Source organism: Pyxicephalus adspersus, chromosome 3, assembly GCF_032062135.1.
Source record: "Pyxicephalus adspersus chromosome 3, UCB_Pads_2.0, whole genome shotgun sequence".
Taxonomy (NCBI): domain Eukaryota; kingdom Metazoa; phylum Chordata; class Amphibia; order Anura; family Pyxicephalidae; genus Pyxicephalus; species Pyxicephalus adspersus.
The window spans coordinates 5295316-5347219 of NC_092860.1; the positions used below are offsets into that span (position 1 = coordinate 5295316).

At 40.4% G+C, this 51904-nt stretch overlaps 3 protein-coding genes across 3 annotated transcripts; 2 read left to right on the forward strand and 1 right to left on the reverse strand.

Annotated features, from left to right (window-relative positions):
• On the reverse strand, positions 1 to 554 carry ANAPC11 (anaphase promoting complex subunit 11; the record flags this gene model as incomplete). The annotated part of the gene is given in 1 exon segment (XM_072407020.1): positions 1 to 554. A coding segment is annotated over 1 exon segment (168 nt), but the record flags the coding sequence as incomplete, so codon positions are not given.
• Positions 555 to 8673: 8119 nt separating this feature from the next.
• Positions 8674 to 13370, forward strand: ALYREF (Aly/REF export factor). The gene is made up of 6 exons (XM_072403400.1): positions 8674 to 9020; positions 11229 to 11360; positions 11818 to 11965; positions 12045 to 12108; positions 12250 to 12430; positions 12940 to 13370. The coding sequence occupies exons 1-6, from the start codon at positions 8790 to 8792 to the stop codon at positions 12952 to 12954; spliced, it is 771 nt and encodes a 256-aa protein (XP_072259501.1). The 5' UTR covers positions 8674 to 8789; the 3' UTR covers positions 12955 to 13370.
• Positions 13371 to 20555: 7185 nt separating this feature from the next.
• Positions 20556 to 39390, forward strand: ARHGDIA (Rho GDP dissociation inhibitor alpha). The gene is made up of 6 exons (XM_072403401.1): positions 20556 to 20690; positions 33216 to 33422; positions 35394 to 35477; positions 35575 to 35651; positions 36387 to 36450; positions 37860 to 39390. Exons 2-6 carry the CDS (start codon positions 33233 to 33235, stop codon positions 38057 to 38059), a joined length of 615 nt encoding a protein of 204 aa, XP_072259502.1. The 5' UTR covers positions 20556 to 20690; positions 33216 to 33232; the 3' UTR covers positions 38060 to 39390.
• The last annotated feature ends 12514 nt before the right edge of the window (positions 39391 to 51904 follow it).

Consider the following 51904-nt stretch of genomic DNA (forward strand, 5'->3'; position numbering starts at 1 on the left):
TTACATCTCTGTGACAGGAAGTACACAGAAATCACCCCAATGGGTTGGGCAAAAAATACAAAAGGTTTGGCTATACACAGCGTTATTTACAAAGCTGACCAATTCTCACACACATACTCAGATCTGAGCTTTCGTTTGTTAGCGATCTGTGTGATTTCTATAGGATCATCAATAGGTGGTAATGCAAGCTTTGACCAGCAGGTGGCGGTGCAGATAACACTTTACAGGCTATGCAGGAATGTGTCTGCAGGTTGGTGAATACATCAAATGTGTGAATCTACAGGCTCTAGTAGTACCATAGCTCTACAGGCTCTTGTAGTGCCACGGAGGACCGGCCAATATGAGTCCTAGAATACATCCGCACTGGTGGGGGCAGAACCCCGGCTCTATTCCTTGAATTTCCACTCCTGGCGGCACATGGGGCAATGCTGCTGTACCTGCTGGGAGTTCAGCCATTTGAGGATGCAGTGCATGTGGAAGCAGTGCGAGCAGTGACCCCACACCAGGGGGCAATCATCTCCCGGAATCTTACCTGCAGGGAGCGAGAGGAAAAATCAAATAAATACAACAATAGGTGATATACAATATACACTGCAGGCACTGAGGAGTTATACAATATTAGGATGCAGGGCAGTGGCCTTTAATCACATGACCAGTGATCACATGACTTCCCGAACCAGGTAATGCCAACATGTGATGATTGGGGGGGCAGATGGAAGGAAGGAAGGGGCAGATGGAAGGAAGGAAGGGGCAGATGGAAGGAAGGAAGGAAGGGGCAGATGGAAGGAAGGAAGGAAGGGGCAGATGGAAGGAAGGAAGGAAGGGGCAGATGGAAGGAAGGAAGGAAGGAAGGAAGGGGCAGATGGAAGGAAGGAAGGGCCACTCCATTCCAGGACTTAATATGAACCTTCATGGCGTTTCTGCTGAAAAACAACGACAAATATTCAGTGTGAAGCCAAACACAGTCCCCTCCCCCTCCCCCGGTACACAAACATTACCTCCCTCCCGCCACACACAGGATACACTACTTCTGCCTGTCTATTCTGCCATTTTATTGAGAAGCTTGGTACTCGGCTTGTTAGGTCTTACTGAACGAAGAGCCCATATTTGGTATGGGCAGATGGGGTATCACATATACAGCAGACATGCTTTTTATTGGCATAGTGCATAAGAACTACTAGAGTACTGGTGGCTGCTGCGGCCATATTTGTTATGGGCAACGTGTGTTCCATGATCGCTATAAACAATAGATAACAGCTTGGAGCGGCTTGATTGTTATGGGCAGAGAAATATTTGTACTGTTTCTATTAGGGATAAGGATAAATGCGATCAGTAGTGTGTGTATGGGGAGCAATGCTAGCTAGAAAAGTAAAAAAAAAATATGTATATATGTTAATAAAAGTTATATATAAAAAGTTATTATAAATATATATATATATATATATACCACTTTAATTATATCTTTTATATTAAATGTTATTTATATTTTTTATTATTCCCCTGTCAATTTGGTCATACTTTTCTTTTATACAGATAGCATTTCTATTGTGACAGCCGAGCAATTTGACTAGTGGCCACTAGGTGGCAGAACGAGCCATTGTTTTAGTACGGTAGGAACTGACACAAGTTATTTGAACACTTCTCAGTGAATTTTAGGCGAATTGACAGGGGAATGATTTATAAAAAAATACTTTTTTTGCTTTGGATGTATTTTCATTTGCAAGACAAGTCAAGGGAAATTATTCTAGCAGCATGCAGACAGCAGGGCAAAAATACCTTTTTATTTTTATTAATATTTTTTTTTCATTAACCTTGATTTTAGGTTTTAACCCTTCCTTACTGTATTTTTTCCTGTACATTGGCACCTACACTGTCTCCTCTCAAGGAGCCCACCATTGATCATTTACCCATACATTATATAGCCATGTGTCACCATGCCATGAGAAATATGCTGCCATCATGCACATACACATAACATGGCTATTAAGGGGTTGCAGGAGATCATCAGCACTGGGATGAGACAAAGGTTGGATCACCCAGGTTCACAAATAATAGTCTAGTTTCTCCAGTCTTAAATATTTTGTCCCATTTATTAAGTTGAAAAGAGGCCCTGTCATTTTCAACCACTGTTCTCGAGCGATCTTGTTAGTTGTCAGAAAACCGCCAAGGGTAAAATTTCAATTATTTATTTTTTATACTGCGGGCCCAAAAAAAAAATAAATTACCTTGTACAAATATTTGAGGAAAAGATTTTAGGAGTTGGAGGAATAGCAGGTAGTTGAGAATGACATTTCTAAGGTTTCCATTAATGACCCCGATTTATTAAAGCTCTCCAAGGCTTTTATCAGTGAAGCTGGGTGAACCAGCAAACCTGGAATGGATCTGGTCTAATGAGTATGCAACTCAGCTGGACAACTAATTCACAACCAGTTTGTACAGCAAGCGGAAGTGTGTTTGTATACAATAGTGCTAAGATCAGGCAGCACAGCACAATGACAACAAACTAGTCAACTAAAATGTCAGACTAAGAAAATTAAAACAAAAAAACAAAGAAATAGAAATCATGACAATTTATTCAGAAAAGGAATATGTACATAATACATTCAAATACCAATATGTGACAATGGGACAACAAGGGGGGTCAAGTAGGAGTTTGGTGTAGAAACCATGCAGATATTTGTACTCAATATTTGTGGAAAAAATTACAAAAACATTGCTGAAGAATTGCTAAACTACAGAAACTGGCATTACAAACCAGGCACAAAAACATTGCAGCAACAGATGAAACTAACAATCATGGGATTACAAAAAATCACATCAATGCATAACATCCAAGCAAACTTACCCCTTTCCCCCACACACAAACCAGTCCAGTTAAAATAGTACTAATTAAAATGCATATGTATTTGTATACATTTAAATGTATTTTGATATACACACACGAGTGAAATCACTAAATGTTCCTTAATACATGTATTATAACATGTTTGCCTATAATCCTTTACTAAAATATTTGATTTCTCTAAAGTCAAAATAGGACGAAATTTTTATCAAGTAATGAATGTTTGTTCACATATTTTTTTTACACTCATACTATTGTGTGATGACATATTAGAAAGTGCTACTTAGTATATATCCAGCTTGATAGAAATTTGTTTGCAGTGTTGCAACCAAAATAAAAATCAAAACAACAAGTGCAACAAATGTAACTATAAATGAAGCAAGTTTGTGATTGAATAGAATGTAACATAAAAAAGTAACACACAAAAAAACATCAAGCATTAAAGATTCAAACTGACCTGTAAAATGCTGATTCTGAAAATGCAGTTAGTTTTCTTCTATCACGTCAGATTTTTTCTCTACCGCTTATATTAATGTGATTACTGTAGTGTGGATTTGTATCGGCTATTCATTTACACACAAGACAGTGTGGTCAGAGGTTGTACGCTGCTCTACGTAGTGAATAAACAAAATGTATTTTGCTACTCACACTCGTATTTCCTTTCTCTCACATCATGTCTGGCTCTGCTGATTCATTTTGTTATATCTGTGGTAGTTTCACCATTCCCTGTCAATGGGCGAATATCAGCACATTTGTAGAGCAAGCCTATTTGGCATATTTCAAAGTTAAACTTGGTGATCAGGATAAGTCTTGGGCTCCCCATAAGGTGTGCAGTGTGTCGAGGATTTACGGATGTGGACAAAGGGAACACGTAATAAGATGCCATTTGGTATACCTATGGTTTGGAGCCAGGAGATCATTTCAGTGACTGTTACTTTTGTATAGTGAAAACGTCAAGATATAACAAGAAAAATAAATGTAACATAGAGTATCCTAGTCTACCATCCGCTATACGCCCAGTGGCTCATTCAGATGAAATCCCAGTGCCAATTTTCGTTACACTACCCTCTCTTGAAGAACATAATTATGGTGATGAACTAGGTGACAACAATGATGAAGAGTTTGAAATTGAAGAGGACTCTGTTGGTAAGGGATTTGATCAGCATGAGTTGAGTGATTTGGGACTATCGAAGAAGGCTTCAGAACTCCTAGCATCAGGACTGCGTGAGAAAAACTTACTTGAAAAAGGAACAAAGGTATCATACTTTGGAACCAGAGAAATTGCATTTCTGCAGAACTTTAGAACTGACAATGGCTTTGTGTATTGCCATAACATACCTGGTTTAATGGAGGAATTGGGAATTCCAATCTATAACTCACTTGAATGGTGACTATTCATCGATAGTCCAAAGCGGAGCTTAAAGTGTGACCTCCTTCAAAATGGCAAAATATTTGGTTCAGTCCCAATTGGCCATTCAGTTTCTCTTTGTGAGGAATATGCAGACATAAAGAGGTGAAAAGATGAACATTTCATCAGGACAATGTCAGAAGTCCAAAAGAATGCTTGGTTATCATTCAAAGCCATTGTCATTTCTGGATTCACCACCCAAAAATTAGTAAAAAATAAATGTAAGATATAACTCAACAAAAAATGCATTATTATTAATATTAATAAACAGTATTTATATAGCGCCAACATATTACACAGCGCTGTACATTAAATAGGGGTGCAAATGACAGACAGATACAGACAGTAAGAGAAACCTGCCCCGAAGAGCTTACAATCTAGGAAACCTAAATTGCTTTTTCCAAGCTGGTAAAGACATTACATTGCAGCAGGGGCTCTGTGGATGATCTGACCCTGCCCATAAGAGCTTACAATCTAGAAGATGGGGAAAGTGTCACTCAATACACAACTACACATAATTTTACTATTTTATTTATGTCGCTGTAACCTTATTTTTTTCTCATTTATATTGTTGTCCTTTTGAGTTGACTCTCCTTTTTCTTTTTCACCTTTAAAAAAGATATAAAAAGGTATAAAAAAATTACAATTGCAAATTTTAATTTTATTCCCTTTAGGTGAAAAGTCAGACTTTTAATGGCTCCTGGGGGCCACCAAAGCTCCTTTATTTATTCATTTATAAACAAACTGTTCTGGACCAGTTTTTGTTCCAAAAATGGCCCTCGTTAGTTTTACAATTTTAAAGGTAAAAGTTTAAAGCAACAGAATGGAGATGATTAAAAAAAAAAATACTAAATAAAAAAAAACAATTTTAAGTAAAAAATAGAAAGCCTTCTAAAAATAAAAATTGATTTGTTGTTTCAAGCAAATGTTGCCTACGCAGCACAAGGAATGAGATTAGGGTTTATTAAAGTTTAGATTGGGGTTGGGGTGCAGTTCAGTTGCTACCCGGGAACATCTGATCCCACTGCTCCTCTGAACTGATCTTTAGTGCAGTGGTCCCAAACCAGTCCGGTAACATAGAATAAAATGTTACCATGGCCTGCTATATGTATCTGTCCTCCTATGGTGTGATACTTCCCCCACCTCCTAGATTGTAAGCTCTTCAGCGCAGGAACCTCTCCTCCTCCTGTGTCACTGTCTGTATCTGTCTGTCATTTGCAACCCCTATTTAATGTACAGCGCTGCGTAATATGTTGGTGCTATATAAATCCTGTTTATAATAATAATGTACAGCTTACACTACTCCGCTATTCTCAGCAGTTCCTGTATGAGCAGTGTGAGGAGAGCGCTCCCGATGTCATTATCTTTAGAGCAGTGTATGAAGGGCTACCGGCACTTCTGTCATTTGCAGCCCCCAACTCACCAGCCGCGGACCAGCACCGGTCCGCACCCCAGAGGTTAGGGACCACTGCTATAGGGGAACTCTCACTGATCATTTTTGGTCTCTCCAACTACTTGCACTGAAGATTCACACTCTTTAGCATCATGTACCAGCATGGCACCCAGCTTCATTCTTGGTCCAATACTGCCGGGTCTCTTCAGCCATTCTGCCCAGCCTGCCACTAATACCCCCCAATCCCCAGGGTGGGTACATCACCCCTATGAGTTGGGATCACACTTTAAGACTGCCTAAATGTCATTACATTACACTCAATCATCACCACCAAAAAGGAGCAGGTAGATGGTTATCTCATAAAAGAGTTTGTAAAAAAAAAAGATCAAAATTGATTCACCGGGCTATGGGGTGAACATTTTAGAATAATTTCAGCCCAAATAGCTGATGTATTGCGCTGGGGTTTTCACTTTTACAAAACAATAATATTGAAATATCTTATTGGATCCTTAGATCGCTATCATCCCCTCACCTTCCTTTTCAGCTCATCCCTACTATAGACTTCTCTTTGGTTTTGCTTTCTTTGATTAAACACACAAAAGCTGATGAGCAGACGACAATCAGACCTGTATATACATGTAGATAGGTGTTCCACCTCACAAGCCCCCTGTATTCCACATGTTGTGTTTGCATTGCCCTAGGTCCAGACTTTGCTATGGCTGCAATCATTGCATTGTTATTCCTTTATTGTATTGTAAATGCTGCACTCTGCACACAATTATTGTTCAGGCTGTGCAAACATAACACTTACAATGGCTGACACACTAAGGGGAGAATGTGTGAAGTCCAACTGCTACCCCAGGGGGTACAACTCACTAAATACAAGTGTATTCTGGGCAGAAACAAACATTGTGCCAGGATTACTAAAACTAAAAATGTTTTTATTAACAAATAAAAAATGCAAAAAAAAAAAATCATTGGGCCTAATTTTTTTTAAACTATTAAAACATTGGTGAATCTAGTTGATCTAGCAAACCTGGAATGGATTTCTTCAATGTATTTTTGAATACATTCCAGGTTTGCTGGATCACCCAGCTTCACTGACGGAAGCGTATCCTCTACAGACTTTAATAAATGACATTGTAAGATTCGAGCAGGGGTAATGAGAATAATCAGCGTGCACTGTAAATATTAGTGATCTAGGAATGAATAAAATAAATGAATTTATTAGAATATATAGTACAATTTTAAATTTGTATGAATACTAAAACTGTCTCATTCACCAGGAGCACAAGAAATGAATACAAAGTAACTGTAGCTGTTGTAGTGAATCTAATACAGGCGACTTGTTGGTTGCAATTTCGTTTTGTTATTATTAGAAAAGAAGTGAAAAGAAATTGCAGGAAAATGTATAATTTATATTATATTTTACTATTCTGGGTCTGTGGAGTTTGCTCTGATGATAATCCAATCAGAATTTTATAAAGGGAGTTCCCAGATTTCCCTGACTGGGTGAATTCAGTATGAATAATCATTGAAAATGAATTTACACCCTAATGGCTGGCAGACCCTCTGGCTGGACGTATTGTTATTTCTCTTTGTCTGGTTTGTATATGATACGTGGAGGTGAGAAGATCATTTCCATCTCCTTAGTCTCGGGAGGAACTAATAACAAGCCCTATACAATAGAGTTGGGCTTTCTTTGTCCACCTGAATCTTGCTTAGGGCGGCGCTGCAGTTTCATTTTACCTATGTGAGTTTTGTCATTTTCATGTGAAGGTATGGGGGTCCTCCATCTTAGTAATAATGATAAAAAATAAAGTTATGATGTCTACTGTATGTTGGTATTGGGGGTGAAACATAATAACCCTGATTTATAAAAGCTCTCCAAGACTGAACTATCATAGGAGAACCTGGGTGATCAGACAAACCTGGAATGGATTCCTTAAAATTAATTGTCCAGCTGGCAAATGTTTTCAGGTCCCGGATCGGATCCATTGCAGGTTTGCTAGATCACTCAGATTCTCTTATAATAGTCTATCTTCCCCAGTGATGGATAGCTTTAATAAAGCAGGCCTATTGTGATTCTATTGTGATTGCTGAGTTGGTTCATGGTACCCATGGAGAGCTTAAAATTTAACTTTTGTTGAGGAAAAAAGGCCTCCCCCTAAGGCAAGGGGTTAAACAAACGTAAACAGTGGTCCAAAAATAAAAACTTAGACAAAGACGCCAAACTTGAAAGTGAAATAGCACTGCTACTACGTCAAGAAAACAGTCCAATGCGGGGCCACACATAGGCAGGGAGCACGCTGGTCTATAGATGCGAGTGATGCCGGGAATTGTAGTAGCGGCGCTATTTTAATGCAGCGACAGGCCAGCTGTAATTCATATTTAGAATTCCTTTGGGAGCCAAAAAAAGGACATAGCGGGCCAGATGTGGCCCGCGGGCCAGAGTTTGACACCCCTGCTATAGGGGATCTCTATAGACTGCAAGGCATTAAGTTGCAGATTTTTACTTCTTTCAGGTTCTGATTAGTGTTCTGATAATAAATGCAGCAGAATCTGCATGTTTTCTTTTGGCTTAAGTGAAGCCAAAATATTTGTAAAATATATTCACATTCCATAGATCACCAGGCTGATGTATCATGAACTGAGCATATTATAAATTTTCGCAGGGGTTCCCTAAGACCTGAAGTTATTCCCATGGTTCCCCCAATATAGGAAAGTTGATTTAAAATGAATTTTGCAAGCTACCATATTGGATGGGTATCACAGGGCAGGGTCCTGATGCGCCAGCTCTCCAGCAGATGGCACATTTGTATGGGACACAATAAGAGACAAGAACTAATGCTAGTTCCTGATATCTCTAGCAGATGGCGCATTTGTATGGGACACAATACAAAATGGGAATAGAACAAATGCTAGTTGCTGATATCTCCAGCAGGAGGCGCTCTATGGAGCGGACACCTGAGGCGTGAAACGCATATTTTTTTCTTCCATGACGTAACTGCAGGAAGTGACGACCAATCGCGGCTTTTTCATTCAGGGCGGAGCTATATAAGCGCGGCTCTCTCCGGCTGTGGTATTGTTAGAACGGAAGCCGCGCCCGGACACGTGATTACCGGACACTCTTCGTAGTTGCCAACATGGGGGACAAGATGGACATGTCCCTTGACGATATTATTAAGATGAACCGCACCCAGAGGACGACAACCCGGGGCCGGGGAGGTCGAGGGGGCCGTGGGGGAGCCGGCGGTGGAGGCCGCGTGCTTGGAGGTGCTGGTGGAGGAGGCCGTGGAGCTGCTGGCGGCGGCCCTGTTAGGACGAGGCCGATGTTAAGTCGAGGAGGAAGGAACCGACCGGCGCCGTACAGCAGGGTACGTGGAAAAGGCGGTGAGGCCTGGTGTAGGCCGCAGCCGTCCGTATGGGTTGTCATAGACTACTGGTATCACGTGATCTCGCGGGTCGTGATTGGACGTCCGTGGGCGCGCAGTGGCTAAGATGACCGCGCTCATATGCCCCACATGGCCTTTCCTGCCCATTATTTTTATATGACCGTAATGATCCTTTTCTGTATATTGGAAGCCGGTCCGGTCACCCTTTATTTAGGGGAGGGTTGCTGCTAATAAGGGGGCTTTGTTACTGCTTGTCGGTTACCCCGTTCTCCAGGTAATCCTAATGGATCAACACCCGGGGCTGCTTAACCTCCTGAAGTCACTTTAATGAGGATTCATTATGGCTGCACAGGAGCCTTGCATGGCGGCACACCTGAATAAACCGCACCTGTTGTGTTACCTGGGGATAGCTGGCTTCTAATGTACTACCTACAGGCTGACCTAACACACAGATCAGGCTGCTTATCTGGCATGGTCACAGTATGTGTGCAATGCTTTGTTTCTTATATCACTACATACCATACTTTGTATAGTAAGTGTGTAACTTCATTGTTTCAGCTGCGTGATAATATACTGTACTCATAGGAAAGTTTCAGCAAGTTACCACTTGTTTTGTATTCCTCCCACCCCATTGTATACTTGGGGACAAAAGGAAAGTGTTGGCAATATTTTTTTTTGACAATTCCCATTGTAGATGGTGGTTATGTGCACAATGGTGTAGTGAGCGAGGGCTGCTGGTTAGTAGTCTGTTTTGCTGCAATGTTGACAATGAAAGTTTACTTCAGTTTAGTGTCACCCTTTTATTCTGACTTTCTGCAAATGGAATAACAAGTCTGCTGCTTAATATTGCATCCTTGCTGCAAAGTAGGTGTTTTTGTTGGGTGATATTGGTATGTACCGGTACCTGGTGTCATCTCTTCCAGTGACTTTAAAGGTTAAGAAAGGGCAATGTATGTATTTGTGCCTAATTTGGATATATAAGCCAATGCTGATCTGATATTAAAGGTTTTAGTTTACACAAATGTGCAAGTGATAGTCAGCTGAATACCTGAGTGACTACTTGGTCTTGGAAGGTGTTACAGGCTGTACATCAGATCTCCAACCAAAGCAGTGTTTTTGTTTTTCTATTTTGAAATGTTTGCTTGCTGGTTAAAGCAGTTTCCTTAGTCTTTATAGCCCCCATTAGGCATACCATCATACACATGTGAATCTTGTAAGCTGGTGTTGAGTCGGTTCCATCATCCTGCTCTGCAGGACCATGATGGTTGTAGCTGGGTCCTCTAGATGAGTGTTTCCCAACCTTTCTTAGTCGCGGCACATATTTTACAATTAGAAAAATCCCACGGGGTCACAATGTCCCTACCATGGTCATGTCTTCAAATCAGTCTAGGGTCAATTTTGGTGGCTAGCCAATTTAACTAACTGCATATTTTTGGAATGTGGAAGGAAACCGGAAGAAACACAACACAACACAAGGAGAACCTGCAAACTCCATGCAGATGGTGCTGCATAGGCCAGAGTGCTAACCAGACACTGTGCTGCCATATACTGCTCCAGAGAATGTTTGCTGAATTCAGGCACTGGCTGAAATAGAAGCTTCTGTAATAGCAATCTGCCTGTTCTCAGTCTACACACCTTGATCTTTAGTTGTCCTCATAGTATGGGGGGTGTGGGTGCCCTCCATGCCAGTTACCATGATCATAGTGAAAAGAAGCTCAGTTTAGATTATTCTTTCCCGTGAGAGCTATAGCTATCTTACTGTATGTTTGCTGGATATTTTTAATTAAATCACTGGAGAAAAGTTCAAATATGGAATGCTGTGTAGGGAATTTTGCTAAAGAATCCCCAGTGTTGGCTTTCTCATAAACAGTTCATTCTATTGTTATGGCAGCAATAAATTCAGTTTTACCAGTGTTCTGATCATCAACAATGTTATGGCACAATGGTTTATGCGGTTCCATCTACAAAAAAAATAATGACCTGTGGTCAGCTTTCCAGATCTGTGGCAGTACCAAATCACAATTCATTACATTCCCCCGATACTTTTAATAGACAAACTGGTGCATATCTGTGGCCCCATGTGTGCAGTCTTTGTACAATTTCTGTTGTCCTAGATGTTAATCTTTGAAATCTCAAATGATTGTGTTTGTCTACTGTTAATGGAATTCATCTTTATTTCTTTTCTTTCAGCCCAAGCAACTTCCTGATAAGTGGCAGCATGACTTGTTTGATAGTGGATTCGGTGGTGGTGCAGGAGTGGAGACCGGAGGAAAACTACTAGTGTCCAATCTGGACTTTGGTGTTTCTGATGCAGATATCCAGGTAAATAGTTGTGCCTTGGTGTTAACATTGCAAGAAGCTCTCACCGGACTTGGGATAGTGTTTTTCTCAAAGAAGAAGTTTCTTATGATTGAAGCCTCTCATTTTCCTTCTTGGTCTCTGTCAATTTGTCCTCTCCACCAGTAGCCTTACAATATGAGAGGAATATAAAAGCCTTAAACGTGTGTCCCTTGTAAACAATTACACGTCATGTAATGGAAACTGCTAAAGACAAGCCATGGTTTCTTCATTATTGGAGTGAGCATAGCCAACCAGAGCCAGGGAGTGTTTGTAGAAACCTTGGGGGTAAAAATGAGGTGCCAGCCTAAAACACATCCTGAGATTAGGAAGCTGTTTGTTTTTTGGGTCTAACTGGGCTTCAAGCAATCACATGGCTCAGCTATTTTATCTCTCCATTTGTTCTGCAAGTGTTGTAATTTCATAACTGCTTCTCCTCCAGGAGCTCTTCGCAGAATTTGGCACACTGAAGAAAGCTGCTGTACACTACGATAGGTCTGGCAGGAGTTTGGGAACAGCTGATGTGCACTTTGAAAGAAAAGCGGACGCACTTAAAGCAATGAAGCAGTATAATGGAGTGCCGCTTGATGGTGAGTGATAAGAGTTGTAGCCCTGTAATTTGTCTGCTCTGTCCTTGAGAACAAAGAATAAACGGTTTGTCTCTTTTAGGGCGCCCTATGAACATCCAATTGGTCACATCACAGATAGAATCACAAAGGAGACCTGTACAGACGTAAGTATATCCTCATTATCATTTCATTTTGTTGCACTGGAGTAATATTTTTTTTTTTTGCATGCATATGATCATTTCTGCTTGATACGTGATGTTTAGTTGTGATCAGCAACCAACTCACCCTCATGTTTCTTTTTACAGTTCTGCAAGGGGTGGAATGACAAGACCAAGAGGTGGCTCTGCCGGCTTTGGTGCCGGTGGTGGAAACAGACGAGGTGGCAGAGGAGGCAATCGAGGTCGTGGGCGGGGTGCAGGGCGAAACACAAAGCAGCAATTATCGGCAGAGGAGCTAGACGCGCAGCTTGATGCATATAATGCAAGAGTAAGTACCAGATTACTCTTGTAGTAGTAAACAATCGCTAAGGGATGGGAGACTTACATCTTCTGTCACAATAAGTAGTGTCAAATGTTAAAAATATAAAGTTTGATATGGTGTGGGCAGCAGGACTATAAGTGTTGAGCGTCTCGCATAGGAGCAGTTTAAAAATCTGGCTCTGCAGGAATACTTTAAAATTCAGCAACATTTTCTCTAGTATATCAAACCTGGTGTAGCAAGTTTGGTCATAACTGCACAGGTAGTCAAATCTGTCACCTACAGAAAGAAAATTCCTGTTTTAAATATTGTCCTTTATCCTTTTAACATTTGCTGGAAGGGGTCCAGTGCTAGTTTGGTCCACTTTGGTTTTTTAGGTCAACCTGCCCAGCCCCCAGCTATGTAATTTGACATGTTTTGTGTAGCTGCAGCTATCACCTACTGACATGCAATGCAGTTAGCAGCTGTGTAAAGTAACTTTCTTTCCTGCTTCTAACATTTATTTTTTTTCTTTGCAGATGGATACAAGCTAATCCGGTTCTCTTCTGTGTTTATGTGATATGGTTCTGAAGTCCTTTCTACAAGATCCTTTTTGTTTTTGCTTTTATTTCTAAATAGGTTTTAAACTCATGTAAAGTTGCATTTTTTTTAAAATTGCGCAGACCTATTTTTTGTACGGAATTATTTTCTGGGATAACTTTTACTGGTTGAATATCAAGGGATGGGTGACGTTTAAACATACACCTAAAAATAAAAAAACAAAAATACAAGTGTTTGTTATACTCGTTCTGTTCTTTGGACATTGCACACCATGTGCTTTCAAAGGTGGACAGTTGGGAGATTTCTCCTGTTTTTTTCTCTATGCCAATGTAAAATGCTCTTTTTATTATCCCTGCCATAAGGCAGACACGATTAAGTATTGTAACTATTAAAACATGTTTGGTCTGCATATTCAGTTGACTTTTTCTTGTGATCGAACATATGGGGACGCACTGGGAATGGGAGTGAAATGTTACAGCCTTGTGTTTTGTTTTTTTTTATGCTGCCTAACCGGAATATGGCATTCTCTGAACTACAAACGCTGACTTGGATACAGTGTAAAGATGGACAATCAATACTTGGGTATCATGAACATTGTAGTACTGGGCCGACAAGTGTTGAAGCACACAAACCCTGGACTGCTGTCTAAGCAGTGGTTAAGCTCTCCAGTCTGCAAATACTAAACAGATGGAAGGCTACAAATACTAAATACTGAATCTGGGGGACAGCCAAGTAGCTCCAGTTTTCAAGTTTACAATGGCAGCCCACATACTAGCTTAGTCAGGAGACAGGTTTTGATGTCTGATGGTTATGGGGGTGGTGGGGGGCATGAACTTTTCAAGGTTTATGATTTAGTTGTTGGCTGCAAGTAAGCTTCATAAATGCTAAATAGGTTTCAAAAATTTGACTAGAAAATAAAGACTTGTGCAAAATCTATGGCATTGGGGGATATTTGTAATATGTCTGTGTGGGTGTTGTGAAATTTTGAAGGTTCCCATCACAATTAGGGTTAACTTGAAAAAGTAATGTTCTTGGTAAAATATTCACTGACTCAGAAAAGAAGCAATGATCAGGGAACAATCTTTAATCTTTCACTTAAGTAAATTAATCCACTTAAAAGTCTCAAGATAGTTTTGTACACAGGATAGGTATGGGGGAATAAAGGGCTCTTTATAATGGTGACCAAAAGATGGGGGAGTTAAAGAGCCTTCATTCTGTCTAAACAGTCGCTATGCTTTAACAGATTTAAAATCAGTTTAGATATTTCTATTGGAGGGCTGTACACCTTCGTGTTTATAAATATAGCTGTGATGGTGTACTTTATCTTGTCTGGGAACATGGCTAAACAGCATGAGAAAACATCAAAAAAATAAAAATTGCTTTAAAACCAGCACAAACTATATTGTGAAGGGTTTTGTGTGGATGAATATGTTTGTAAGATTAATGAAATCTAACAAACCTTGACTTTGTCCATCTTGGTTTACAGATCTGACCTATTTCATTAATCTTGCACATTTTGGTGTCCACTGAGAATATATCTTGTAATGGTATCCAAGAGAAATAGAAATTCTAGGAACTGTTTTTGTTTCATGTTTTGTCACTATATCTGTAACTGCAATGTGTATTGATGGTGTTTTGACTACAGAAACTGAATATACATGTTTTAAATTAATTTTGATTTAAAGTACAAGACCGGTAGAAGCAAATTATTTAGCTCTGTAGGTATATATTTTCTCTTAATGTGGTATTTTTGCCTTATGACATCTTCCCTTTTGTAGCCTGCACAACTCAAATAGGGAAATGTCGAAGTAGCATAAGGCCCCATTCAGTTAGCACACTGATGAGAGGAATGATAAATTAATCCATGTGATGCTTCTTGTTAAATATGAGGGGGTTGGGAAAGTGTGAAAAATGAGTGTGCTCCCCCTCCATGCCAAAGAAGAAAAACTGCTCCCTTCTTTTACAGCACTTAACCTCTGTAATGCCAAACAGCTAACCTGAATCTGTCCAAACAGTAGCATTGTTTCCAAAATTGGTCCCTATAGCTTCCAATGCTGCTTGCAAGCTACAGCTATGACAAATGAGAGATGTGCTGATTTGCTGCAGCTCCAGCATTTTCTGGTCTGCGAGGACATGCACTGCAATAGCCTTTGGCTGGAGATTTAAAGGTGCTACAACCACAAAAGCTTTGTATGACTATACATACATTGTATGATATAATAACTGTTGATATAGTCACAGATCAGAACAATCATGCAGCAAGGAAAGTTTAAACCTGGTTAGCATGCATGTTCCTAATAAATGCTAAAAAGAGCAGAAGATAGACCTGAATGACAAGGGCAGCACTAGCACTTAAGTTCCTTTTGGTTTGCATGTCATTCATTTACTGACAATTTTAGGCCAAAGCCGGTTTAGCAGACAGTTGGCCTATAATCCTTAAAGAGATTATTGGTTAAAAAATCTGCTGTATTGGAAAATCTTCCCCCACAATAATCCCCTCCTTTGCATTTTTGTAAATGAATGTATGACTTGGGTTGTAAATATGTGATCAACTTTATTATGGGACTTGTAGCAATTCTATCAATTCAGAACTATCAGATTTCATTGTTAGGTGCATTGCCCTCCCCTTGACCTGGTTCAGGTAGGCTTTGCACTTGGGATAGGTATGCAAAACCTAGTTAACAAAGGAGAGGGGGCTGTTCCTAAAGTACTCAACCTGATTGCTCTATGTACATTGGAAATCATAGAAAGTTGCCATGTCTGAGTGAGCATCCTATAAATATGATATATTATGTTTCTCAACTTTTATCAAGTTCATTACCATGATGAATTTTCTAATCTGACACAGACACAGGCAAATGTGTCATTTTGGTTATCAATCATGCATCAAAGCATATTCTACCGGGCCCTAATGCGGCTGCACAGTATACAATGTTCTTCCCTTTATTGCTGCAGTCTGGATCATTTCCCTGATTCAGTGTGATATTTGCTGAGTGGACTCTTCTGTGCAGCCGGCCTTATGTGCTTGTCACTCAATCCTATGGAAATCTATTGATGTATAAAGTGTATATTTCAGTATCACTCTAGTATTCAGAGTGAAAGCACTGGGGCTCAGGGAAGTTTTTGAAAGGCTAACAGCCCATATCAGACCAGATAGAAGACATCCTATGACAAACAGGCAGGCAGGTGTCCTTTAAATGTGCAAAGGTCAGCCATTGTTTTCATTGGTGCTTTTTCACATATGTGAGGTGCGCTGATTGGTGTTGATGAGAAATACAGTGCATGAAAACGAGCCTGTGCAAACCATTAAATACAAATACAGAACGTGCAAATACCTATGTATGAATGCAGCTTCAAGCAGATCTGTCCTGGAGGCTGCCATTCCAGCAATACAAGGTGTCTCAGGCCTCGGTACCTTCACTGTTCTGGAATGAGCAGACACATTAGAAAGTTCAAGCTTTGGTGTACAATTGCAGCCCCTATTTTTGCACAGAATTGGTTGCTCCTACATCCACAAAAATATATTCCAGGTACATTAAAACAAAAGTCATGCAGTCTTTTAGGTTTCTTTCTAAAGCAGCCAAAGCCTAAGTAAAAAAGCCAGTCACCTGCCAGTATACTGTAGTAAAGGATCTCTGTTCTCTTAATGGAAGCAGTGGTTTTTCTGCAGAGGTCCAACAGCTCTGACAGAATAGAAAGAGCTTCACTGATTGCAGAATATTTTAGTTGTAAGCAGAGTCGGGTGGGCTGTCAAACTTTTGCTCCTTTCATTCCCTGGATAACATAACATGATATCTCCCTAACTGTATGTTCATTCACCAGAGTGTAAAATAAAGCAATGAATCCATTTAGCTTTACGCGTTTTGTCAAAATGTCTTTCTAATTTTACAATGTGTTTCTGTGTTAAACACCGGCCTCAGAGGTTTTGCAAGAACTTGTTGCCCAGAGCAACCAACAAATTATTACTTTTTCCACTAGAAAGCCAACAATCTGGTTTGAGGATACAACCAGCTGACTCTACATCGGACAGCTGGCTTTATGTTTCCTCTTATACCTGCATGCTGGGAACAAATGACACAATCACACAGCTTAATATTTGCAGCTGTTGGCGATCAGTCAGAAGCAGCTGTCACATTTGTTACCGGGTCTCCACAATATGTGAAAGGCTCATAAGCGGCCTTATTGTGAGTGAATCCTTCCTGGTACCCCAGTGTGGCTGTGCTAAGTTCCATCATGTAACCATGGGAGAAGTCTTCACTTCTGTGCATTGGTCCTTTAGCGCCAAGCTTAAAGCTAAAAACAAAAACTACTCTTGTGTTTAAGGTTCACCCAGCATTGCAGGGGTTGAATTCCAGTTTTCAACTGGGGTACTATTAAAAAGCCTTTTGCTGATCTTATCCCTCAGAATATAAAGAAATGATTTGCCATCCTCTGCCATCACTGCACTAAACAGAGGCACACTGCCACCTGCAGGCTGCAGAGGATTATTTTTGTGAATTAACCACCAGTCTTCATGTCACTATGGGGGACCGCATTGACCAAAATATGGGGAGCTGCTGAACATGCTGGGTTTTCCACCACAACAGTAAAATTCAAAGGTTGCTTTTGTTCTCTTTAGATGTCACCACTGTGTGTGCACAGCCAAAGCTACGTACACGATTGTTGCGGGCAAAATTGACATGAACAGCAATCCCCCTATTTTGTTCATCAGTTCGCTGTGGTGAATTGATGAATGACCATCGGGAACAACTGCTTTGCAGTCCTATGAGGAAGAGAACAGCAGGGTGCTGCTTGTTCATCTCCCTCTCCCCTCTCCATAGAACAGAATAGAAAAAATCCCCTAGTCGCTCTCTTTTCTTCTCCAATGACCTAATAATGACTTCCTCACTGATAACCTCATCACGCACACAGCTCCAAAACTTTTCTAGAGCTGCCCCGTCTCTCTGGAATGCTCTTCCTCGTAATATTCAGTTTTCTTCTACTTTCTGGCATCAGTCTTCGGGGCGGTGCTCCAGGCCCCCCATCTTGCCCTCTCCTTTTGGGTTCTTCTTCCTGTCAGCTGACCCAGGCACAGGATCAGGTTATGTAGATAGGAAAAAACTTGCCGATCTCACTGCACATGCGTTTTCCTTTTGACGAAAATGCTCCTGCGCATGCCTAAGATGCTCCCAAGAGCCTCCCGGGGTGCGTGACATAGGTTTCCCCGGGAGGCTCTGTGCTCCCATTCATTTTTGATTGCCTAGGTCAGGGGTCGGCCAACTCTGGTCTTTAGGCCAGATACGGCCTAGCCAGTAGTTCGTTCCGGCTTAATGCCCCAATGGTCGATCTGGCCTAATCTGGGCTGGCAGGGGTCAGCAACCTGTAGCTCCGGAGCTGCATGCGGGGGTGAGGGGACATTCCCTCGCCTCCGTATCCAGTGGGGGCAGAGCCATCAGCGCTGCACTCGGGAGAGAATCCGTGCCTAATGTGCCTTCTTGACGTTCTAAAATAGCCTAGTAGCCAAGAAAGTTTGCCGACTCCTGGCCTAGGTGATCGAGAATTAGGAAGCGGTGCTGCACCCTTTTTTTAAAGGGTGTTGCACTTAAAAAAAAACAAACAGAATTTTTACTTTACATAAAAGCCTTGTTTACCCTTTTATATAAAGTGCAAACTCTGAGTTTAGGTACGCTTTAATATAAGGTTTGATCAGAGGAATTGATGGGTTTTGTAACCTTTTACTGCTGCAGCAGCCATTTGTATCCATATTTCCGATAGTACAGAATCAAATCAAAAGTTTACGTTGCAATTTCTCATGTCAAACAGTTTTTGTTTTCAGTAAAACTATTAACGTTAGTTTTCCCTGTTAGCCAAAATAGTGCCACATCCCAAATATTTAACAAGAAGACAAAAGATGCCACATAGAGTGGATTTTTGGTAAGATTTTAAAAGCACGTATCCTCAAAGTAATGACCAAATCAATTTTGTGTTGATTAAAAACAATATTTTTTAACTACAATGGTATTTAATTAATAAAAAAATATACATTTTGACAAGTTACAACCACATAAAACATTCATAATATATCCGCATAGGTTTTTCCATTTGGGATACCAGTACAATCATCAATTCACATTTGTATATGGATGAACACCAAACTTGTACATTTAATTCAACCCGTTTCGCGGACATGTAGCCGCTTCTTCAGGAGGTATTACGTGGCGCACATAAGCCAAGTACTATAATAAAAGCATATAAATATGTGTATGTCAGTAAATTCAGTATAATTATGTAATGGTTTGACCTTAGACAAACAGGTAAGTAGGTAATATTCGATAACATACTTTTTGCTTGGAACAATCACAGTATCACAACCAATGACTTTTATACTTCAACCTTAAATTGGTCCAGGAGGCCAAAAATATTATCCCCCAAATTGGTGTTATAGGAGTCAGAACCCAGACGTGATGTGGTTTTTCAAATACTTGCCTTCTGTGATCAGCCAAAACTCTTTCAAACTTTCTGTCTACCCTATAGAGGTAAAAACAATTGTTATTGCAATTCTTTTTCTTGTAAATAGTACCTATGCGCTATTATTTTATTACTTAGTTAATATGTGGGGGATAAGGTATGTTTTGTTTTCAGTAAAAACAGGAAAATAAGTTTTCGTGCACACGAATGTAATTTAATTCTCAACAATGCCAGGTAGATAACAAATATATCAAGTCTTTAAATTGTGAAATTGCAGAATTGAGCAAAAAGGCTCCTTGTGTACATGCTTGAGATGCTCCGGCTTTGTGCTCCAATTCATTCCAATAGGGGACAGTGCTTCAAAAAGGGTGATGCACCTAAAAAAAACCCAAAAAACTGAATTTTTACCTTACATAAAAGGGTTGTCTCCCCTTGTAAAGTGAAAATTCTGAGTTTAGGTACACTATGTATACGGGTCCTTTACGGGATTATTACTTCAATACCAGGAAAGGATTTCTGATAGGTAATAGACTTATATTGGACTTTTCAGGTGTTGGACTTTGGCCTAGTATGGCTTGGGTACTGATATTATATGAGCCAAGTAGGGGTAAGAGATACATTTCGGGACCTTTACCCCGTTTGCGTTGGTTTCCAGTGGGACAAAACAGAGTCCGGCAGGAAAAGGCTATGGGGGAGTTACGTTATTTTGGCGCAGAAATTCCAAATGGTCGAAGGTTGAACGGGGGAGGAAGAAGAGAAGGAAGATGGCGGCGCCGGAACGCATAACGATGAGTCAGTCATGTTGATTTCTACTTTATAATTGAAAGAAGCCGAAATCGTGACATTTTTATATTATGGGACGTCATAGTAAGAAAATCATTGGGTCAGGGTGACAAGCACACAGCCAGGATTGGTAGGAGATCCCTGCCATGGCATATGTGATCTGTCACTGGTGTCATTGTTTATCCTGCCCTTCCCTCATCTATTGTAATTCTCCCTGCGGCCTGGTCTCGCCCAGCCTCGGCTCCCTGGGTTGGCTCAGTGTATTGTCTGGCTTTTTTCCTGACATCCTGTGTACAATTTCCCGCCCTCCTCTCCATTCACTAACAGGCGGCTCCCACCTCAGTTTACACCTCATCATTTGGGTGTAGCAATATGGCCGCCGCCGGAAATGACGCACATCCCGGAAAAGCTGAGGCGCGCGCACGGCGGGGCGTGTACGGCCTTCATTCGCCATTCCTGAGGGTGGGAGCTGTAAGAGCGGGGAACCGAACCGGCGCCGGTAAGTGTGTTAAGCCCGGCTTCCCAGTGACTGCTGAGTGCAGCAGGACGAGGCTGTCATCTGTCACGTGACAGGGGGTCACCATGGTGACAGCTGTGTGGGAGGAAAGGTGAAGGATGGCTGTTGCTGCTAGTAACCTATTATCCTGGGACCTGTCAGACCAAATGACAGCTGCAAGCTGATTGGTTGCTGTGGCAACACTGATGTGTTTTAGGATCTGAGGAGGAGAATGAGTTATTTGGCCACCTTTAAATTCTGTCACCTGTCAATCAGGGCTTGCTGGGAATTTTAGTTCTTCTTTAGTTCTGGCTGAGGTTTTGTGCCCTGGCCAGGTACATGGTGGCCCGGTGTTACGCCCTGGTCGTGCGGCCATTATTGACTTGAGAAAGGAGTGGCAGCTCTGGGTCTCCTAATACGAGTCAGAACTTCTGCAATGGAGATACCAGGCGAGGCGGAAAGAATCGTTCTGGTCCCATGTCAGATTTTTTAGCCCCTCTGATTTCCTAAACCCCTTGTAAAATTTTAGGGGTATTAAAATTTTGTATTCTTATCCAATTTTTGGTGGCCCCCCTTTCTAAAAAAAAAAAAAAAAAAAAAAAGGATGGTGACCAAATCTCTCTAATCACATTTTTTTGGGTGGGGTTGGAATATTCTAAAGCAAATCTTAACCCATAGAGCAAGATATAATATATATCAGCTTGTTAATCCTGCCATTAACAAATCACCTAACCATGAGTGAGCACGCTGCATCCATACAATAGAAACGGGTCAGTACTTCAGAACCCCACCTCTCCTATTGGCTATAATAGAAAGGGGCGTGGCGGTGTGATCCTCAGAACAGGAGGACCCGCTCACAAGATCTCCTATACAGAAGCGAATAGTTAGGACGAAGCTTAGGAATGGCTTTACAACCAGTTGTAGACAATAAGTGTGACACGTGCCCCAAAAAATGCAACCACAATGAAATGAAAACAGCCTAGGGGGGTTCCTGTGTGGCAGCTGTCAAAGAAATGCAAACAGTGTGACTAGGGAGATACAATGTAACATTGTTACTTTTGTATGGCTTTGTTTCATTCATCTGCAATGTCAGGTATAGAACCTGCCAATAAATATCAGCATTCTTCAGATTTAGAGGCCAACAAAACCCAAATTGTACAAGGAGAGAATTCTAATAGCAGCCGAGTCAGTAAATGTAAAGAATAGGGCTATCCACCTCTGGAGGGGTCTGCACATATTTTAGTCAAGTGTGAAAATCCTGGCCTGTGTGTGGACTGGAGCCAGACACCTCGGGTTTAGATAGGTGGAGAGAGTATTTGTTTTATAGGTAAGTATGCAGCCAGTGAGCAGGTCAATCATAAGAATCCAACCAGGGTTCCTCTAGACCGGGGTGTCAAACGCAAATACACAGGGGGCCAAAATTAAAAACCTAAGCTACGTACACATGTCAAATTTTTCTCGCCAGATATCGGGCGAGAATCTGGCATGTGTACAGCCGGCGTCGTTCATCGTCCGTGGATCCGTCCTGGTGGATCCACCAACGATGAACGAGGAGCGATCTTAATGCAAGGGAAGGGGGAGAGCCCGCAGCAGGGTGCCGCTCCGTCGTTCTCCCCCTCCCCTCTCCATAGAGCAGAAACGTGCTGTATGTACAACCCTCGTTCATGCATCGTGCGGTTCTTATCGTTGGAAAGTATTGTGAAAGATCCTTTGCAACGACAAGAATTGCACTTGTGTATGCGGCTTTAGACAAGTCGCGGGCCAACCTTGAAATTTATTGAAAAAATTGAGGAAATGTTTCCTTCTCATTGGATATAAACACTTTTCATATATAAACAAAGAGGTTTTGCTTCACATTCAATCTGGAACAAGTTTATAATATAGAAAGAGGCATACAGTTTTCATTTAATTTTATTTAAAAAAAATCCTATGCCTCTTTCTCTATTTGTAGCCTTCTGAGTTAAATTTCAATGGTAACCTTTTTGCACTGGCTAACAATAATAATAACAATATTCTTCTATGAAAATCCAACCATTCAAGAAAAATACAACTGAGGGGGAGTGCTGGAAATGCCAGACGCGGCCAATGCGGAGCTAAATCTTATGAGTGGCCCGCCGCTTAAACTCCCTCTTCATTGAAATAGCGCCGCTACTAAAATTCCCGGCATTATTTGCATTTATAAAACAGTCCAATGCGGGGCCACGCATAGGCAGGGAGCCCACTGGTCTTTAGACGCGAGTGATGCCGGGAATTGTAGTAGCTGCACTATTTTAATACAGCGGGGGGCCAGCTGCAGTTCATATTTAGGATTCCTTTAGGGGCCAAAAAAAAGTATCTTGGGGGCCAGAGTTTGACACCCGTGCTCCAGAGGTTAGTTACTAGAAGTTCCTTGAGCAATGAGCAGTTTGTTCCTCTCAAAGATCTTTTTGGCTATCTGTAAGGGTGACATTCTTCCCACTGACCACCACACTAATATACCGTTAGCTGTGGATATAGCAATCATAGCAGGAGTTCCCTAAAACCTGAAAGTTATTTCATTAGTCCCCCCTTGTTAAAAAGATTGCCATAAACAAGTCATTTAGATGTGACCATGTGACATCCAAAGTAAGAAGAACCATAATATGCCAGACTACCTCTCCCAGCATCTCTGTTACTGTGGAAATGATGAGCCTACCTAAGGCTGGGTACAGACATCCAATAATTGGAAATGGTCTTTCACGATCCTTTCCAATGACAAAAGACTGAACAAGTGCTGTACATACATCACCATTCTGCTCTATGGAGACGGGAGAAGGGTGGAGCGGCACCCCGCTGCTCTCTCTCCTTTACTTGTATTACGACTGTTCCTGGATCCGCAAGGATGAATGAACGGCGTCAGATGAGCACTGTACACACACTCCAGATTCACGTCCGATATCAGCCCTGAGGTAATTATTGGACTGGAATCATCTGACGTGTGTACAGAGCCTAAAGCTAGGTGCACACTTCCAATGGTTCTCGCTCGATAATCGGCTCAAGAACGATATCCAGCGAGAATCTGGAGTGTGTACAGCACAGCGGATCCACGGACGATGAACGACGACGATCATAATGCTAAGGAAGGGGGACAGCACGCAGCGGGGTGCCGCTCTGTCATTCTCCATCTCCCCTCTGCATAGAGCAGAACGGTGCTATATGTACGACACTCATTCATGCATCGTGCAGTGCATAGTGGTTGGAAAGGATCGTAAAAGATTCTTTCCAACGACTATAATTGAAAGTGTATACGCGGCTTTAGGGTTTGATAATATCAGTGATTTCTAGAAAGTAGCTGGTGAACAATTGTCTCACTACAATCTGTTAACAGGAAACTAAACGACAGAGGAGGTCAGACAGCTGCATAGCTACACCGTGGGGATTTTTCAGTGTGGAAAGTTAATTTCCAAATGTAATACTTATAATTAACACTATTGTTTTGAGAATTGGGCCTTAAACCTTTATTGAGCCGTAAGCTACCCTAAGTAGCCCTAATTACCTGCTTCTTGCCCTTCTTCCCTAAACTGTTTTGCTGATGATTTAAATATTTCTATTAATATTTTTTTTATTGTTAATACTGGGCTCTGGGGCAAAGCTAGCCATGTAGTGCATCTCACCAACCTTCTCCAAGGGTTAATCGAGACTTTCTCTCCTTTGTTACATGTGGAACCCTTGAAATAACTTAGAGGTTTTTGTAAATATTATATCCACAGCTTACATAGGGAAGAATTCCTCTTACATGGCTGGTCAGTGGGAAGAATGTCACTCTTACAGTTAGCCAAAAAGATCATTGGGGTCACTTACACTGACATGAGGTACAAACTGCTCATCGCTCAAGGAACAAACTTGAACCCTGGGGTTCCACAGAAGTAAGGCTACATACACACGAGCAATAATTTTTTTTGGAAAGGGTCTTTCCCGATTCTTTCCAACGACAAACGACAGCACGATGCAGGAACAAGCTCTGTACATATAACCCCATTCTGCTCTATGGAGAGGGAGAAGGGGATAATGACGGAGCAGCACTCCGCTGCACTCTCTCCCCTTCATTTGCATTACGATCGTTCGTCCGTGGATCCATCAGGGCGGTCGTTCGGACGATGGACACACACAAGATTCTTTTCCAGTATCTGCCCATTGCACATGTGTACGTAGCCTAACACCGGGTTAAGAGTTTTTTTTGTTCAGGGAATGAGCAACAAGAAGTTAAAGTTACCTCATTCCCCACTCCTCCAGTATTCATCCACCATGGCTTTTCTGTCATTTTTAGCAGGACACATTTTAGAACACATAAGTATTACATTATTAGAAAAAAATCGTGAGCTTTTATTGCTTTTTGTATATTACTTGCTGATGAAAGGAAGCAGAAACGAACCATGTTACACTTTATCATAAGTAAAGACAAAGTTTTTCCTTGATTAAACAGGCCCAGAGCAGAAATGACTCATTGTGTCCATGCAGACTTGTAAAGTTAATGAACGGTTGTGTAAGTGCTTGTTCACATTGCATAGCAAAACGCAGGCACGTTGAGTGTATTTACTGTGTGTTGAATTCCACCTTTTAGTGTCTTTCTTGTACGTTTTTTTTTACCTGGAGAGAGAGAACTGTTGCTACATCTATCTGTGTCCTGCTTATGTTTATGTCATTGTGAACCCCAAGGTTCCTGCAAAGGGGGTTAGGGGTTCCTTAAGCATTTTTGCCTCTCGGGTCAATTTAAGTGACACCAATGATCCTTTTGGCTATCTGTAAGGGTGACATTCTTCCCAATATCCAGAAATGTAAGACGAATTCTCCCCAATGACCCCCCACACTAATACCGGGAGCTGTGGATATAATATTTAAAGAAGGGGTTCCCTGAATGTTATTTCAAAAGTTCCCCCATGTTAAAAGGTTGTGAAAAGTTGGTCTATGTTTTCTTCTCAACACACACCAATGCAATGTTTTGGTGTATATAAGCGACATAGAAAACAGTTATTTTCGCAATGTCTTTGTGTTGTTATGGGTCAGGTAATGCGTCCCAACACAGCTGATGTGAATGAGCCCCAAAAACAGCTCCATTAGGCATTGAGTCAAAAAGATCCTGCAAACCGTGCAACAGGTGAACTATATCTGTCCAGCGAGGTCGTCCATGATCTGGGTATTGGATTAGTGAGTTATACCGGGAGATGTCAGGCACTTGCTGCCCACACGTTAAGATTCCCTTCCATACAATGATCACCGAGACACGAGACAAACAATAGAATGGCTTTCTGACAATGGGATAGGAAGAGTTTGAATTGCCCACCCATCCTCTCCATCCTCAGCCTTTTCCTGTCTTTTTCCAGCATGGTGTAGAACTGCAAGGAGTCATTCTATGAAATACACTATTCACTGCTTTTCTTTCTGTTCTGCAATGGTGAAATCTTTTCAAGGTTTTATATATAATAATCCAGCCTATAAATAAGGCATAAACTGCCATAAGATACATTTAGATTATTTCTTGTTATAGTGGAAGAATGGATACAATTTGGTTGTTATGGCCAACAAGCTATTCAGTTTTGATTAACAAGACCCATTGATCTGCATGAAGGGTGCGGGTATTCGGGCTCATAGTGTTCTGACCGTTACTATCCTAGGAGCTTGCTGCTTCTATAATGATGGTGTACTGGTACATTCAGTTACTTTAGAGATGAATGACATCCACAGTGATTTATATGCTTCTGATTGCTGGGAACTGTTCTGATCCTGCATTTACTTTGTACAGATTGGAATAGAAATTGCATTGGAAAGATCAGTGCCAGCCGTACATTTTATAGGAGTACGGAGCTCTCTATATATATTTGATTGTACATTTATTATTTGATATGGTGTTTGCAGTCAGCCTCAGAAGCTGACTCACAGCACACTTAAAGCTGAACTCGAAGTAGATATAATGGACACAAATTAATGCAGCTTTGTAGTTAATAAATGTGCTTGTAGTACCGATCTTTTACAGTCCTTGTTCAGCAGAGCTCCAGTGTGAGGAAGAAGCAACACAGGGCCTGTCACACTGATATGAGGAGAGTGCAAGGTGACTGAGAGATCACATGTTCCGCTTCGGCTCTCACTTCCAGGACAGTCTGGGTTTAAAGGAAGTGGGTTGAATGATAATGGCTGCTGTCACACTGAAGGCTTGCTGTGGTGGTATGGCCAGGGTCAGGAGCTGACTGAAAGTGAATATTGTAATAAAAACACTGCTTATACCCTACAAACCTACTGCAATTGACATCCTAAAAAAATATAGTATATGTAGATGGGACTTTTAAGGCAGTATATACACCATTATTTTTATTAAGTAAGATCTTATTATTGCAAAATACAAAATTACAATTAAACACATATTAAAATGTCTGTAGTGCCTCCATACACAGAAGGGGGGTACAACAGACCCAAACTGAACATCACACAATAATAATAAACAATATTCAATTTATACAATAATAGAAATAATAAAATAATAAATGTATAGGGAAGAAAATGGCTTTTTTTCTGTATTGTGTTAAAGTGTTATAGTATTTATAGTCTGTACAATCTAAATCCCTGAGGAAGCGGAGCATATCAGCGATACGCGACGGATTGTTACAACCTGTCAATTTACTTATATTTATCTGGATCACATTGGTATATCTGGCACTTTGTTTTTAATTTGAGTTTGTTGCCCCTCTCTGTGTATGGAGGCACCACAGACATTTTAATGTGTGTTTAATTGTAATTTTGTATTTTGCAATAATAAAGATCGTACTTTTAATATACCAAATGATGGTGTATACACTGCCTTAAAAGTCCCATCTACATATACTATATTTTTTTACGATTTCTAAATAGGGATGTTGGCAGTTTGTCAATACAATATGAGATCCGATATGAGAATAATAACAATATGAGATCGAAGTTTTGGAAGTTACTGTAAATGACAGACCGATACAGACAGTGACACAGGAGGAGGAGGGGACCCTGGCCCAAAGAGCTTGCAATCCATGGTTTCGTTAGCCTACAGAAACCTCTCCCTGCCCATTAAAGGTCTAGTTGCTTGTGTCGGCACCCCATGCAAAAAGTTCCCGGTGTTTCCTGGATTCCATTCGTAGGCTGGGTAGAAAAGGCTGGTCTCATACTCGGAAAACTCTTGAAACAAATGCATGAATACATAGCACAGGGGAAAGTTGCTGATATCCCATGATAAGGAGAGCAGGGAGTCTGGGCTGGCTTATCAGTCTGCGTTCTCAATGCCACTGTGTTATTGATTAGGTGGGGAGAAGTCTATGACCTCACACCATAAGTAATGTTTGTGTACCTTCCAATGCAAAGGTTCAGCCTGTACGTTCTTAGTAAGCAGTGACATTGCTGTGGAATCAGTCGTGTCACATTTTCCTATGGACTGGAAAGGCTGGGTGGTGGCAGCGGATCAGCACTGTGCCTCCATTGTATACCGGTAATTATAATACCCGGTGACGTAGACTGGTGAGATTCTGGTGACTTGTTCCAGTTGAATGATATAACACTTTGGTTTTTGCATTATAAAAATGTCTGGTAGGTCAAAAAGCATTGTGCAAGGGGCGATAACCCAAAGCATCCAATCAGAAGAAATCTTTTTATTGATGTGACTAAAGCCTCAAGTTTTTGATGATTTGTTGCTGTAATATTTCTTTTTATTGGCACACAGAAAGAAAAAAAACAATAAGGGATTGTTTGGTCGGCGGTTAAACAAGCAGGTTCCTAGAGTTCTGCCTGATGGGTGACGCCGTTTTCTATGTCGGAGATCACCTCTTTGCATGGACAGCAGCACAAAAAGTGATCACTCTGCTCTCTCCTCCTGATTTTGCAGTATTTCTGATCAGCTCATGTCCATTCACCAGAGCCTAATGGCTATTCTTACAGCCAGATCCTTCCCAGCTATGCAAGATAACACGAACTGTGTTTTTTTAGGATACCTAAAACGTTATATGGTTATCACCCGAGATGAATGATCATGGTTTCATCAGGATGAATCACTGGGAAGGACAAAGGAGGAGAGCACAACAGGGTGCCACTTGCTTTTTTACCCTCTACGTAGAACAGAACAGGTGTTGCTCGTTTGTTCATCAGTCATTGGAAGCAATCAGAAAAAATAACTTTATTGCTCTTAGAATATTCCTAATTTCTGTCCGGTAAAAATGTGAAAGGGAGAGTGAAAATCTCGAGATGGGGAGTGTTAGAATTGATGTCAGTTTTTTTTTTCTTGACAGTTTCTTTGTTGCATATTGTCCTTTACTTCTTCTCTGGTAGAAGGTTGTCCCCAGAACAAGAAATGAGTCGAAACTTGTCTGACCCAGATAGCAGTAAAACCCAACAGGGGTTCCAATCTTTTCACATTCTATCCCCCCTCAAAAAAAAATGCACTACGGTACTTTTGCTAGTGGTATGTAATATACAATTAAAGTGTATTTTTGTTGCCCTTTGCCCAGAGATGACTTTTAATAGCTATTTCCCCATATCAGTTCCTCTTCTGTATTAGGAGACATTTGACTAGTTACTTTTCCACACACGTTACGTGCTAACAGCCATTGCCTAACAGCTTAATTATGCAAAATTAGTAAGGAGCTGAGCTGTAAGCAAGGTTCTGTCATGGTGGAGAGCACTTAGTGCATGCATCAAATATCACTTCATTTCTGCTTAGTAACAGTGTTTCCTGTGATATATAAAAATTGTCAGCAATGGCATTTTCCTTTTCTGAGGCATTGAGAGCCGGCACAGTGATGTGTCCTACTTACTATTACTTGGCAACGTGAGGCTGACATTGCGAGGAGCTTCATGTAGGTGAAGATGTCACAGACAAGGACACGGCTAATTGCTTTAGATTCATTTTAAAAACATTACGTACACACATCATATGATTCTTATCTGATAATCGCCTCAGGGCTGATATCGTAAGAGAATCTGGCGTGTGTACTGTCCTGGCGGATCCACGAAAAATTAACGATGAACGATCATAATGAAAATGAAGGGGAGAGAGAGCAGCGGGGTGCCGCTCGTCGTTCCCCCTCTCCATAGGCTGCGTAGACACGTGCAATAATTGTCTTTGGAAATGAACTATTCAAGAAAGATCGATCAATATTTGTTAACAAACAAACAGCACAACGATGCCGACGAACGAGGAATCTCGCTGGAACGACCGATCTGATTGGGCGACAATCGTTTGTAAACTATTGTGTGTACGGTCGTTCAGTGATCGTGGATTGTTCTGTGATACACTTTCCCCTGTACATATCACTTCCTGCATCGCTCAAACGATCCTATCTAGCGTGTAAATTATTGGTGGATTATATTTGAACGATCGTATCGTTACAGAATTGTGCACAATGCATTTGTTCAAAATAATCAGGAAGGATCGTTCATTTTCACACAATAATTATTGCACATGTGTACCTAGCAGAAGAGCGTTCATGCATCGTGCAGTCTTTCCAATGAAAAATATTGCATGAATGTACCCAGCCTTACCTACCTAACAAGATCCACTTACTGATTTACTTTTCCTTGCAGGGCTTAAAGCTTTTCTAAAGAAAAAAATAATACATATGTAGTATATTTCTGCAATACATGTGCAGTTCCCCATGGTTCATCATTTAAACATGATGTAAGCACTAAAAACAAACTATTGAAGTCCACTACTTTCCTGTTGAATGATGTTTGATCAGACAGGTAGGTCATTGTGGCAGATTGACAGGCAATGTCTCTTCTGCAATATTGCGTTGTACCTGCTTGATTGCGCCAGGTTCCCGGTGACAAAGCTGAGCTTTTGCACATTCCAAGCAGGGAACACGGCAATGTATTGGCCCCTAAGATTTCTAGCAGGAATATTTTACGCTTGTAAAATAGATATAATAAAACACCTAAAACTGAATATTTAAAAGACTACAAGAGAACTAATAGCAGTTATCTATTGTTAGGGTATACACTTTAAACAAATGGGTAATGTGGCCCTAATGGCCATTAAACTGGTCCAGTGGCTTGGAGTTGACCTGCAGCAAGGTCAACTGGCCTTTGCAGTAGGAGGAAGTGTCAGCGATGGCAGGCTCCATGTTTCTGTAAGCTCAGTTTCATTTTAAGTATATCCATGCAGAACTAGTTTACGAAATGACACGACAAGTTGCATGTAAGTCTAGGGACACCAGGAACCTGTTAATGCCAGAAAATGGTTTCTGACTTCCAGCTCCAAAGTCAAATCTCTGCCATACCCCCCTGTAACTTAGCTTTGTGAACTGAGGGCATGTAGGTGACACATAAAGCTCTCACTTAGGTGGCCTTCCATAACTGAAATGTTAAAATTTACCCTTTTTAGCTTTTTTTTAGTTCACAGGTTTCTAAGGTGCTTGAGAATTTTTTTTTTAAAGTGTCAACTTTTTAATGTTTTTGTCTTTAATGGGGACTGGCCTTTTCATCTACTTAAAGGATAACCAAATTCAAAAACAAAATTGAATTTTTTTTGCAACTTACCAGTCTTTAGATGATGTTTTTGCTGTTGGCTATACTTCAAGGAAATGCTGACTGCCTGGTTGTTGTGCCGATAGCGGCTGTGATTACTTATCATACATAGACACTGCTTAACCCAGAAATTTATTTAAACTTGGTGGGAAGACATTGTAGGCAGGCAACCCCTGTATTGTGTCCCAACCTATCAGTGACCACTCAAAAATAGCCGGGTGGTTACTGAAAAGTGGCGGGTGGTGCGCTCAACTAAAAGGGGCTGGGGAGAAGACAAAATAAAAATTTTGCATATTTGTCCTAGTCATAGACTTGGAAGAGATTGCATGTACTGGATGAGCATGATAACAGGTCATTGCTATTTTTTATGAGAGGTTACATGCTAGCTTAAGCAAATCCTCAGTTAAGATTCAGCACTTGTTAAAGCTGAGGTTTAATCTGCATATTTTGGCTTCGCTGATTCCCCCATTGTAATGCAACTTGTAATTAAAACCTTTGTGTTTTCATTATAAACCTTAGTTAAGATCCGTTGATTTCCTCCCAAGGTCCCTGTGTCTCTCTATACAATATAGGCAGATCATGGCTGATGGGAACAGTTGGTAGGGTATAGTAAATGCCTTCCTGGAAACATCTACTTGTGGCTAAGTTACCGTATTTTTCGGACCATAAGACGCACCAGTTTTTAGAGAAATGAAAAGAAGAAAGGGAAATAAAGAAATGAAAAGGAAAGGAAATGAAGAAAAAAAAGATTCTGAAACAAATAGAGTCCTAAAATATTTTATGTGCATTAAAAACCAACAGCACAGTCATAAACACATGTAATAAACCCTGTAAAGTAAACAGCAGCATTTAGAACCATTATTAACAAATAAAGTCAGCAAAAGACAAAATTACTGTAAAACACAATAACGAGAGACTTCAGTAATAAAATAGTTTGTGTTGTGTATGTGTGTGCTTTCACTGTGTTTGTGTTGTGTATATGTGATTTTACTATGTGTGCTGTACCTCACTGAAGATCCTGGTGAAGAGTGATCTTCAGTGAGGTTCAGCACGCTATTCAGGGAACACTCTCAGCATGATTGGCTGACAAAGTCATGTTGGGAGAATTCTCCCAGCATTCCTGCTCCCAGAATGACTTTGTCAGCCAATCATGCTGAGAGTGGGAGGACGCCGGGAGCAAGATACAAGAGTGACAGCAGTCACAGTCACTCTGGCAGCGCTGGACAGGAGAACAGGGTAAGTAAAAGGCGGAGGGGGAGGAGCTATACAGGGGGGGATGGGACAGCAGCTGGGGAGGAGCTGAGGCGGGGCTTACTATGACTGGGCAGGCTAGTGCAGCGCTGCCTGGCACGGTCCATACCCGTGCTCAAGCTCACCGCTCCGGGCACAGAGGGAGAGGAATGGACTGTGGAGAGACGGCCCGGGCAAGCTGTGAGGCGGCCGCGGTCCAGAGCCGTGCTCACCGCTCACCGCTCCGGGCACAGAGAAACAGAGGAGAGACAAGTAAGAAACATATGTTTAGGCTACATTTGGACCATAAGACGCAGCGACTTTTTCCCCACACTTCTGGGGGAAAAAAAGTGCGTCTTATGGTCCGAAAAATACGGTAAATGTACATGTTTGAGACATCTTCAAATAATTTAACGTCAACGTGGTTGGAATGCACTTGTATGTTGCCCCATTATTTTATATCTATGGATACCCTCGGACCTTTACTTAATGGTAAAATATATACTTGACATGTTTTTTAGCTTAAAAAAAGTGATGCAAAATTGCAGATTTAAACTTTTTATTAGTAAGTCTCCAGCAAAGGGTAAATGATCATTGGGGACACCAGTTTCAATGACAAGTATGTTGGGTTTTCCCCTTGCTGAAAGTGAAAAGAACTTTTACCAGCAGTTATCAAGATAATAAATATAACCTGATAAGAGTTGAAAACAAGTTTTGGCTTTACATTCTCCTAAAGGGTACCTGTGAAATAGAAGGTTTGGGTTGATTAGTCTTTTACCACTGAAATGTCATTTTGTTTTGGATTAGGGTGCCCACTCTAAACCATGGCTGAGCACGAACCCACCTCAGAGCAGCTTGCACAGATTGCAGCAGAGAACGAAGAGGATGAACACTCCGTCAACTACAAGCCACCAGCTCAGAAGACTATAGAAGAGATTCAAGCCCTGGACCAGGATGACGAGAGTCTGCGGAAGTACAAAGAAGCTCTTCTGGGCCCTGTTCCCACCACAGTGGGTGAGTCACAAAGACAGCCAGGCACAGCGCACTGATTGGCCGATGACATTTTAATGCGTTGAATTGTATTGTGTTCTGCAGATCGAAATTTTTGATAGCTTCTAGATACTTACTGTCCCTTAATCCTCTGAAAGACTTGTCCAGTATAAATGTAGCTGAAAAGAACACGTGGCTCCTCTCAAACTGGGAGTTTTGTTCTGCATTACCATCCGGTCCCCAGCACATTCACACTCTGATAGACACCACACATTTTTCCCCCGAGCCATGTTTACCCCTAACACCCCTGAAGTGCACTTCTTTTTCCATGGTCTGCACTAGTCTTTGTCGCAGCTGTTACTGTCTGCACTACCTTTACTTGGTGACTCCCCCATATTCTTCACTATTTTCTGTGGCAAAAACCACCCCCACCTCCCCATCATTCACGTCAGATGATTCTTGGCCGATACGAATGGTCCTGATTGAGCCATGAATGGCGAACGATGAACATCTGCAATAGAGGTAAAGGGAGGAGAGTGCAGTAGAGTGCTGCTCACTCATTCTCCCTTCTCCATAGAACAGAACAGAGATGTGTGTATAGTGTTCGTTTTTTCATCTTTCAGTCTTTTGTCGCAAATGATCGCTTCCAACAACAATAATTGACCATGGGCAGCACTCTGGCCTTTTCAGCACTGGGTCCCAGGACAATATCTGCATGTAGTTTACAGGTTCTCCCCGTGTTTGAATGGGTTTCCTTCCACATTCCAAAAACATGCAGTTAGGTTAATTGGCTTTCCCTGAAAATTGACCTTGGACTGTATAAAGACATAGGACTATGGTAGGGACATTAGATTGTGAGCCCCTTTGAGGGACTGCTATTGACATGACTATGGACTTTGTACAGCGTTGTGCAATATGTCGGCGCTATATAAATACTGTGTAATAATAATGTGAATGCAGCCTAACTCCGACAGCCCCTCTTCCACTGTCAGCACTATGCTCTGTGTAATTTTCTGCTTGTGCACACTGCATTCCTCCCACTTTCTCTGTATGATACCTTTTGCTGGATATAACAATGCACTCTCTAATCCCCTATGATTTGTTCACTTTCTTTTACCTGATTAGTATTTGTGGTGTTAGCATTCTGTGCTCCACATTCTTCACAATGCTTTCCTGTCTGTTGTTATTGTCTCTGAACACCCCAATGTTCCCCAATTTCTATAGTTGACTCCTGAGCAGGTCCATAATATCTCATCTGACATTTAATTTCCAGGAATCTTACAAATGCTAAACACTTTTCCCCTTTGGGGCTAATGGTTGCACCTTGACTGAAGTGTATCGTATCTTCTGCATACAGTAGCGTATTGATTTCAGGAGGAAGGGTATGAACTGCTTTACCCCCTTTGGAGAGAGAAATGAAAGACGATGCAATTCTCTCTTGTCAAAGATCGTTCCACCTGTCTGTCAGCTCAGTCTACATGATTCTGTGCTTGGATGAAGTGACTACCTTACCTATGCATGGTAGTTAAGTCATCCTGACCTGTACAATGCAGTTGGCTGAAGACTTTGAATCCTGAGGAAAATGGGAAGATGAAAGCACTGGCATCCTATCATTTGCAGACATTGCAGTGCTGGTGTTGTGGTTCCTTTTCGCAGGCCATGAAATGTGTAAATATGCTGTGAATACTTGCAGAATATCACAGAACGGCTCATAGGGTCCAAATAATAACACTGCCTTGTAGGGGTTTAGTCTGTCTTTCATAGATAAGTTATTATGCATTAAGTTATGCATTATGTTATTATACATAAGTTATTATTACATCGTTGCTTCGTGCAAACTTTTTTAAAATTGCTAATTAGTGCTTTTAGGCTTTTGAGTCAACATACACACAGCCTAACACAAAGTTTTTCTGGATGTGAGCAATAGAAGCCTCTGTATTTTTCTCAGTATACGTTCTCTGAGTATGTAAAACTGACAATATTTTCTATCATCAGATCCTGCCGCTCCAAATGTGGTTGTGACCAAACTGACCTTGGTATGTGCGGAAGCTCCTGGACCACTTGAACTGAATCTGACAGGTAACTTTTTAATTCTGTCCTCCACATCGGATGAATGATGGCGAGTCCATTGCATTTCCATGTGTTCTTAATATGTCTGTCTCTTTTTGCTTGCCAGCTGATCTGGAAAAGTTCAAGAAAGAGTCCTTTACCCTTAAAGAAGGAGTTGAGTACAGAATTAAAATTAGTTTTAAGGTAAGAAAGCTATGATTATACAATATAGGACATCTATACAATAGGAAGGCTTTGTGGGCAAACTGGTTCTTTGCTCCAAATTGCTACTTTCCAAATGCACACTTAAGTTAGTAGATGCCATTGCTGAGTTTGCTTTAAAGCCGCAAGCTCCAGGACTTCTTCTTCCTTTACAGTTTGGTTACTGACTTGGAAACTCATGTTTGTATCTATATTCAGTCAATTTCTTTTGGGTCAGTAATTTGCAAAGCAGCTGACCAGTTATAACCGCTCCTATATTTCTGCCCTAATAGAGCAGTTGGATTAAAAAAAAATGATGTCTGTGTTGCTTTTAAAAGCCATTAAAGTAAGTATCTGAATTTACCTTGCAGTCGTCTGTACGGCTAAGCTTTGACTTGGTAAGGGATCTACAGATGTCAGATGTGCTAACAAGTAACATGCTGAGGAAGACAGAGTGAAGTGTTGTGCCAGTTTTGTGCTCCTTTATGATATATTTACTTGTATGGGGCAGTAACAAGACCCTGATAGATTACAAATTTGAGGTAGAGAAAAATCAGGTCATTGGGCTTGCTGTGCTGTGTAATCTCAGGAATGAACAGATAGTAATACAAATCATTTTGGCACAAAGGATGGCTTTAATAAATGCATTTTGTCAGTGTAGTTAACATTTTTCTTGGAGTTTCCTGTTATGTCTTTGCTGCAAAGGAATTCAGTATTAACCAGGTGTTTGTGTTGCAGGTAAACAAGGAGATCGTTTCCGGGCTGAAGTATCAGCAGCAGACGTCCAGGAAAGGTGTAAAGTGTAAGTGACATATTATTAAAATCAAAAAAGCAATTTTTCAGTATTTTTAAATCAGCATCCAATTGTACTCGGTAATTCCACAATGCAAGTTCTTGTTCAGGCACTTCCTGTTGTAGGGTGACAACATTCAGGTGTGCTTCCTTCACATGCTGCTTTGGCCGGGGTCTACAAGTGGTTGTCGGTGCATGTTGCCCAAAAAAGTTCCCTGTTTTTAGCATCTGTAACCAGAAAATTGAGTTGCACAGTACCTAAACAAACTAAATATCATCCAGTTTTGGTTAACTGGTATTATTTTGATTCTGTCTCATCAAATCACTATCACAGATTTTAAAACTATACGTCAGCAATAACCATATATCATTCTTTATTATTATTTTATCTGAAAGTGCTCTTTTCTTGCTTTAGCTAAAATAAAGGCCCTTTCACATCTCCCTCGTCTAACCTAGGCAGTAATAATATCACATGGTTATGCTGTCCTGCTTTTCATTGATTTATGTACCGTGGTAATTTTATTTAGTGGTTCAACCTCCCTCCCCTTTTGCATCTCGCAGGACAACATGTGCGTCACTGAAGAGCCAACATTGCATTAATGGATGCAGGGGAGAGCAATGCTTTAGAATCAACGTTGGCAACGGCTGACTTTTAGATACCATATGGGTCCTAGTGCCAGAGATTCCCCAGGTCACCAAAGATAGTCCCATAAAGAAAAAGGAAGGATTTATACAGGCAGATAGTGGAATTTGGGTACAATGATTTTACTTTAAACCAAGGCTTTTATCTTAAACTTTCCAGCAGGAAGCAAGTGAAATCTTCCCTAAGAGATTATGTAAACTGTCATTTTTTTATTTGATTCTAAAGTACTGCTTGATTGGTTGGTGTTCTGATCCTCTGTTTTAATTAGATTCCGAATGACTGACCAATACTGACTAATATTAGCCAGTATTTATATAGCGCCGACATATTACACAGCCCTATATTACAAAGTCCATAGTCATATCACTATCTGTCCCTCAAAGGGGCTCACAATCTTATCCATGCAGCTCGTATTCAGCAAATGTCCATAAAGTTATCTACACGTCTGAGACTCCTGAAACCAAAAGATCTGCTTTACATGCAGGAAATTAACCGTCTTTAGAATGGCTTCAGTAATGGTGACTTACTGAAGAACTCCAGATCACTTCTGCTGTCTGACCCTTCAGGTGTCTAGTATAGTCTGTGCTCTATTGCATGCCACGGATCCCTCAAACCACCCCTAACATTACTACAGAACACACAAGCGCTATGGGTTCTTTTTAAAGGAACAAAGATTTTTAACTTAATGGGTCTTGCTGGTTTTATTTTTGTTCTGAGGTAATGATCTATAAGTGAGCTTTGTTGCCATCAATTAACAAATACATCTTTTGTTTTAGTGGACAAGTCAACCTACATGGTTGGAAGTTACGGACCTCGTGCGGAGGAATATGAATTCCTTACCCCGATTGAAGAAGCCCCAAAGGGCATGTTAGCCAGAGGTTGTTACCACATAAAGTCGCTTTTCACAGACGATGATAAAACCAACCACCTCTCCTGGGAGTGGAACCTGACCATCAGCAAGGATTGGAAGAACTAGGCCTGTCCAGGGATGCCCTCCAAAGGCTCATAAAACCCCTAGTTCCTCCGACTGTCTAAGAAGTGCTGCCGGATTGTGTTCCAACTCTGTACCATGTGGTGTCTCCCCCACACAGCGCTGCCCCATATAGTCCCTCCCCCTCCCACCCTAAAAAAATTAAGAAAAATGCCAAGTGGGATTGACGTTTCTGCCTCATGTGGACACGTTGTCTGCCTTGCCTTTCTTGTGTTTTACGTCTAGTGTTGGATAACTGGGAAGTGTTCACTGCTTAAATTATTGTGCCAAGCTCTAGCTCTTGGCCTTATCAGCAGCAAGTTTACACTGGGAGTTCATAACAAGAATCTTTTTCTGTATCCTCCTTTTTCCAGTTTCTCACCCCATGACCGCCTTATAATTGTTTGATGCCTTTTTTTTTTCTTTTTAATTTTCTTAGCCATGTTGCCTTAAAATGATTTTGCATTTGTTGCAGTGGGAGCGATCATTTCTGCTCCAAGACTCGTGTGCCTCGCTTTTTCGAAGTCTGCCTGCTGCACTGCATTGTCCAAACACTGGGCGATGCCACGTGCAATTTTGTAAGCTGCTGTCCCATATTTTTTTTATCAGCGACCATGTCGTAGATAAAGCGTAGATAAAGGCACTTATCAATAAATTCCCGAAGGCTTAAATGTTTTTTTTTTTTTTGTCAAAACAGGAACTGTATTCTAAGATTCCATAGGACCAAACAACTGCAAAACATTTGCTTGGTGTCAGTCCGTGTTTCGCGGTCTGCAAGGGGATAGAATGCTCATCCGGTGGTAAACGGGACTGTATTATGTGATATGCCAGCTTAGTATTTGAAGACATCATTACAAAGCTGCTTGCCTGTAGTCAGCCTGCCTCACCTTGCATGTTGCTTGTGTGATACTCAGACCAGATTTGTGTAGATGCTTGTAGAAAGAGCACCATTCTAACGCTAGTACTGACATATGAATGTGGGGTCATAGCTAAGACAGGCTTCTTTACATCTTGGGGTGGGAGGATTGTAACGGTCTCCTTTTTGGGGTAGAGCCATTATTTATTGCCTTTGACATAAAATACTTTTTCTGTGGTCCATGATTCAAATTTTATCCCTGGGGACTCCTGGGGATATCTGTGTTTTTGCAGCCCAGAAAGTCTTGGAGGGGAGGGATTATCTCTAAGGTAGTTTCTTGCAGACAGAATTTTTGTGTTTTATGAATTTTTTTCGTATTTGTTTTGTCTGTAATCCTCTTCTCAAAACAGATTCGCATGATTCCAACGATCAACTGCTTCCCTTTTTATGAAAAATAAAATTATTCCAACTGGCTACACAATGCTTCCTCTTTGTAATGGGCTTCCTGCACGGCGACCTTTTCCTTCAGTATCCACAGTGCTGCCATTGACGAACACCGTCCAGTAAATGCGTCATTGTCACCGGTAGTTAAACCATTGTTCTGCATTTCAGGGAACTGTCACTAGGTGACACTCTTGGGACGTTTCATCTTTTTTTTTTTTTTTTCGTCATTGTCATTCAAGTTATTAACTAAATAGCTTGCCGGTGATATACCATGGAGCTCCTATTTTAAGTGACTATCACTAGGAAGATTATCTGAGGTGGCACACTGAATACACCCATAATACTTTTGGTACCGTGACAAGACTTGCTATGCATGCTTGAACTGAACACTGGTGGCATACAATTACAATAAAAATTGCAAGTAGTTTGAATCATATCAAATAAAAAAATTAATTGCATTTGTTAAATAAGGGAGTGGTGCACTGTTTACCCTAGCTGAGTAGAATATCTGACAGCTGACAGTAAACAGTTTAATGAGTCCAGAAAGCTATTACAATTTGCCAGATCTGACAAGACCGTTCCATATACCTGTTAAATAAATATTCAATTCAGATTATTTCTGTGTACATATAACTATACAATCCCTGGCGAAACAAATGTCTTTCAAGCATACCCATGAAAGTGCCATCTAACGGTGGCAACAGATGATATTGTCTAATCCCTTGCTGCTTATAGGCTGACTGGTGCGTCCTGCCCATTTAAAAATGTGTGGGAGACTTGGTTAAAATAGAACTTGTGAGTCATTCATTATAATCCTTCCAAATGTTTGATGCCCAATATGTTTCCTGAATGAAAGACATTTATAGGCACATATGATAATGTTTCAGATGACTGTACTAGTTGGCATACTGTTGTCAGGGAGAGAGAAATCATGTATTTTGCTAAATCTGCATTTGGGTTGATTTTCTTTGACGATCTTGTATTCCTGTAAAGGGTCTCATTAGAGAAGAGACAGACACTAATAATAACAATAATTTTTACATATTGGTATCATCTCTGTTTTTTTTTTGTTTTGTTTTTTTTTTACAAAAAGGTTGCTTGGCTTTTATGAGAAGCCCCTTGCAATCTGTATGGAGGAGAATCAGTAAGAGGCAATGCAGGCACAGCTGTAGTTTTAAGTAATCTCATGGATCTGCCTCCGGATTGATAAACATTGTAATAGGTATAGATACTTGAGATTTCATATAAACATGTTTTTTTTTAAATGCAAGTACCACAAACTGATTTATCAGTGTCTTGCAGTTCCTATAAAGCAAAGCTCAGAGTGATCTAATACCGATCATGGTAAAAGGAAGGAGCAAAGACCAAAGATAAGTTCACCAGTCTGCCATTTCCCTTTTTCATAGTCATCAACTGAAGAAGGGACAAACCCTTTAAAGCAGAACTAAACCCCTGATACTCGCCTTTCCCCTGTTCCCTCGCAAGGTCCCCCCACTTTATTCTTTAGTCTCTTCCTGGATACAATAATCCAATGATTTAAGGCATGTGCAAAGTAAGAATGGATTGCCATGTTTCCCTGGCAAGAAACACTGCGCATGTGCTGCTCAGCAAAACTTGACAGATGGGCAGCAATCTGTGTATTTAGCTGTTTACCTGATGTGTTCTCTATTGAGAATAAAGATGCTGTGATTAGTCCTCCGTCATTTTGGTCCTTTCGTGTAGATCCTAGCAGTATATAACGATTTTTCGCTCATGCAACATCCCTAGTCACTTGCAGCATGTTTCCGGTAAAAAAAAGAACACCTTTAGCATGTCCATAATCAAGTGAGTGGGCTGTCTCTGAGTATTTCATAGCAACCCACTTTCCAAAATCTGTGCATATTTGGTTACTGTAGCATGAAACCCTTTATTTTATTATCGTTAAGTCCTAGTCTGCAAGATTGTAGTGCTATTTTTGGATTAGCAAAACTAGATTTTTAATGGCTGAATAAATTAAAAACCAAAAAGTCAGCAAGTGATGAATGGTTTTATTTTAAGGAGCCTAATGTGTAAAATGGAAAATTCCGCAAACAATATTCTGATCACCAGCCTGACCCATTTACATGAATAAAGGAAAGTTGAGGGAGAAGAATGGCTGTGCATGAAGCCAGTTTGGCTTGACCAATTTTCTGTGGAGGACCTTAAGTGTCCACAGAGCCCTAATCTCATCCCTGTCTGAGCACCTTTGGAATGTATTAGAACACTGAAGGTGATCCAGGTTTTATCTAACATCAGTACCTGACCTCAAAACAGGCTCTTCTGACTAGATATGTACTAAATGTGTGAAAAAAGCCTTACAATGTGTGTGTGTGTGAAGCTACGATGAAAGGTCAAACCCTTTAAATGCCCCTGGTTTTTTGAATAGGATGTTGGGACAAGCTCATATAGGCATGATGATCAGGCATTCACAAACTTTTACCATATAGTGTGTACAGTGACAGGAGTGGAACCCAACCTAATTATTGTAGCTACACTCTCTACATGTGTTGTCTGTTTACTTCTGCACACTCTTGGTATATCCATTAGTAGACTTACTGTCAGCTTGCCCATTCTCCTTTGGTCCTCCACTGGTGTGCCACAAGTGTACACACTGCTGCAAAACCCTTAAACTTTAAATTGTTTACCATAAAACATGATCAGTTGAATGTGTGGGAAACTTCAGTACATGAGACACTGTAACACTAGAATCTATTAATCTTTCTAAATTGGTTGCGTTGCGTTTGTGAAGAGGAGGGGACTTTACCGGTAATTAAGCCTCGGTCCAGATGCAAACAGTTGCATGTATTTAATGTCATATTTGTCTTTTCTGAGGTTAATATCTTTGCATAAATACTTCTCCTATCTGTACATGTGCTGATATAAGGTAGCTAACTGAACTACCTTTACTCTACACCAGCCATTAGCTTTTAAAACTACAGTATATGAAGCTTTTGTTTACAGATGGTTTTGTAAATTTGCTATAAAGCTGGTTCTTGGTTATCTATAGTAAAACTGTTATGTAAATCCAAAAGAGATTTCCTTTGCATTCAATTTTGAGGACATAATGTGTCCGGAAATGTAATCAAATTTAAAGTCTGCACAGAGTTTTAAGTGAAATAGGCAGACAATTTTTTGGACTAGTAGTACGCTTTATAGCCTTACTACCCATTAGGAAATATGACACTGTACAATCGGGGGTGGACAGAGGTGCAAAGTGTGCTACTGCACAAGGGCCCCGGACCTTCCTCATTCACAGGGGCCCACTGGTAACTACATCTATCATGGTATACATGGCATGGCATGGAATATTGGCTAGTATGTCTACAGTCAATATTAAAGCCTATTTTTTTTATGGTAAATACTCACCATTTGCCCAATATTTTCATATTCGTCGTGTAAGGCACTGGGTCTTCTTTGCCTGCAATGTTGCATAGAGCATCACTGAAATTATACCGTTGGTGCTTTTCTATGCATCATTGCACTGTAATTGCACGGTGTTGTGGTAATCCCCATCAGGGGACAAACCCATGACACCCTGAATTTATGGGAAATGGGTTAAATTAATGTTATGTAGTATTTATATAGCTCTGACAATTACACAGCACTGTACAAAGTCCATTGTCATGTCACTAGCTGTCCCTCAAATGGGCTCACAATCTAATGTCCCTATAATAGTCATATGTCATTACCACAGTCTAAGGTCAATTTGGGAGAAGTTCATGTTTTTGTCATTTGAAAAGAAAAACAACCAAACACGGCGAGAACCTGCAAACTCCATGCAGATAGTGTCCTGGACTGAAATTTGAACCTGGGACCCAGCGCTGCAAAGGCCACAGTGCTAACTTCTAAGTCACCATGCTGCTCAAATAACAATGAGTGTGATTTAAATTTGAAGACTGGTAAAAGCAAAAGGTAAAAAGTAATTACTGTCAAAGACAGCACCAGATATGTTCAGCATTAAAACCAAAATCCTTTTTTAATTTTAGAATGGCTGTACCATGAAAATATATAACTGGTGTTAAGCTTTAAGCTGCAATAAAAACACAATCTATATTTTATTGGTTGATATTGGGTACTGTAATTGAAAAAAAGCCACCATTCAAACCGGCAAAGCCTTTTGTGTTACTGAAGACATGGTTGTTGAGAATATTGGTTTTACAAGCATAGACTTTAGTGATGACAGATATTACACCATTACAAAGATCCTTTTGTCTAGCCTCTGTATACTAAAGTGTGTTCTGAGAACAAAAGCATTTTGTCTTTTGTGTGCATCAGCAACGTGTTACTAAAATCGTGAAAGCTGCAGCTATTGACCAGCTATATTTCCTTTTGTTCAGAATAATGCTGGAAGATGTCATACACTTTTATAGCTCATCTAATTTAGGTGAAAAGAGGATTTCGCCATAATGCAAGTTTAAAATATTTACCAGACCATCTCAGCATCATATTTACTGCCTTAAGTAATCTTACTGCTTTTGGTATTTGTGAGCCCAATTGCCTTCTTTTCAAATGCCATGCCTACTAGATTGTAAGCTCTTCGGGGCAGGGTCCTCTCCTCCTGTATCACTGTCTGTATTAGTCTGTCATTTGCAATGCCTATTTAATGTACAGCGCTGCGTAATATGTTGGCGCTATATAAATCCTGTTTAATAATAATAATGGTTTGTGTTCCTCATCTCCTTGGTCAATCATTGGCCATTCAGAGAACAGAAGGCGCACCAGTAGTGGAAAGCCATTGCTCTCACTGTTGCACTATCTGTGAAGGTATTTTATTCGACAATGACTGGAGTTGTCTTTTACAGATATATTGGCTGACCCCTAAAGTTTGTAATAATATAACCATTAAGACTGCAGGTCCTGGATTAGGAAATCCTAAATTTACATTGCTTAGTAGGAAATATTTTTTATATCGGGCCTGCCAAGTTTTAGAGAAAAATGCACCACTGACTTAAATGCAATGCATTATGAGGCTGGATGTAGATTTTAGACTGCAGATAAAACTGAATTGATTAAATACATGTAAGGGAACTAAGTCAAAGGGTTTTTGTCTGTCCATTCGTTTGTGAGATCCACACAGTCAAATTTTTCTCTATTGCAATAAAATAACTACAGTTTTTGTCTCCCTACCTGTGACTAGACATTGAAGAAGAAGCTGAAGCAAAGTATTGAGCTAATTTCTCTATTATTGTGCTCTTTGCATCTCTCAGCATAACCCTTGTGTTGCTTCAGTCTCTTATCAGTCTGCTACAAAATGTCACCTTTAGTGACTTAACTCACCATGGTCACCACGTTGCAAATATTCATATCGCAACACACAAGCATTATGTTGGTGTGTTAAGGGTTTAAATAGATAATAGGGATGATTTAATTCAAATGGATAAAACTTCAGTGCATTGTGATTTATCCCCGATAGCTCTAGTAACAGACAGTAAACATTTGTGTGAATGTGCCCTTAGGCTATGTCTTGACAGGTTCCAAAAGTGAGTTCTTTGCAGTCAGTTATTTACATGGCTTGCGTGATGCTAGATTTTGTCCTTAATAAACTGACACAAGCATGTTCTTATTTTGCATTTCTTTAAAACATTAAATCCAAACACAAACAAGTTCATTATTCTTTACAGTACTTCATATCTAGGTTTGTGCTTCTTACAGAGGCACCCTGGGCTAATATGAAAACTTTTTAGGCCAGATTCACACCTTTGCTGTGTGTAACCAATGACTTCCTCTCTTGTAACTTTGTCACAGGCACGGCTTTAAGACTTTTCTAGAGCTGCCCTGACTCTCTGGAATGGTCTTCCTTGTCCTATTCGGCTTGCTCTTACTTTTGCTCATTTAAAAGAGCACTTAAAACCCATCTTTTCAAACTTGCTTACCTGTCTTGATTTGTCTATTAAACCCTAACTACTTCCCACCATTCCATATCCCCTCTGCTATTGTGTGATACTTCCCCCACCTCCTAGATTGTAAGCTCTTTGGGGAAGGATCCTCTCCTTCCCCTGTGTCAATGTCTGTATCTGTCTGTCATTTGCTAATAACAATCAACACTATCTAATGCCTTTTTTACTACCCCAAAATCATGGTCATGTGACACTCCACTCCAGTTTCTCTGGTACAAACATTACATCTTCATATGGCCATGCCAATGCCACTGCCTGCATAACATTGATACTTATTATTGTCTATTTGTGATCTTCATTGTAGTTTTGCTTTAACACATACTGATCCATTTTTAGACAATATAATTAATTAGCTCTACACACTCTGCTCAAGTCCAAACTTTAGCTTGTGGCTTAAGAAACCTATCAGATCTTGCATCAGTGACTACTCATACCCTCACATATTGCAAGCCGAGAAGCTGGAGTTTAGTCAGGTTTAAAGACCACTGCACTTTTTTATCATTCCTTACCTGCAGCCTTGCTACTGCTATTGTCTCTGTGTGACCATGCTCAATACCACACAACCTTTCCCCAAAACCTTTTCTAGCCTCTAAATTATGCGTTGCACTCCCTGACACCCTTTTTGCTTGGAGTTCAAATCATATAAATTTCCTTTTGCAAAAAAAAAAAAAAAAACTATTGCACAGGTGACATGACAAACCAAAACCCAGCCACAAAAGAAGAAGAAAATATCTTGCAACTGTGTGTATAGGCAAATTCAACTTGCATCCGAGATTTCCTTTTGAACCGCTTTTTCATTATTATTGACTTATAAGGGAGAAAGCAGTTTTGATGCAACCAAATGCTCATATAGACAAACCCTCACTTATAAAATGTTTTCTTATATTCTAACTTGATCCTGATTAACCAGGGTGTTCTGTATTGTTGATTTGTTATATCTCTAATCAGGTGACAGTGAATTTGTAATAGAAGAGAAACAGGAAATGTAATTCCACCAATAGCAAACTAAGGACACTCCTGGTAGACACCTGATCAGTGTATAACATGACGTGTCTCAAGTTCAGGCTGCACACACCTGACTGTGCAAACACAGCACATCCCCATTCATAGGTCAATAAATCATTGTGCTACTCAACATTTATAAAGTTCCTGCATGAGAAGAGTCACACACAACATCTGTTACGGCATGTCCCTGCAGCATCCCTATTCCTGCTCAGCCTGACATAACATAGTATTATTCAGCTGACTGCTTCCTTAACTGGGAGGGAATGTCCATTGTTAAGTGGAAAAGTAGTTTACATATTTAAAAGCCACGCTGCCTTAAAAAAGGGTTTGTTTCCCTGTATTACAAAATGTTCCCAAAAATGAACTGCACCCAGTATTTTAGGGTAATTAACCAGTTCAGCCTTCACACCCACATAACTGCTGACCAGAGCAATGTTTATATTTCCACCATAGGCCTCCATATTCTGTGATTACTTAGTAATTACTTACAATTGCTTTACAAATTTGTATCTTTCCGTATTCACAGTGGCTCAGTGGTTAGCACTCTGGCCTTTGCAGTGCTGGGTCCCAGGTTTAAATCTCGGCCAAGACACTATCTGCATGGAGTTTGCAGGTTCTCCCTGTGTTTGCCTGGGTTTCTTTCGGGTGTGTGCTTTCCTCCTACATTCCAAAAAAAAAAAAACATGCAGTTAGGCTTCCCTCCAAAAATTGACCTTAGACTGTATTAAAGATTACTATGGTAGGGACATTAGATTGTGAGCCCCTTTGAGGGACAGCTAGTGACATGACTGTGGACTGTGTACAGCACTGCGTAATATGATGGTGCTATATAAATACTGTGTAATAAAAATAATAATATTCAATGTTTGCAAACCCTCTGTGTCAGACTTTTTTTTTTTAATCTAGGCAACTCCCAGCTATCATTTTGATAGATGTGAACAGCTAGCAAAGTATGGCTAGGGGTTGCAGCAGGGCAGAATGACCGGGTATACTTCAGACGCCTGGTTAATAACCTGGACACCTCTTCTTTGTAATATTCTTCTGTCACTGTACAAACAATAGACAAAAAAGTCAAGATGTTAAATTAAAATGTGAGGAAAATATACCTATAATGTATGTGTCCAGTGGCTACAATAGTTTTCTTTTATTAGTTTTTTTTTTTCATTTAGTTTGAGCTGGCGATCCTGTCTATAATTTATTTCCTGTGCTAGAGTGACAACACACACACACACACACACTATATTATAATAATATTATTATTATTATTATTAATAATAATAAACAGGATTTATTTAGCGCCAAAATATTACGCAGCACTGTACATTAAATAGGGGTTGCAAATGACAGATGAATACATACAATGACACAGGAGGAAAAGAGGACCCTGCCCCGAAGAGCTTACAATCTAGGAGGTGGGGGAGGCATAACACAATAGGAGGGGAGATATGTAGTGATGGGAGGTAGTGAAATTAAGTAAATGCCACCCTAGGACACAACTACAGATCACCCCTTTTCTTCTAATCATCTATAGTCTAGGCAAGGTGTTTTATTTACTACAAAGATAGCTGGAAACCATGCTAAATAACTAACATTTGTACAAAAACATTTAACATTATTTAACAGTTAAAAAGAAAAGGCACAGGAACAGCTTGCAAGATTTCAATGATCAAAGATATCTTTGCACTTTTGGAGCAGATATAACAGAAGACTGGGGGGCTTTAATAAGTTTTGCCTTTGGGGGTGGTACCCTAGGGCTGGGTACACACGTGCAATAATTGTTGTTGTAAAGGCTCTTTTACAATCCTTTCCAATGACAATAGACAGCACGATGCATGAACCAGCTGTACATACAACAAGATTTTGTTCTATAAAGAGGGGAGAACGACGGAGCGGCACCCCCCTGCGCTCTCTCCTTCGCTTTTATTATGAGCATTCCTCATTCGGGGATCCGCCAAAATGGTCGTCAGAACGACGAGCGCTGTACGCACACCAGATTCTCGTCCGATATCAGCCCTGAGGCGATTATTGGATGAGAATCATCTGACGTGTATGTAGCCTAAGTGTTAACCTGAGGGCTTGTTCTATCTATTGAGTTTAGGGCTGTACTACATGGAGCTCAGGGAGCTCACTCCAGGTTGAAGGTCAAGCACACTACACAAGTAAATTAGTTGTGTGATACTCCAATTCCCCTAATATCAGAAAGTATTCCTAATTGTTCGTTCTAGACCAAAATGGGCAACAGACACATAAAGAGTTCACTTGATGTGAGAAGGCAAAATCTTGATTTGCCACCATAGAAAGTTTGCCTTATTTCTACAGGAAATATACATAAGGCCAGTAAAAGCATTTCTGTACTTGTGAAAACCAGGGGGCAATTTTTCATAGTCCCCAACATTCCATTCAGCCAGGAATCACAAATACAAATTGCATGAAATTGCTTTTGGAAATCTACCACCTATGCGTTTCATCCAATATCAATATGTAACTGATTACTGAGTCAATATGTTGTTTTATGGACTGACATTGAGTAAAAATGGAGAAATTTTATTGCAAACATTCATACTTTCCCCAATATTCAACCGAGGTAGTGTGGATCCCATTAATCTTAACACTTTTGTTATCCTTATATTTGGTTCTAGATTATCAGCCAAGGGACCTGGGAAGTGACATTCATTAAGTTAGCCCCCTTCGGCTGGGATGAGCTGACGGCCTGCCAGTATTTTACATGCTGTGCCAAGAAGCACTAAGAACACTTGTACAGCCCAGAGCAGAAGGTTGTGTGTGCATGTCCTTAGCCAGAATGTATAGATCATGTTTACATGTTTCTCGAAAAGGTGAATTCAAGCAAAGAATGTACCGTTAATCCAATGTCCAAAATATTCTGGTTGAATGTGCCACAGGATACCAACAGAAATAAACTGATAACTGTCATTTAACCTAAAATGTGTTGTTTGTTTGGAGGTTGGTTAACCTCAAAATAACTTCCAGGTATTCAAGGAACCCCTTCCAGAATTACTAGATCTATAGCTCACAGTACATTAGTGTGGTGGTCGGTGGGAAGAATGTCACCCTTCCAGACAAAAAGATCATTGGTGTCAGTTAAACTGACCTGAGAAGTTGAAACTGCTCATTGGTCAAGAGACCCCTCCAATAAAGATTCCAATTTTCCATTACAGTAACTTAGAGAATGTAGTTGTGTATGTTAACCGGCAGTTGATTTCCATGTTGTCATTCATCTTATGCAACTGGTTCCATTGTTCTAAAATCATGTGAAAGTACTATATTATCATGTTAATAAAAATGTCCCTAAATCTATACCTGTAAATTATGAAGGAGATGCTCACCCATATAATTCCCAGGGAAAGACACTGCAAATATGGAATAAGCCGAGCCCAGTAGTAATCCAAAATCCAAAATAAATGTATTAGCTAAATTAAAGCTGTGCATTATCAAAGCTATGCACATCATTTCTTAATAGCAATCATAAGTCTGTATTTCAAAAAGGTAGATGTGTGTTAAAGATAAGGATTGGGCCACGTTAATAAAACTCCAAGGTTATGAGAAACTGAATGGCTTTGAGATGTGGCACCATGATGCAACAAAGGAAGAGACAGAAAGGGCTCACACACCAGGATTTATATATATATATAATATGTGTCACTTTTTTTTAGTTGAGTCCAATGAAATATATAAATTACAGTCACATAGCTCTGAAAATTGAAGCTTTAAAGCTTTATGAATTGATTGTAAAATATTTGACATATTTGCACTACGGGTCATAGATTCTATGTCACATCCTGTATCTGTCTGTCATTTGCAACCCCTATTTAATGTACATTGCTGCCTAATATGTTGATATTTGCTATATAAATCCTGTTTATTATTATTATTATTAATAATAATAATAATACAGGCAGTTGGAAATCTTTAAATGCTATCATATAAGCGAGTGCAAAGTTTGAAGTGGACACATCGGGCCTGAATTATTAAAGCTCTCCAAGACTGAAGGAGATAAACTATCATGGGAGAATCTGACCTGGTCCTGGATTTAAAATATTGACAAATATTAAATAAATGACTTTTAGGAAATCTTTTCCAGGTTTGCTGGGTCCCGCAAGTTTTCCCATGATAACCTATCTTCTCAAGTCTTGGAGAGCTTTGATAAATCAGGCCGATTCAGAATAAGAGTATCTTGGGATCGAAATCAAGCACTCACCGTGAAAAAGGGGATGTTGCATTAGATGCTAAGCTGGGATTTCCAGGTGGATATCTCAATATAAGATCTTCATAAAATCCCTGATCTTTACACTAAAGAAAAAAAAACATAACGTTAAGTGGATTTACACAGTACAAAAAGAGACTTTAGATACAACAAAGGCATGAATTAATGCATAATTCTAAGGTACGCAACATATTCATCATCATATATCCGGGTCCATACACGTAATATAAACTTGTTCTTTCTGTAATTGTGGGGTGCTTTTGAAAAAATAAATGCCTTATGAAAACAAAAAAACATTTGTACTAATATATATGTAATATTATCCTTTTTTTGTTATAACACTGACTTTATTTTTATTTGCTGACAGACTGTCTGTAGTGTTAGAAAAAAGTGTGCCATGGCTCTTAGCAAGAATCTGTATGTCTGTGGAAGCTCCCAAAAGCAGACCAATAAAAAAAGCAAAAAAGTGGCAAAAATGTTATATTTTAATCATCTAATACAATGTAGGGGAGTAATGATCATTGCAGGGGTCATAGGGGGGCTAAAATTATTATCATTATTAACAAACAGGTTTATGTATAGCGCCAACATATTAGGCAGCGCTGTAAGATAAATAGGGGTTGCAAATGACAGCCAGATACAGACAGTGACACAGGAGGAGGAGATGACCCTGCCCTGAAGAGCTTACAATCTAGATATTTGTTGCACCTTCTTTTTAGGGGGTTTAGTGCTGCCTATGCCCCTGCTCCCAGCAGAGGAAGACTTTTACTGGCCAGGCAAAGAAAGGAAAGACGGGGTTGTGAGACATAGAAAGCCATGGCAGGCAGCTTATCCATAGTAGCCTGTGAACAAGCAGCCAAAGGTCAGAGGGCAACACAGCAGAGAAAGAACAGGGACCCTAGGGATATGGATTTCAGGAAAAGTTCAGGTAGGCTGTTGTTTATTGGGCAGTATATATCAGGCAGCGTACAGGCGTTCACTATTTGTCACTAGCAATCTTTCCTGATCGTTTCCAGTAACAAAATAAAGAATGAGCACTATACACACAGCGCCATTCTGTTCTATGGAGAGGGGAGGGGGAAGAACAAGGAAGCAGCACCCCACTGTGCTTTTCTCCCCTGACTTGTATTGTGGTCTTCACTGTTGTTCTGTAGAGATGGATCCACCAGCGTTCCGTGATTCTTGCTTGAGATGAGCCCGGGGAGAATCTGATGTGTGTACATAGCTTTAGTGTGTGTTTGTATATTACTGTGTTTTTTTTGCAGGTTTTTAATTGCAACTGCAGATGTTGCAGAAGGAGGGGGTCACTGGTTGAAGCAGTTGCTGCTTCTTTGTGTTCTCTTTCATCTTCTGGTATGGGGGCTAGGGGTAGTGACCTACTGATATATATATATATATATATATATATA

What these genes read in the sequence shown, in the direction of transcription:
- ALYREF (XM_072403400.1), top strand. Translation starts at nt 8,790, where the DNA reads ATGGGGGACAAGATGGACATGTCCCTTGACGATATTATTAAGATGAAC. An exon ending in GACCGGCGCCGTACAGCAGG is followed by an intron (nt 9,021 to 11,228) that starts GTACGTGGAAAA and finishes CTTTTCTTTCAG; the next exon opens with CCCAAGCAACTTCCTGATAA. An exon ending in TAATGGAGTGCCGCTTGATG is followed by an intron (nt 11,966 to 12,044) that starts GTGAGTGATAAG and finishes TGTCTCTTTTAG; the next exon opens with GGCGCCCTATGAACATCCAA.
- ARHGDIA (XM_072403401.1), top strand. Translation starts at nt 33,233, where the DNA reads ATGGCTGAGCACGAACCCACCTCAGAGCAGCTTGCACAGATTGCAGCA. An exon ending in CCCTGTTCCCACCACAGTGG is followed by an intron (nt 33,423 to 35,393) that starts GTGAGTCACAAA and finishes TTCTATCATCAG; the next exon opens with ATCCTGCCGCTCCAAATGTG. An exon ending in ACTTGAACTGAATCTGACAG is followed by an intron (nt 35,478 to 35,574) that starts GTAACTTTTTAA and finishes TTTGCTTGCCAG; the next exon opens with CTGATCTGGAAAAGTTCAAG.